This window comes from Triticum aestivum, chromosome 5B, assembly GCF_018294505.1.
Source record: "Triticum aestivum cultivar Chinese Spring chromosome 5B, IWGSC CS RefSeq v2.1, whole genome shotgun sequence".
In the NCBI taxonomy this organism is placed as follows: domain Eukaryota; kingdom Viridiplantae; phylum Streptophyta; class Magnoliopsida; order Poales; family Poaceae; genus Triticum; species Triticum aestivum.
In genome coordinates, this window is record NC_057807.1 from 627,190,217 (window position 1) to 627,262,305 (window position 72,089).

Genomic DNA, 72,089 nt, shown 5'->3' on the forward strand with positions numbered 1-72,089 from the left:
GGGGAATCCATAAGAAAAAATACTCATTGGTCATGGTGGACAAGTTCACCAAATGGATAGAAGCAAAACCAGTTAAAACAACCGAATCCGGACCAGTGATAGACTTCATATCAGGGGTTGTGCACCGTTATGGTGTCCCCCATCACTGACAATGGCTCAAATTTCACAACCGATGAGGTGAAAACTTGGTGCGGCAATATGTGCATTAAGCTCGATTACGCCTCTGTCTATCACCCCCAAACAAATGGACAAGTCGAACGTGCAAATGGTCTTATCATGAGCGGCATCAAACCCAGACTAGTGCGATCCTTGAAGGAATCAGATACGCACTAGGTCGAAGAGCTCGACTCTGTACTCTGGGGGCTGCGGACCACGCCAAATCGCACCACCGGATACAGACCATTCTTTATGGTGTACGGCGCAGAGGCAGTACTACCCTGCGATATAATTCATGACTCACCTCGCGTGCGCATGTACGAAGAGAAAGAAGTCGAGCTAGATCGGCAGGACAACATAGATGCCCTGGAGGAGGAGCGTGACGTTGCAAAAGCCCGTTCGGCATTCTATCAGCAATAGGCTCGAAGGTATCAAAGCAGAGAAGTACGGGCCAAAACTTATAACATTGGCGAACTCGTTCTACGCCTACCGGAGAAGAAGAAGGACAAGCTCAAGCCCAAGTGGGAGGGTCCCTTCATCATTGATAAAGTTCTCACCGGAGGAGCGCACCGTCTGCATAATGCATCAGATAACAGACTCGAGCCGAACCCATGGAACGCGGCCAGACTCCGAAAATTCTACTCCTAGTGCCGAACTCAGTGTTCGTCTCCTTACCTCTACCCTTTTTAATTATGTCCTTCCTTTTTCTTTATTTTCCTCTTTCCTTTTTCACACAAAGTCTTAAATGCTTTACGGATGCTTCGATCACTCCAGCTGCACTATGCGTGCTCAATATACCTGGGGGCTTCCTATGTGGAAGCTTAATTATTTTCATGGCTTTATGCCCACCACATATGCGTCAGCTTTCCATATGTGCCTTTTCTTCACCATTATATGCATCGATATGAGTTAGGTTTTGGCCATGCTGGGTTGCCTGGCTCTTGTGTTTGTGCCCTACATTCCCGTTAATTCGGCTAGGGCATAAGGGGAGCACCTCTGAGATTGTTACTGTCGGGTCAGCCGGATGTGTACCTTAGACTGGGTGAAGCCAAAAGCTAGCGTTCTTAAGGGAATATCCAGTCGGTGAACAAAAGATGCTCTTATCTATTACAACATAAACCCCCAGATGTTTTGTATCTTGCGTCTTTGTTCGCAGTTCGGACATGCACTTTAACGCATGCGTACCGAGGGAAAGGAACCCTTAACGGAACTATTCTCTCTGGAAGATGTTTCTTACTAACCATGTAATATAACATAACTAGTTGGGTACTTGTCTGTTCAAGCACTTATGACCCCTACGCCTGGTTTCCACGCGTACTCCGGTTTTACATAACTAAGCGGGTATTCGGATACACTTCGGACTGTCGGGTCCGGAGGCTGAAGCGAAAAGGTCTGCCAAGACAAATGATTTACAATCCGGCTAGGGACTACATACGTCCATTGAAGTACATAGTCACTTGGATAGGCTAAATTCTTCTTCTATACCATCCAACAGGCTGTCTAGCCTACAATCCTATTGGGAATACTTTGCGGCTAATTCTACTTGGTCATATACCAGACTTACGGGATCTCTTTCCCATCTGGCCCCACCGGTCCAACCTCGGCCATATGGTTCGGGTCAGCCTTAGCGTATCGCGTATTCACCATGGCCCAGGCTTCCCTTGCACCTTGTCGGCAGGCCGATACCTTCCATAACCGGAAGCGCTGTCGTGCTCCTTTGAGCATATCCACAAGTTCCCCCATGCCCCTTGGCAGGGAAGCGGATGGCCACAAGGCTTGGGCAATACCCTGCATCACCTGCCGAGCTCGTTCGTGCAGTTGTGAGAGATCTTGCAGCAGATCGCCTGCGGATCCGGGCATCTCCTCTTTAGGACGGCCTGTTAGCATACCTACAGACATAAATCTATTAATTCGTTTCCTCGCCGAACTATGCTGCAGTTTGTTTCAGCACTTACCATAAATGCCACGTCGAAGCCTCCTGTTCTCCTTCATGGAGTCAGCAAGCTGAGCTCGAACATCTGCTAATTCGATGCTCAGCCGGATATTGGCATCTTGGAGATTGTTTTTCTCTTGCCTAACCTACGTAAGCACACGCTCGCCAGCCTTTAGCTATCTTCAAACATGTGGCTCATTATCTTTTACGATCTCCGAATTCTCTCCGGGATTGTCTGTAGAATCTTTTGTTAGATTTGTAAAGCATGCCGAATACTAACTGGTATATGTCCTTAAACTTTCTTTATCGAGGCAAGTATTACCAGATGAGGCCTTCTGGGATTCCTCTAGTTTGGCAACTGCGACCCTCAGCTGGGTCTTGCATTCCTCTAGCTCTTGAGATAAATATGTATTCTTCTCTACAAGAACCTATGCATACAATGATCCTTAAATCAGTTGTGCCAACTATCTCAAGTCTCAGGGGCTACTGATACACATGCTTATCAAATTTTCTTACCCATATATCCTTTGCATACTGGTCCATCACTCTGGCAAGTCCATCTTGAGCAGCGCGGATGTATGCGTCTCCTGAGTTGAAGGCATTGAACGCCTCTTCGGAAAAAATACCATCGCGGAGTACGGCCCGTCTGCGCCGGTGATTCATGGCACTCTCCACTTCGGAATTCGTAGCGGAGAACCTGTCCGCATCCTCTGTAGGAGGACAATTCGGCGTTGTCCCCATATCAGACTCCACCCCTGAGGCCGGTTCTGGAATCCGGCTGGCGGAGGCGTGGCCGGCAGGGTCTCCGGATATAGTCCGGCGACTACTCTTTCTGCCAGGACATAATGGACACTGTTACATTTCAATGATGATAATCACGGAGCAAGTTTAAATTGTACCTCTGCAACAGCATTTCAATCCTAACCGCCTTCCTCTTAAGCCTGCCTAGCCTGGGTGCCCTTTGCTGATGAGCCCCCATGGGCTCACCGCGGCGTCCCGATGGCCGTTTCTATAAAAGTGCAATGTATGTGCATCAAGTATGGTATAAAGAAGGAATCCTTCTTGGAAGTTAGGACTCCGGCTTTACTTACATGCGATACAGGGAGCAATCCGGAATAATTGGCGATGATGCCACCAAGGTGCCATCACAGCTTGCCTGGTAGAATGTCCCATCGACAAGCTCCACAGATATATGCGGATCTTCTTCAAGACCAGTGTCGAGAGCCCGGCCAGGGTCCTCTGGCTGGGGAGATGGGCTATTGAACTCTCTCACGGCCTTTTTAAGTTCCTGATTTGAAATAGCAAGGTAAATAATTGTGATAAGGGATGCAAGAATAAATAGAGCTGAGTAAAGGATGACAGCTTACCTGCTTGGGGGGTTGTACATTGAAAATCCATCCCGTGGTTTAATGCGGAGGAACTCCTCTTCTTCTCCTTTGTACAAATGGGACAATATTCTCGCCAGAGCGGTGGCGGAGTCCGGAGCTTTATGACCGCAGCGGGTGGCATCGTCTTCTCCATTGAAGTGCCACATGGGTTTCCCCCGGTATTGAAGTGGCTGCACCCCCCGCATTATGCATATTGACATAACTTCGATTATTGTCAGTCCTAATTGGGCCAGTATTTTTATCCTGTCCATCAGGTAGAGGACTTCTCTGTTATCTTCCTCTTGGGGGCTCCGGGGGAGCCAACTTTGGCGTTTCTTTAGCGGAGTGTTAGTGAACTTAGGAAGGCCCGTCCGGATTGGGTCCGGAAGGGGAATGTCCTCTACATAAAACCACTCCGAAGGCCAGTCTTCGGATGCCTTCTTTAGAGTGCCGGACAAGTATCCGGTCTGGGCGACGCGCCATATTTCGGCTCCGCTCACTTGATATATAGATCCCTCTTGATTACGAGGGACGAGGCAGAATAGCCTCTTCCATAACTTGAAATGAGCCTCACAGCCCAGAAATAGCTCGCAGAGGGCAACGTAACCCGCGATGTGCAGTACGGAGGCGGTGGTGAAGTTATGCAGCTGGAGGCCGTAGAACTCCAGGAGCCAGCGGAGGAACGAGTGGGTTGGAAACCCGAGTCCTCTCAACAAATATGGGACAAGGCATACCCGCTCCCCCTGAGATGGGTTAGGAAAGCTCTCCGCTTGCTCCCCGCCATTATAGGTGGCTAGTCCGGCTCGGACGGGGACCATGTATGCAGGAGGAAGAAACCCTTGGGTCTGCAACTCTACTAATCGGCTATGGGGGACAACATACTTTTCCCAATCATCGGCCATGATGGAATGGTTTTTTCCAGGCGCGCTTTGTTGAATGCTTGCTTGGGGGAAGATGATGACATTTGGATCTGAGGATCCCCGTCTCTTCAAATAGACAGTTCACTTACATGGTTAGTGTCGGTGTCAAAACCGGCGGATCTCGGGTAGGGGGTCCCGAACTGTGCGTCTTAGGATCAATGGTAACAGGAGACGAGGGACACGATGTTTTTACCCAGGTTCGGGCCCTCTTGATGGAGGTAAAACCCTACTCCTGCTTGATTAATATTGATGATATGGGTAGTACAAGAGTTGATCTACCATGAGATCAGAGAGGCTAAACCCTAGAAGCTAGCCTATGGTATGATTGTTGTTGTATGTCTATCGACTAGCCTGGCCCCGGTTTATATAATGCACCAGAGGCCTAGGATAACAAGAGTCCTAGCCGAATACGCCGGTGGGGGAGGAGTACTTGTCTTGATCGCCAAGTCTTGTGGATTCTTCCTTGTATGCGGCAGCTGTCGGACTGGCCCATGAGTATACGGCCATGGGGGTCCTCGGCCCAATCCAACTGATCGGGAGACGACGTGTTGAGTACTCCCTAATCCAAGACACTGTCAGTAGCCCCCTGAACCGGTCTTCAAGTTAGGGACGCTCCTCGATTCTTCCGAACTGTTCTTCATCTTTGGTTGCCGGTCTTGAAAACTGGTTCAACAAATCTTCTCATCTTCTATCTTGAGGATCGCCGAAATGCATTCGACAAGTTTACACGTCGGGTATCCGAGGAGCCCCTTTAAGTTTCCGGCCTTTATCAATGCCTTGTTATTTTTATGCCACACCTCGGGTTTAAAGTTGTTCCCGGGAGATAGTGTCCTCTTGCGTCCGAGCTCTAACGCTGGACTGCATTCCAGGTATCTCTTGCAGCCGAGCACCAATGCCGGACTGTTTTCGAGCTCCAACGCCGAAATGTATCCGAACTCCAACGCCGGACTGTGTCCAAGCTCCAACGCCGGACTATATCCAAGATTTCATAGATCATCTTGGTCCAAAAAAGTTGAAGGAGTTTAGCCGAGCTTAATGCCGGAAATGCCCTCTAAGGAGCCAGCCGCTTGCTTCCGAGCTATATGCCGAACTGCTTCCGAGGTGGTTAAGCACCTAGGTCATGGGCTGATTTTTGGTGAATGTTTTTTATTGATGCAATTTATTCTCTGACGAGATATATAGCCAGTAGCCCTCAAGGTGTGTATCGGTCTAAAACCCGAGATGCACCTGAAGGATAACATAAGACCGCTGATCCCAGTAACCGCTGAGGCTGAGGTTGATTTGCAGAATCGGCCTGAGGATCAAGTCCTAGCTCGGCAGAATACTTCGGGACACAAAAATCGGCGTGATCAGTCCTCGAGACTCAGGTTGGGTGCGGCCGACCAACTTGAGGATCAAAATCTCCTCGGAAACTGTATTGCACTTAAAATTTTCTGCATAGGACAGGCAATGCAGTAGCCCCCGAGACACTAGTCGGGTGGCAACACCAGATCAGGGGATCGATGTGCCCCTTGAATATCTGTAAATAATAAGGCCGAAGCTCAGTAGCCCCCGAGCCTTAATGCGGGCACGGGAGGCCGAATTAAGGATCGATATCCATAGTAAAATCACAAATTATGTGTAATGACTCTATGTATCCAAGTACTTCACGTCATTAATGCTCGGATCCGCATTGTACAAAACTTTGTTGACCGACCATCGGCTTCCACCTCCTCGGCCAATAGCCGAGGAGTGTTTGTCCTACTTTATAAAGCCTTTATGAGGGCAAAGATTTACAACAAACAAGGCAATTTGGCCATACGGTTTTATAAACAAAGGTACACGGAGAGACATGTTATATTACTGTTTAACAGAAGAAATGTCTTCCAAAGAAAATAGTCCCGCTATCGGTTCCTTTCTTTGGGTTGTCATGCTAAGCATGATCATGAAACCTCAGCTCCAATGTAAGAGCAAAATATCGAGGATTTAGTTTGGGAGGCCAGTTAATAGCCCCCGGTGGTGTTCGGCGACAGTCGAGGTCAAGCCGTAAACACTTCGGCCATTGTTATGAATGGCCCGTCGTTTAACACCGTCATCGGATCGCTGACCAGTTTACGCTTATTGTGACAGTCAGTTTTCGGCTTTCTCCACTGAGGTGCTTAACCATGTGAGCTGGAAGCACAATTGCAGTGGTTCTTCCTTTGCACACCTAGCCGAACAAAGCGGAACATAGGAGGCAAGTGCAGGAGCCGGGCAACCCAACTATTGACCGAAGACACAATTCGAAACCAATGCATATATAGCAATATCCGAGAATGTTTTTGCCGAATCTCTAAAGATGTCCGGCGTTGCACTGCGAGACTTGTGCTGAAAACACACAAATAGTTTAAAAGTGCCATAAGCTTGGAAAACCAAGAAAAATGTCAGTAAAAACTTGACGTCTGAACAAGATCAAGTGTTTGGTGCCAATCCAAAAATTGGCCTTAGCAAAAGAAGTGCTTCTGTTGTGCTTTAACATGATACATCTTATCTCAAGACTTCAAGTAGGTCAGCCTACGGCTTCAACCTCCTATCCCGAGGGCGGAGTACTTCTCATTAGGCCAGTTTAGCAAACTAAACTCTAGCGGCTTTGGGAGAGAAATTAGGCTCCCCGGCTAGTGACCACACGCTCGTGTCGAAAAAAGGAGTGATAGATAATAATAGTAATAATAAAACTTTGCAACGACTAAGAAGAAGAACACTTATCATAAAACGGCTCATATAAATTTAAGAGCCCCTAAGTGACTTGGGTAAAAGAATGATTGCATGTACCGAAGTACTTATATCATATCTATGTTCAACCGAACTTTAAACGCGTCTTAACTGACCGTCGGCTTCTCCCTCTTCGGTCAAGGACCGAAAAGTGTTATGTACTCCATCTGTCGAGAATATCAACGGTGTTTCCAATAACCAGGCAATCAGGCCATAAGGCTGTAACAGACAAAGCGCGCTCAGGGAACTTATGCTATATTACTGCGAAGTGTAAGAAGCATCTTCGAAGAAAATAGTACCCCCACCGGTACCTTTCTTCGGTTCTCATTGTTATTATGAGACTTGTGCAATAGATTTTTTGTACTCATGAGTTCCGTTGTGTGCCGACCATCGTTGAAAACTATAAGAGCACTAGCTTTCGGCTTCACCCAGTCTGAGGTCCGGCTCAGATGACCCGATCGTGACAATCGCAGAGGTGCTCCCTTTACTCCCTAGCCGAACAATCGGGAATGTAGGGGTAAACACAGGAGCGAGGCAACCCAGCTTGCAAATCGCTTAAGTCAATATGGTGCATATTGTGGCGTAATACATGAACAAGGAACGAAGCTGTACAAGTATAATCATATGCAAGAGGAAAAGCTTCATGAAGGAAGCCCCCAAATGAATTGGGTATTTGAATTTTTGCGTCACAAACAAAGTTTGGACAAGAAATTTTTTTACAAGCAACATTTTTCCAAAAAAGTATAATGCTTGGTCGAGCCGAACACAAGTTAAAAATTTAAAACATTGAGCATGAAGGCAACTTAGCTGGTTAATGTGTTCGGTATTGATGACGCGGTTCGAGCTTGATGCGGGACAAGGTTCCATCCCCCAAGCCGGTCCCAAGGTGGTGGAGCAAAGTGCTCGTCACTCCGAAGTGGTGACATAGCACGGTCAATGCAGGACGACAGGGTGATGCCGAAGTCCCCGACATGGGGTAATGAAGCGTTGACGAAGCCCCCTATCCAGCCGAGGTGACGCCAAAGGATATAGTCCGGCTGGATCATTTTCCTGTGCACAAAAAATAGTGCAAACCGGAGATAATAGTAATAATAATAATAAAAAAAATCATTGCATAACAAATAATTTATGCAAAGTGAGTAATAAAAGAAATATGGCCTGGCGCCGAAGTCAATGTCAATGCACGGCGGCGGCGCGGTGCGGTAAAGGCATGGCAAGGCTTGAAGTCACAGGTCGGTTCGAGTTCCGGATGCGGCGTTCGCCGGACTATGTACAGAAACTGACTGAACCACCACGCGACCGTCGTTAATGCGGCCACCATTAGATTGACCTGCGCATAGATGATGGAACAAAGCAGAGTAATAATTCCTTGGGAAAAATAAACCCGAACAAGAAAAAATTGCTGGGATTAATAGCACCTGGTTTATTTGCTGTATCGGTTCGAAGAAAGGTTACTGCTAAAATTGGAACTCAATCCGCACACCCATTGCATGATGGGTGATGAAGCAAAGGCATGACGATGCTGGCAAAGGCTGGCTCGCCGAGGCAAAGCCCGTGGTCCAGCTAATGTGATGAAGCTGGTTGGCCGATGACGCCGGAGTCTCCGGGGTAAGTTGATGAAGGGATGATGAAGCCCCCAGTCCAGGCGAGGAGACGGAGCAGGTCGGTGAGGAGATGTGTCAGCCGAGGTGTTGAAGTAGTTCGGCGTGATGGACACCGGCTCGATGAAGCAACAGTTCGGCCATGCCGATGCAGGTCGTAGCTTGTGACGTGATCAATGCTGGCTTGATGAAGTGACCGTGCGACGATGCCGGTGTGCCCGCTCCATGTAATCCGTGGGGCGGCGATGTTGGTGACGATTTATCCTTCGCGATGCCGAACTATTGTTCGGCTGGCCGAGATGATGATCCGAAGAAATTGAGGTCGGCTCAACAAAGCGACGACGTGTCTAACGCAGGTCGGCCGCTGTGGAGTGATGTTGTCGGGCTGGTTTGACACCGGCGTGACGGTGAAGTTCGTATTGCAAGAATACTTTTAATACTACTTTGATGTGTTTGAGAATAAATCACAACACCCCATATGAAAACTTCCTTCAAAAAGGATGTCCGAGATCCCGTTCATAAAGAAGATGAATTCGGGTTGGATTCGTTCTCGCGCAGAAAACAGATACAAAAAGTGATGCACTAATCGGAAGTTTCCCGGAGTTTGGACGGTCGGATCGAGCTGAATATTTGGCAGGTGGTAGATATGGGAATTCCGCAGCAAATCAACGGTTGGATCTTCCAAAGGACATCCGAGATAGATGCTGGATACCATGCTCTAAACTCGTCCAGATTCTCGTCCAGATTTAACAGGGCTCCGGTATATCGGAGATTGCCGGAGATTCCTCCATCGGAACTCGACAAAATTTTTGCAGGGTTGTTGTAGACTTACTTCCGCATACTTACACCGAAGTAATCGTTTAGGCGACACTCGAGGAGGCGGCAACGGCGGCTACAAGTTTGCGGTCCAGAAAAACAGCACGGTCGCCTGATGGCAATGTTGACGTAGAGCCCCCGAGCTCCATGGATGACTCCTCCATGATCTTGATAGAGATCGGAGTTGGTGTTGATGAAGGCCCTCATCCGAACATGACGATCAGGGGTAGGGCGCAGTCCTTGGTCAAGCCAAGGTGACCAGTCGAGCTGGTGACGAATAAGCCGACGTCGCAGTTGACCTGCCGTCGAGCCATTGATCCTTTCGCCAATCACACAGCGGAACTCTCAATGAAAGCACCAATGTTGGTGTCAAAACCGGCGGATCTTGGGTAGGGGGTCCCGAACTTTGCGTCTTAGGATCAATGGTAACAGGAGACGAGGGACACGATGTTTTTACCCAGGTTCGGGCCCTCTCGATGGAGGTAAAATCCTACTCCTGCTTGATTAATATTGATGATATGGGTAGTACAAGAGTTGATCTACCACGAGATCATAGAGGCTAAACCCTAGAAGCTAGCCTATGGTATGATTGTTGTTGTATGTCTATCGACTAGCCTGGCCCCAGTTTATATAATGCACCAGAGGCCTAGGATAACAAGAGTCCTAGCCGAATACGCCAGTGGGGGAGGAGTACTTGTCTTGATCGCCAAGTCTTGTGGATTCTTCCTTGTATGCGGCAGCTGTCGGATTGGCCCATGAGTATACGACCATGGGGGTCCTCGGCCCAATCCAACTGATCGGGAGACAACGTGTTGAGTACCCCCTAATCCAAGACACCGTCAGTTAGGGTGGCAAATGTAAAATGCCCCGGCTCCTCGTATTCACTCGACATGTGAAGATAGCCATTATTGAAGCACACAAGCCAAGGAGTATGATATTGATGGGAAGTCGGACACTGTTCGCTACAACAGGTACTCTGGATTTGGAGAAGAACCCGCCTTGCAATGCCGAAGACAATTTGCGCGCCGGACTCATCGTCATTGAAGCCTGGTTCGGGGGCTATTGAGGGAGTCCTGGATTAGGGGGTATCCGGACAGCTAGACTATATACTTTGGCCGGCTGTTGGACTATGAAGATACAAGATTGAAGACTCCCTCACGTGTCCGGATAGGACTCTCCCTGGCATGGAAGGCAAGCTTGGCGATTCGGATATGTAGATCTCCTTCTCTGTAACCAAGTCTGTGTAACCCTAGCCCCCTCTAGTGTCTATATAAACCGGAGGGGTTAGTCCGTAGGACAACAACAATCATAATCATAGGCTAGCTTCTAGGGTTTAGCCTCTATGATCTCGTGGTAGATCAACTCTTGTAATACTCATATCATCAAGATGAATCAAGCAGGAAGTAGGGTATTACCTCCATCGAGAGGGCCTAAACCTGGGTAAACATCATGTCCCCAGCCTCCTGTTACCATTAGCCTTAGACAGACAGTTCGAGACCCCCTACCCGAGATCTGCCGGTTTTGACACCGACAATGCCCCAAAAGGCATCCCCTCTTTCGTCTTCGTCTATCGGTAACTTTACTTGGGGCTATATTTTTATTCACCACATGATATGTGTTTTGCTTGGAGCGTCTTGTATGATACGAGTCTTTGATTTTTAGTTTACCACAATCATCCTTGCTGTACACACCTTTTGGGAGAAACACACATGATTCAAAATTTATTAGAATAGTCTATGTGCTTCACTTATATCTTCTGAGCTAGACAATTTTGCTCTAGTGCTTCACTTATATCTTTTTAGAGCACGGCGGTGGTTTTATTTTATAGAAATTATTGATCTCTCATGCTTCACTTATATGATTTTGAGAGTCTTTTAGAACAACATGGTATTTGCTTTGGTTATAAAATTGGTCCTAATATGATGGGCATCCAAGTTGGGTATAATAAAAACTATCATATAGAGTGCATTGAACACTATGATCAATTTGATACTTGATAATTGTTTTGAGATATAGAGATGGTAATGTTAAAATCATGCTAGTTGGGTAATTATGAAATTGAGAAATACTTGTGCTAAAGTTGGCAAGTCCCGTAGCATGCACGTATGGTAAACGTCGTGTGACAAATTTGTAGCATGGGGTGCTCTTTGATTGCCTTCCTTATCAGTGGATGTTGGGATCACGCGATGGTTAACTCCTGCCAACCTTTCCCCTAGGAGCATGCGTAGTAGTACTTTGCTTCGAGGGCTAATAAACTTTTGCAATAAGTATATGAGTTCTTTATGACTAATGTGAGTCCATGGATTATACACACTCTTACCCTTCCATCATTGCTAGCCTCTACGGTACCGTGCATTGCCCTTTCTCACCTTGAGAGTTGGTGCAAACTTCGCCGGTGCATCCAAACCCCGCGATACGATATGTTCTATCACACATAAACCTCCTTATATCTTCCTCAAAACAGCCACCATACCTACCTATTATGGCATTTCCATAGCCATTCCGAGATATATTGCCATGCAACTTTCCACCGTTCCGTTTATTATGACACGCTCCATCATTGTCATATTGCTTTTGCATGATCATGTAGTTGACATCATATTTGTGGCAAAGCCACCTTTATAATTCTTTCATACATGCCACTCTTGGTTCATTGCATATCCCGGTACATCGCCGGAGGCATTCACATAGAGTCATATTTTGTTCTAAGCATTGAGTTATAACTCTTGAGTTGTAAATAAATAAAAGTGTGATGATCTTCATTAGTAGAGCATTGTCCCAAGTGAGGAAAGGATGATGGAGACTATGATTCCCCCAAAAGTCGGGATGAGACTTCGGACTTTATGAAAAATAAAAGAGGCCAAAGAAGCCCAAATAAAAAAGAGAGGCCAAAGAAGCCCACAAAAAAATGAGAGAAAAAGAGAGAAGGGACAATGTTACTATCCTTTTCCACACTTGTGCTTCAAAGTAGCACCATGATCTTCATGATAGAGAGTCTCCTATGTTGTCACTTTCATATACTAGTGGGAATTTTCATTATAGAACTTGGCTTGTATATTCCAATGATGGGCTTCCTCAAAATGCCCTAGGTCTTCGTGAGCAAGAAAGTTGGATGCACACCCACTTAGTTTCTTTTGTTGAGCTTTCATACATTTATAGCTCTAGTGCATCCGTTGCATGGCAATCCCTACTCCTCATGTTGACATAAATTGATGGGCATCTCCATAGCCCGTTGATTAGCCTCGTCAATGTGAGACTTTCTCTTTTTTTGTCTTCTCCTCACAACCTCTACCATCATATTCCATTCCACCCATAGTGCTATATCCATGGCTTACGCTCATGTATTGCGTGAGAGTTAAAAAAGCTGTAGCGCGTTAAAAAGTATGAACCAATTGCTTGGCTGAAACCGGGGTTGTGCATGATGGGAGTATTTTGTGTGATGAAAATGAAACATAGCCTAACTATATGATTTTGTGGGGATAAAGCTTTCTTTGGCTATGTAATTTTGATAACACATGATTACTTGTTAGTATGCTTGAAGTATTACTATTTTAAGTTAATATGAAATTTTATCTTGAATCATTTGGATCTGCACATTCATGCCACAATAAAGAAAATTACATTGAGAAATATGCTAGGTAGCATTCCACATCAAAAATTCTGTTTTTATCATTTACCTACTTGAGAACGAGCACGAATTAAGCTTGGGGATGCTTGATACGTCTCCAACGTATCTATAATTTTTGATTGTTCCATGCTATTATATTACCTGTTTTGGATGTTTATGGGCTTTACTATACACTTTTATATCATTTTTGGGACTAACCTATTAACCAGAGACCCAACCCAAATTGTTTTTTTGTGTGCCTATTTTAGTGTTTCGCAGAAAAGGAATATGAAACAGAGTCCAAACGGAATGAAACCTTCGGGAGAGTTATTTTTGGAACAAACGCAATCCAGGAGACTTGGAGTGGACGTTAAGAAGTAAACGAGGTGGCCACGAGGCAGGAGGGCGCGCCCCCACCCTCATGGCTCCCCTGACCGACTTCCTTCGCCTATATATACTTGCATACCCCGAAAACATCCAGGAGCACCATGAAACCCTATTTCCACCGCCGCAACATTCTGTACCCATGAGATCCCATCTTGGAGCCTTTTCCGGCACTGCGCTGGAGGGGGAATCGACCATGGAGGGCTTCTACATCAACGCTAAAGCCTCTCCAATGAAGTGTGAGTAGTTTAGCACAGACCTTCGGGTCCATAGTTATTAGCTAGATGGCTTCTTCTCTCTCTTTGAATCTCAATACAAAGTTCTCCTCGATCTTCTTGGAGATCTATTCGATGTAACTCTTTTTGTGGTGTGTTTGTCGAGATCCGATGAATTGTGGGTTTATGATCAAGTTTATCTATGAGAAATATTTGAATCTCTCTGAATTCTTTTATGTATGATTGGTTATCTTTGCAAGTCTCTTCGAATTATCAGTTTGGTTTGGCCTACTAGACACCGCAAGATTGTATCAGTTTGGTTTGGCCTACTAGACACCGCAAGATTGAACCCAAACCTAAGCACTTCTCCCATTGCGAGAAAGATCAATTTAGTAGGACAAACCAAACTGATAATTGAAAGAGACTTGCATAGATAACCAATCATACATAAAATAATTCAGAGGAGATTCAAATATTTCTCATAGATAAACTTAATCATAAACCCACAATTCATCGGATCTCGACAAACACACCGCAAAAAGAGTTACATCAAATAGGTTACATCGAATAGATCTCCAAGAAGACCGAGGAGAACTTTGTATTGAGATTCAAAGAGAGAGAAGAAGCCATCTAGCTAATAACTATGGACCCGAAGGTTTGTGGTAAACTACTCACACTTCATCGGAGAGGCTTTGGCGTTGTTGTAGAAGCCCTCCATGATCGATTCCCCCTATGGCGGAGCGCCGAAAAAGACTCCAAGATGGGATCTCACGGGCATAGAAGGTTGCGGCGGCTGAAATAGGGTTTCGTGGTGCTCCTGGATGTTTTCAGGGTATGCAAGTATATCTAGGCGAAGGAACTCAGTCAGGGGAGCCACGAGGGGCCCATGAGGGTGGGGGGCACGCCCTCCTGCCTCGTGGCCGCCTCGTTTACTTCTTGACGTCCATTCCAAGTCTCCTGGATTGTGTTTGTTCCAAAAATAACTCTCCCGAAGGTTTCATTCCGTTTGTACTCCGTTTGATATTCCTTTTCTGCGAAACACTGAAATAGGCAAAAAAATAGCAATTTGGGTTGGGCCTCCGGTTAGTAGGTTAGTCCCAAAAATGATATAAAAGTGTATAATCTATAATAAAGCCCATTAAACATCCAAAATAGATAATATAATAGCATGGAACAATCAAAAATTATAGATACGTTTCAGACGTATCAATGTGTTGAGACCAAGACATTCCAATCCAACCACAAGGAGCTTGATCTCTAGCCTTCCCCAATTTGTTTTCCACTCAAACCATCTTTCCACCATATCCAAATCTATGTGAGAGAGTTGAGTATTGGGGAGACTATCATTTGAAGCACAAGAGCAAGGAGTTCATCATCAACACACCATCTATTACCTTTTGGAGAGTGGTGTCTCCTAGATTGGTTAGGTGTCACTCGGGAGCCTCCGTCAAGATTGTGGAGTTGAACCAAGGAGTTTGTAAGGGCAAGGAGATCGCCTACTTCATGAAGATCTACCCAAGTGAGGCAAGTCCTTCGTGGGCGATGGCCATGGTGGGATAGACAAGGTTGCTTCTTCATGGACCCTTCATGGGTGGAGCCCTCTGTGGACTCGCGCAACCGTTAACCTTCATGGGTTGAAGTCTCCATCAATGTGGATGTATGATACCACCACCTATCAGAACCACACCAAAACTCTCCGTGTCTACATTGCGTTTGCTCCCTCCAAACTCCTCCCCTTTACCTTCATATGCAATTGTTTTACATTCCGCTGCTATACTCTTAGAATTGCATGTGTAGGTTGATTGCTTGATTTGTGCTAAGTTGCTAAAAATCTGCCAAGAACTAAAAATGGGAAAAGGCTAGATTTTTATTTGGTCAAGTAGTCTAATCACCCCCCTCTAGACATACTTTCGATCCTACAAGTGGTATCAGAACTTTGGTCTCCATTTGCTTTGATTTCCATAGCGTTTGGTGGTCATAGCCTTGGTTTCACAACCTAGCAGAGTATGGCGTCTAGCGAGGGAAACTACCACCGTAGACGTCCCTACTTTGATGGTACTAATTTTCTAGTTGGAAGCATAAGATGAAAATGCATATTCTTGGACATAACCCCGCCGTTTTTGCTATTGTGTGTATTGGTTTGCAAGGTGAATTCTTTGATGGGAGAGAACCAAATCACGAAGCAACTGCGGAATAATTGAAGATGCTGCAATACAATGCTCAAGCTTGCGATATCCTCTTCAATGGATTATGGCCTGAAGAATTCAACAAAATTAGCCGTCTTGAGAATGCAAAGGAAATTTGGGATACTTTGATTGATATGCATGAAGGAACCGAGTCCGTCAAGGAATCCAAGTTGGATGTGCTTCAAAGTTAGCTTGACAAGTTCAAAATGAAGGATGGTGAAGGTGTCGCTGAAATGTACTCTAGGCTTGCTCTCATCACAAATGAGATTGCCGGCTTAGGGAGTGAAGAGATGACTGACAGATTCATCATCAAGAAGATCCTAAGAGCCTTGGATGGAAAATATGATACCGGGTGCACATTGATCCAAATGATGCCCAATTACAAAGATCTCAAGCCAACGGAAGTCATTGGAAGAATTTATGCTCGTGAGATGTCACTCAAGGATAAGGAAGAGCTTCACAACAAGTCTAGTGGTGCTTATAAAGCCTCATGTGATGCTCCTGCCACATCAAGTGAAAAACAAGTCTTTAATAAAGAATTGAGCTTAATGGTGAAGAACTTCAACAAATTCTACAAAATTAGAAGCAAAGAGAGAAGCTCCAAGTCAAGATCCTGCCATGACAAAAGATCTTCTAGTCGTGATCACAATTGCTACAATTGTGGAAGACCCGGACACTAGTCCAATGAGTGTACGGCTCCCTACATAAGAATAGAAGACTCACCTAAAAGGAGAAGTAGAAGAGAAGAATCACCTCCAAGAGAGAGAAGGAGTAGAGATGATCATTGTGAACGAAGAACCTCTCATAGAAGCAAGGATTCAGAAAGGAAGGACAAGTCATCAAGGAGCTACACAAAACGAAGACATCAAGCTCATGTTGGTGAATGGGTATCCGGTTCTGACTCCGACCACCACTCCGAGAGAAGTTATCACTCCGACTCCGAATATACTCAAGATGAAGGTGTTGCCGGTCTTGCACTTGTGTCAACCAACTCCTACGGCATATTTGACTCACCAAATGAAGGAATTGGAAGATGCTTCATGGCCAAAGGCCCCAAGGTATCACACCCCGAGTATATTGATTTCAATAGTGATGAAGATGATTTTCTGGGTGATGATGAGTTACTTGTTGACAATGCTAGTGATGAGAATTATGATGAAATTGCTATTAATCATGCTAATCAAGATGAAACAAATGACAGTTGTCAGAGTAATGGGCCACGGGTAGGCTAACCCGAGCCCCAGGACCTTTCAAGACATCGGGGCAGGCCGCCGAGTCCCAGGAGCGACTCCAAAATATGCTGAGTCCCAGGCGGCGACTCCAAGACAAGCCGAGTTCTAGACGGCGACTCCAACATAAGCCGACTCCAAGCTAGGCGACCTCCAGAGAGGCCGACTATGGAGAGTCGGCCCATGACTCCTCCCTCATCTTGAAGTATGATGCGGGGTACGGTCACGGCATGGCCGTTTCCCCCTCCTTCTTATGGAGGGCCTGCATGGCTACAGTGAGCCGTATCGCTGGAAGATCTTCGGCGAGGCGCGACACTGTTGCCATGCCTGCCCTGACCTCAGCCACAGTACGCAGTACACTGTACCCACGACGCCAGCCTGTACGACCCGAAAGCGGCGGGGCCGCCTGTCAGTGGGTGGGCCGAAGGCGGCCTGGGCGACCCGAAGACGGACCTGTGGGAGTCAGCCTCCCTGGAGTCGGCCGACTCCTCCCCAGGGCCCCACGAGCCATTAACCAGATAGGATGGGGAATGGCGATAGTGATCGCCCGGTAGACGGCAGCACTGTTGCCATGACCCAATGACCAAGCATGCGTCATCAGGAGTGCTGCTACAGTATCAAGCCTGTCCGCGGGACCCGCCAGTCGGCGGGCCCCAGAAGCCGGCGGGAAGGACGGCGGCCTGAGAGACAGACGGCTGGGACCCGCGCCCAGCCAGATTACTACTGTACCCCCAGGGGGTAGGCCTATATAAACCCCCCGGGGCACCCATGCAAGGGGTTCGGACCTAGATAGAGATAGACCAGATAGCCCAGGGAGAAGAGAGCTAGCCTTGCCCTCTCCTGCCTCCCGAAATAGCTGCAGGAGCACCATTGTAGCCACTTTGCTTTAGTGATCATGCGGAGACCCCGCAGAGCAGCAGTAGGGGTGTTATCTCCTAGGAGAGCCCTAAAGCTGGGTAAGTTCCGCCGGCGTGCATGTCTTCGCCTCATCCCGCTTCCAGGCACCGGCGACGTTCTACTCGCTCCCACCATGATAAGCCACCCTTTGGCATATGTCGTATCCAACCCCGACATTTGGCGCCCACCATGGGGCGAGGTGCACCGTCGTCCGGAGATCTGCTCTGGACGGGAACCCTGTTCCTCCCCGGCGAGCACAGCCAGCCCGGCACGCCGGACGGTGTCTGTGCCGACGCGCTGCACGGCGCTGAGATCGCCTGTGCAGCCAGCTGCCTCGCCGATCTTGTCGGCGAGGTTCGCCTCTCCGATGAGCCTGCGCCCGACGCAGGCACGAGTGGCCCAGAGAGCCTCCTCGCGGGCCTCCTCGACCAACTCCACGTCGCCGGCGAGCCTGCCGCGGACCTGGAGTCCATAGAATCCACCGACCCGATGCTGGTCGACTCCGACACCGCGTCGCTCGACGCGTTCCCCACCAACGTGGTGGTCTACAATGAGCCGCTCTCGTACGCGGGGAGCAGTGGAAGCACCGTCACTGAGGTCCTTGTCCTCGACCACGGCGAGCGCTCCGGCGAAGGAGCGCACGACCCATTTGACGCGGCCCTGCGAGACCTTGCAGCGCCGATTCCGGAAGACGCCGACGCCGGGACGCTGGAGGCGCTCCGCCTTCAGCTCATCGAGGGTGCAAAGAAGTTGGCAAGCATGAGGCGCTTGTCAGAAGCTTACCAACATCAGATGGATCGCGCCGTAGGCGGCTCGCCGGCTCTAACCAGGCCTAGCCGCCTAGGCGCGGTCCGACAGCGCGGCGCGGCAATCGCTAACCTCTTTAGGGCTGATCGCCCTGTGTATGCCACGCCCGCAGAGAATATCCGTGCCGCCCAGGCAGCGGCAGACGAGCTCGACAACTTCGAAGGCGAAGAGCGCCGCATAATGACGGAGCGAGTTCAGCAGCTCCTCGACGCGGCTGCCGCGCAGAATGATGCCGGCTGCCGCACCGAGGCGCCGCAATGCCAAAACGACGACCCACCGCCTCGCCGAGACCAAGGTGCGACGTCTCGGACACCGACTGGCGAGGCCCGTGGGAAGAAGGACAAGGAGCCGGCTGTCAGCCACAGTCGGACTCACATCACCATCGAGCGCGACCAAGACAGCCGCCCCAAAGCGGTGGAACAGCGGGACGACTACCTGCGTCCCCCTCCTCGCAGAGAAAGGCGAGTCTCCCCGCCGCCCGTGGAAGATCTGACTCTCGTCGACCGCCTTGGCCGCCGAGAGGGAGTCGGAGAGAACGACGCCCACCACCGGATCGACCGACTCCACCGGTCCCTGGCGCTAGAAGAAGAAGACGAGTTGGGTCCCCCCTGCTTTGGACCCCGCATCCGAGATGAGCCCTTCCCCAAAGGGTTTACGCTCCCCCGAGACACGCCCAAATATACCGGCACCGTGAAGCCGGAAGATTGGCTGATCGACTACTCCACAGCCGTCAACATAGCAAACGGCAACAAGCGTGTTGCCGTAAGATACGTCCCGCTCATGCTCTAGGGCTCGGCCCGGACGTGGTTGAACAGTCTGAAGCCGTGCAGCATCAATAGCTGGGTCGACTTCACCGAGGCTTTCGTCCGCAACTTCACGAGCACGTACAAGCGACCTCCCAAGCCACGCCAGCTCTCCTTGTGCGTGCAAGGCCCTGACGAGTCTACTCGCGACTACCTCACGCGCTGGGGCAAACTGCGGAACTCCTGCGAGGGCGTGCAAGAGGTGCAGGCCATCGAGTACTTTACTGCCGGGTGCAGAGAAGGCACCCTCCTCAAGCACAAGCTCCTCTGCGACGAGCCGGAGACCCTCGATGAGCTGCTGATCACAGCGGACAAGTACGCCACGGCCGACTCCTCCATGAAGGCGGAGATTCGGGTCAGCACAACTGGCAAAGTCGCCCCTCAGGCTCCAAGAACTCCGGCTGGAGACACCAGTCGGCGGCAATAGCAGAATGACCAGAAGCGCAAAGCCCCGTAGCCGACTTCCAGCAGTCGGCAAGTAGCAACAGCAGAGGACCAGCAGTTGGAGGGACCGCCTTCGGCGAAGCGACAGAAGGGCGGCAAGTCCAACTGGCTGCCGGCTTTCTCCTACGAGCAGACTCTAGATGGCCCCTGCAAGTTTCACAGCGGCGCGAAGCCGTCGAACCACCCCACCAGGAAATGCCACTGGCTAACCAAAATCGCCAAGGGGGACGGCCTGCTCCCTCCCGCTCCTGCTGGGCCGCCTCCTCCACCGCCGCCCCAGCAGCCGGACATCAGGCCAGTCAGCGCGATACAAGATGAGTTCCCAGACGAGCATGGAGCCTATGTGGTGTTCACCAGTGTAGCGGATGACCGGCACAGCAGGCGCCAACAGCAGCAAGAAGTGAATGCGGTTGCATCAAGCACTCCAGAGTTCATGCATTGGTCCGAGAAGCCTATCAGTTGGAGCAGAGCTGATCACCCAAAGGTGATGCCGAGTCCAGGCTCCTACGCCTTGGTCTTAGGCGCCACACTCGCCACAGATAGACGGGCCGCTCGCTTCTCGCGAGTACTGATAGACGGAGGCAGCAGTATCAACATCCTGTACAAGGATACAATGGAGAAATTGGGAATCAAGCGAAGACAGCTTCAGAGCAGCCGGACCGTGTTCCACGGAATCGTTCCTGGCCTTTCCTGCTCACCAATCGGCAAGATCCTGATAGATGTCCTCTTCGGAGACAAGGATCATTTCCGACGAGAGCCAATTTGGTTTGAGGTGGTGGACCTTGAAAGCCCATACCATGCATTGCTTGGCTGACCCACCTTGGCCAAGTTCATGGCGGTCCCCCACTACGCCTACTTCAAGATGAAGATGCCAAGTTCCAAGGGAATCCTAACCGTGTCCGGCGACTACAGGAAGTCGTCTGCTTGCGCGGCCGAAAGCAGTCGGCTGGCCGAGTCCTTGGTGATCGCAGCTGAGAAACGACTTCTTGATCGGGTCGTGGCGATGGCCGCCAAGCAGCCCGAGTTATCGCCCGACCCCAAGGAGTCGGAAGCAGAAGGATCATTCAAGCCGGCCAGAGAAACAAAGAAGATACCGTTGGACCCGGAGCACCCGGAGAGGTACGCTGTCATGGGCACAGGCCTTGACAGCAAATAGGAAGGCGAGCTCATCGATTTCCTCCGTGAGAATCGCGACATCTTCGCATGGTCCCCCAAGGACATGCCTGGTGTCCCGACGGAATTCGCCAAGCACAAATTACACGTCCGATCTGATATGAAGCCCGTCAGGCAGCCCTTGCGCCGCCTGTCAGAAGAAAAAAGAAGAGTTGTTGGAGAAGAAATAGCCCGGCTCCTGGCAGCCGGCTTCATCATGGAAGTGTTTTTTCCAGAGTGGCTGGCAAACCCAGTACTGGTGCTGAAGAAGAACAAGCAGTGGCGGATGTGCATTGATTACACGAGCCTCAACAAAGCCTGCCCCAAGGACCCGTTTGCTCTGCCGAGAATTGATCAGGTGATAGACTCCACAGCCGGATGCGAGCTGTTGAGTTTCCTAGACGCATATTCAGGATATCACCAGATCAAGCTGAACCCGGCTGACAGACCGAAGACCGCCTTCATCACGCCGTTTGGAGCCTTCTGCTACCTGACCATGACGTTCGGCTTAAGAAACGCCGGCGCCACCTTTCAGCGTTGCATGCAGAAGTGCCTCCTGAAGCAACTCGGCAGAAATGCCCACGTCTATGTGGATGATGTAGTGGTGAAGACAGAGAAGTGTGGAACCTTGCTGGAGGACCTCAAGGAAACCTTTGAGAATCTGCGCCGATTCCAGATCAAACTCAACCCAGAGAAGTGCGTTTTTGGAGTACCAGCGGCCAGCTCCTCGGTTTCCTGGTCTCTGAACGCGGCATAGAGTGCAATCCTGTGAAGATCAAGGCCATCGAGAGGATGGAGGCACCCAGACGACTGTTAGATGTGCAGAAGTTCACCGGCTGTTTGGCATCCACCAGCCGATTCATCAGTCGGTTGGGCGAGAAGGCTCTCCCCTTGTATCAGCTCATGAAGAAGACGACCTTCTTTGAGTGGACTCCCAAGGCGGATGAGGCTTTTCTCCAACTAAAGAAGATGTTGACTACTCCCCCTGTACTGGCGGCTCCGACTCCCAAAGAGCCCATGCTCCTATACATTGCCGCCACCAGTCGAGTAGTCAGTACAGTCATTGTAGTCGAGCGCAAGGAGGAAGGCAAGGCGCTACCTGTCCAGAGACCGGTATATTACTTGAGCGAGGTGCTGTTGACCTCCAAGCAGAACTACCCCCATTACTAGAAGATGTGCTACGGCGTGCATTTTGACGCCAAGAAATTGAAGCCTTACTTCTAGGAGCATCCAATCACCGTGGTCTGCACAACTCCACTGGCCGAGATCATCGGAAGTCGAGATGCTTCTGGCCGAGTGGCCAAATGGGCCATCGACCTGGCCCCTACACCATCTACTACGAGCCCCGCACCGCCATCAAGTCACAACCACTGGCCGACTTCCTTGTCGACTGGGACGAGACCTAGTATCTGCCGCCAACGCCCGACTCCACCCATTGGCGGATGCACTTCGATGGCTCCAAGATGCGCACCGGCTTGGGAGCCGGCGTCGTCCTCACTTCCCCCAAGGGCGACAAGCTCAGATATGCGCTGCAGATCCACTTTGCCGCCTCCAACAATGTGGCCGAATACGAGGCGCTCATTCACGGGCTCCGGCTTGCCAAAGAACTCGGCATTCGCCGGATCCTGTGTTATGGCGACTCTGACTTGGTGGTCCAGCAATCATCTGGTGATTGGGACGCCAAGGACGCAAATATGGCGAGCTACCGTTTCCTCGTCCAGCAACTCAGCGGATACTTCGAGGGGTGCGAGTTCCTCCACGTGCCAAGGAACGACAACGACCAAGCAGACGCCTTGGCACGAATCGGCTCCACTCGCCAGGCAATACCATCTGGTGTCGCAATCCGACGCCTCCTCAAGCCTTCTATCAAGCCGTCACCAGAATCAGATTCAATATATATGCCGGCTCCGCCTGAGGAGGACGGATCCGACTCCAAGAAACACACAGTCGAAGCCGGCCCAGGGACTTCAGAACCTGGCCCGGGGACTGCAGTGGCAAGATCGAAGACTCCAGAGCTCGGCCGAGGGACTGCTCCAGTCGGCCCCGGGACTTTATCAAATCAGCAAGCGGCTGCGGACTCCAACCCGCCGCCTCCCAGCCCGGCCGCCCTTATCCAAGTCGCACTAGTGGCAGTTGAAGAAATAGAAGCACCTTCATGGGCCCCGCCCATCCTCAGATTCTTAGTAAACAGAGAGCTGCCAACTGATGAAATCTTGGCTCGGCAAGTACAACGCCGAGCAGCAGCCTACACCATAGTCAACAGAGAGCTGGTCAGGCGCAGTGTTACCGGCGTCTTCCAACGCTGCGTCGAGGCAGAACAAGGCCAGGCAATCCTCAGAGATATCCATGAAGGCGAGTGCGGTCACCACGCGGCCTCTAGGGCACTCGTCGCCAAAGCCTTCCGGCACGGTTTTTTCTGGCCAACCGCTCTGGAAGAGGCCAAAGAGTTAGTCCAAAAGTGCAAGGGGTGCCAGATCTTCCGTTCCAAGCCACATCAGCCGGCTTCCGCATTCAAGACTATCCCCATCGCCTGGCCCTTTGCAGTCTGGGGCCTGGACATGGTGGGACCATTCAAGACGGCACGAGGTGGCTTGACTCACCTACTTGTCGCAGTGGACAAGTTCACCAAGTGGGTGGAGGTGAAACCCATCAAAAAGTTGAATGGTCCGACTACAGTGACCTTCATCGCTGACATCACAACTCGGTACGGCATCCCACACAGCATCATCACCGACAATGGCATGAATTTTGCCAAAGGCGCCTTGGCCCGTTTTTGTGCGACACAGGGCATCCGACTGGACTTAGCGTCCGTTGCCCATCCGCAGTCAAACGGCCAGGTTGTCACAGCCCCAGTTCAGGCCTTGCTTGATTTTGCTTTAGCATCCATGCATCATGTTTAAATTTTTTATGAAACTTGAAATGGGGGCTGATAAACCCTAGCAGATAATGAATTCAACTAGGGTCAAAATAAAATCTTTTTCAATAAACCCAAAATGCCCTCTAGAAATGTTCATGATTTCTGGTAAAGGTGAAAACCTCTGCCAAAAATGATGCACATATTTTTAGGCCATTCTGGATTTTTGAATTAAATCATTACTTATTTGCATTTGGGCATTTAAATACTATAAAATATTTTAAATGCTCAAATAATCCCAAATTGAAATGTTTACTGTAGGATATATTTCTAACAGTGGTCATGAGCAGTTGCATGATTTTTGGGATTGATTTAGTATTTTTAATAAAGCCACAAAGCTGCAGAAAAATAGAAAACAGGAAAAGAGAGATAGAGAGAGAAGTACCTGGCGCTCACCTCGCAGCCCACCTGGCCCAACTCCAGCGGCCCAGCCCACCGCAGCCGCCACCGTCTTCAACCTCCTGCCAGTAGGCAGGAGGGCGTGTGGCCACCGCGCGCCGGCACGTGCCTGAGCCACCTCCTGCTTCTGCCGCTTCTGGAGCCAGCCCCGAGTGCCATGCACTACCCCTCGCCCCCTTGCACCTCTCCTTTCTTCCCCTGGACCCCATCCCTTCTTCTGCTCCCCTCTCGCGCGCACCACCGAGCGGAGCTCATTGTCATCGTCGCCGTACCTGTGGCCACCGGCCACCCCTCGCCCTGCCGCTGCACCCAGACGCCCTGCCTCGTCGCACTCTTCCTCCTCACCAAGACGGAAGGCGCCGGAAGCCCTAGGTGCCGCCAGCTCCGCCGTTCCCCTCCTCGGCCATGGAGAATTGCCGCCGTTGATATGTCGCCGTCTCCGCCTCCCCGAGCTTGCTGAGACCGTCTCCGACCCCGCTGTGAGCTCCGCCTTCTTCTCCCCTGTTCCCCGTGCCCGTACGCACCCACTAGCCGCCCTAGTCACCGGAGCCGATTGCTCCTTGCCGCCGGCCATGGCCACAGCCGCGCAAGCTCGCTTTCGAGCACACCACCGCCCTCACCGCACTCGCAGGAGTCCAAAACGCCACCCCACGCGCCTCGCCGTGCCCACTAGCATCGTGTTTGACCTCGGCCGAACTCCGGTGCCCGCCAGGGTTGTCGCCGACAAAGATTGCAGCCACCCCAGCTGCCGCCACCTGTTGCTTTGGATGCGCGAGAGCCCGGGCTACGCATAGATGTCCTCCGCCGGCCATTTGGTCGCCGGAGGAGGAATCCCGATGCCCTCTGCCGTCTCGGCCTCGCCGGCGACTCAACGCCGGTGGTTTCGCCCCGGTTGACCAGGGGTTTGACCTCCCATGGGTCGCTGACAAGTGGGCCCAGGCCCCAGCTAATCTTAGTTTAGTTTTTAATTAAGATTAATTAACTCCACTGACATTTTTTAGTTAGTAGTAGTTTAACACTAATTAAGTTAGATTAGTTAGTTAACCACTGACGTGTGGACCCCACACGTCAGGTTTGACCTGGACTAACCCCGGTTGACCTGCTGACATCATGCTGCTGTCATGCTGACGCAATAAGCTATTTTCTGGATTAATTCTAATTCAGGAAATTCCAGAAAATATCCAAAACTTCTAAAATTCATATAAAATCAACCGTAACTCCAAATGAAACAAATTATATATGAAAAATGATCAGAAAAATCCAATCTATCCATCTGTACCATTTTCATGCATGTTAGAACAACTTATGACTACTTTTTAGGACAATTCAATTAAATGGCATGTAATAAATCACATATGGAGTTTGAATTTGAATCTTTGATTCAAACCAACTTCATTTAACTTGTTGCTAGTTGCATTAGCTCAAACCACAGCATATTGCCATGTCACATTCATGCATCATATTGTTGCATTGCATTGATTGTGTTCTCCCTTGTTTGCTGGTATTTGTCCCCTCTCAGTAGACGACATTCTGACGATGAGTTCGATGACACCGATGAAGAACTATATTATCTTCAGAAGTGCCAGGCAAGCAAAACCTCCTTGTTCATTCCGATACAATCCCACTCTCTCGCTCCTTCTCTCTTTTACTGCATTAGGACAACACCGATTCAACTGTTACATGCTGCGGTAGTTGAACCCCTTTATCCTCTGCATGACCTGTCATTGCCACAGTAAATAGATGAAACCCACTAGCATGAGTAGGAGTTGTTTGAGCCCTGATGTGCCTACTCATTCATGCTTGTTTGTCATGCCTGCTACTGCTTAGAGTTGAGTCAGGTCTGATTCATCGGGGATGAATTGGAATGTGGTGAACATGTCCTACTGTTGAGAGCTAAGTGTGTGAACACGATTTGGTAAAGGTAGCGGTGAGAGGCCATGTAGGAGTACATGGTGGGTTGTCTCATTGCAGCCGTCCTCAGGAACTGAGTTCTGTGTTTGTGATCCATGAACAGCTACTACCACACATTGGGATCCTTAATTGACTCTCTCGACTTATTAATCAACTCGATCTCTGTCCAGGAGTTGGAAGTAGTTTCTGGTGTTTGTAGGTAGTGTTAGTAGTCTACCAAGTGGCACACGGTACAGGTGGGCTTGGGACAGACTAGGCACCGTGGCACGGTGTACCAAGGTAGATCCACCCGTCGAGGTGGGCTTGGGAACCCTGCACACATTGTTTGGGGCCGTGAGCGACACCCCAGCCGGATCTCCTTGCGGATGGAAGCCGAATAGGCGATAAACCTGGACGAGAGACTTGTGTGGTTAGTCAGGTCGTGGCCGACACCCTCGCTGGGCTTCCGCTTGAAGGTTGCCGAGTACATGTCGTGTAAACGGCGGTAAGTGGTGAGAGCGTGTGTGAAGAAGTACACCCCTGCAGGGTTAATATGATATATTCGAATAGCCGTGTCCGTGGTAAAGAACTTATGGGTTGCTTGTACAGTTCATAGACAGGTGAAAGTGGATACTCTAAAATATGCAAGATAAGCGTGAGTGCTATGGATGGCGTTCTCGTAGGGAGACGGGAGCGGATCCATAGTGGTGTATTGATATGGTGAATATGTGGACTCGTGTGCGCCACCTCAAAAGAGTTACTTGCAGTCATAGTTCAGGTTAGCCACCGAGTCAAAGCTCGCTTGCTGCAGTTAAACCCCACCACCCCTTTGTTGATACTGATGCATATGTAGATAGATCTGATGTAAGTCTTGCTGGGTACATTTTTACTCATGTTGCTTAATTTATGTTTTTGCAGAGAGACTTCAGTCTCGCTAGTAGTACCGCGTGGACTTCGACGTTTAGCTTGTTACCTCAGCTACGATCTTGTGCCTTCGGCAGGATCTGGTAGATAGACAGGCTTCTCAGCCTTTTTCATTTGTAGATGTCTGTACTCAGACATGTTAAGCTTCCGATTGTGCTTTGACTTGTATGCTCTGAATTGGGTCATGAGACCCATGGTTGTAATATCTCGCTCCTCGGAGCCTATTGAATAAATACTTGAGTTGTAGAGTCATGTTGTGATGCCATGTTGTATTTGCACATATCGAGCATATTGTGTGTATGTTATTGAAATGCTTGGTATGTGTGGGATCTGACTATCTAGTTGTTTATCCTTAGTAGCCTCTCTTACCGGGAAATGTCTCCTAGTGTTTCCACTGAGCCATGGTAGCTTGCTACTGCTCTGGAACACTTAGGCTGGCCGACATGTGTCCTTCTTCATTCCTGTGTCTGTCCCCTCAGGGAAATGTCACGCGATGAATTCCGGAGTCCTGTTAGCCCGCTACAGCCCGGTTCACCGGAGTCCTGCTAGCCTAGTGCTACAGCCTGGATTCACTCGCTGATGACCGACACGTTCGTTGTTGGGTCATGTATGCCTGTCCCTGTAAGTTAGTGCCACTTTGGGTTCACGACTAGCCATGTCAGCCCGGGTTCTTTGTCATATGGATGCTAGCGGCACTATCATATACGTGAGCCAAAAGGCGCAAACGGTCCTGGGCCAGGTAAGGTGGCACCCGTGGGAATACCGTGCGTGAGGCCGCAAAGTGATATGATGTGTTACATGCTAGATCGATGTGACTTAGGATCGGGGTCCTGACAGCTTTGGTATCAGAGCTTGACTGCCTGTAGGATTACCAAGCCAAACTGGTCGAAGTTGAGTCTAGAAATGCTTTAGTTATATAAGGGAATTGATTGTGGGATGGAACGTAAGGCTCTTTTTACTCCTTATACCTTATGCCTTCTGATCCGAGTCATCTTATGTTTCCTACGGGGTTAAGAAATTAGGATTTCTCTTCTTTCTATCAGGATCACGTGTTACTAATCTGTAGTCCTATAGGATTGATGGTTCTAAGCTTGCGTTCAGTTCCTACTATCTTTTGTATGTTAACTGTTGATCTTGAAACCTTGATATTGTGCTTCTGAGTGGCTATGCCACCATTTTTGTAGCATGTCTCCAATCTTTTGAGCATTTACAGCCGTTATGCTGTCTGAGTCATCCCAGGTTTCTAAATAATCTGATGCAATTGCAAAATCCTTCCCTCTGTTTCGATGTCCTTTCTGGCCGGGTTAACCACACTAAACGGTGAGTTGAGGTACTCTATTGCCTCAGCGTATATGTTGGAGCTATTATTATGACCCTAGGTGTCTAGAGTATCACCTAGTAACTTAGCCATGTTTTGTGTTCCCAGTGTGATGATTCTGGCCATCATTCTCGAAAGCATCCCGTGATGCCACTTAGTTAGTAGGCATTCTATTCCTGGGTTCTTGACCCAAGATCCACCCTACTTACTTCATGTTGATAGTGTCTGCTCGTCCCTTTAGGTTATTAGTAACCTTTGCGATAGTGCTCGAGGTCCGTGGTATATCGTTCTTCCAATACCATGAACCAATATGGCAGAAGTTCCTCATTGAACCGAATATCACAATAGAGTGCTCTTTGGTGAGTTCTCCATTCTATATTGTGACTCTGCCAGTTCAACCTTTCTGCATGGGTTATCCGGAAGAAATATGTTGAGCTTTGTTTGACATACTAAATCTATGCATCCGCAACTTAGAAAATCATATGTTCTTTGGAGTTGTCCCTCTTTAGTTGTTTTCTGACCTTCGTCTATCAATTGATAGTCAAGAGTATGTGTGCATTCGTTCATCGATGCCTATTACTCTTGTGGTCCATCAAGCCATTCTATTCCAGAATGACTAGGAGAAACAAACTCTAGTACCCCATCCATATCCAGGATTGGGTCAAAGTAGTTGTGCTCCGCAGAATAAATACTAATCCAGCTTTTGCTCTGCTCCACCTTGGAGTATTACCATCTTTATATCAAGAATATCACGGGAATTGCTCACCATCCTATGAACTCTTGATACAGTGATACTCTCTCCATCATTATTCATTTCTCGGTTCCCGTGTTGTTGCAACCGGAATGTCGACAAGTGAACCGTGATGTGTGAAATCAATACTCCTAGCAACCTTGTTGCTTGGTAGTTAAAGGACAATAATTTCATTCTTAGCATGTTGGTTCTTGAATCATCATTCTAAGACTGATCATGCTACCTAGTCCTTATTTTCGGTGCACCCTTCGATCAATGAGTTAGGATTGTGCCAATCCCTCGCTCCTTTGATCATACCGTCTTGCCCTGAAAAGCAAGATTGTTCTCGAGCTTAATAACATATCGGTGGTTCGTGATTTTCCGGATATCTTCTCGGAAGTGTCACCGGGTCGTCACCTGACCGCTATGTTGAGTTCGTGATCAAGTTGGTTTTCTTGTAAACCACCCTTACTCCAAGAATCTGTGTTGGATACCCTGAGCTAGTTGGTTAAGCTAAACAACAACTTGGAGAGTTGGAAGATAAAAGCTTGTCCGACTCAGTTCATTCCAAGGGATATCCTTGTGCGTGTGTGTTGAAGAAAGACGATATCTTCATTGACTGATCCTCGTGTCAATTGTTGGATCTATTGTCTTACCCAAATCTTTAATTTGCATATGGGCTATCGCCAAATCAAGTCAGAACCAACGATATTCATAATGTTGTCTTACTCGTGGTTGATCCCTCGGGCATACACCATTACATCCTTTGGTCTGACCAGTGCTATCACCTTGTTCATATAATTGTGGAATTCCATTCATATGGAAACCTGGATGAATTGTTGTTGAGCCCATCGACAACATCCTTATCCCCTCCATCATTCGTGTTGAACATCCAGCTAGTATTGGAAACTTCTATAAGCATTATCTTCATGTTGCGTGCATGAAGCATATGCCCGGATGAAGAAGTGACTTCCTCTAATTCATGTGCATCTGATGCAAGTTGCCGCCGTGGATTCGAGAAAGTCAATGTTGCTTCCTCTAGAATCACCCCAAATCAGTCATGCATACGTGCGAAGTATTCTGTGGTTTGGAGACTTGCAACCTTCATTCTATATGTATTCCTAGCACACCAAGCCACTGATTGATTTGTTCAAGGAGAAGAAGTTCCTTCTTAAGAGCAAGACTTATACAAGGACTTCGATATCCTCGATGATGGTTCCCCACCTGAACTCGGTAGTGTTTTTATTATAAGACTACTACGTGGTCATGCTTGTCTTAGACAGCGTGTTCACAAGTTTGTAGCAGAACCAGCTCATGTTTTGGAGCCTGCTATCGTAGTTCATTTTCCTGAGAATCTCGCAACGTCATCTCTTCGGTTTGTGTTGCAAATTTTCTTTTCCAGACATGCTGTCTAAAATGTCCTGTTACCAACCAGATCTGAATCTCAGACAGATATGATGGTTGGAACTATTCCAAGATCTATGATGTAGGTCCCGACAAGGATGATGTTGGCCGACACACCTAGCCGGAAGATCTATCATTGTAGTATCTTGAATGAGCAATTTGCCCATCTTCTCTATAAGGATTTCATGTGACTTTTCTAGAAGTGTTCCTTATAAATCCTTTCTCTTCCGAAGTCTGACCTATACTTGATGGCCACATTAATGCTTTAATTATGACTGTGGTATGTAGAACATCAAGGAGGACATTAGAAGCGGAGTGCTAAATGTTTCTCGGTCAATCATCCAGATTTTGATTCCTTGGCCTCGCTAAGGTGAGCTCCGAGAAGCTGTTATCTTCCTATGCATCTGCATCATCCATCACCATTCATCACGGTAGTAAGTTGTGTTGCCAGGATCCTTGACACGGATATTGGTAAAACCTTGATGATTATGGAAATGCTCAAGTTCTTGAGAGCACACGCAAGTGCTAGGTTTGATCGTCGGCATTAATTGCATAGTGCTCTCAGTTTCCTCGGCAATGCTATGACCCATTCAAACAGTGGATTCACTCTCTACTGTTGGGTTCTTCCCCAGTTACCAGAATCATTCTCAGCATTTGCATTTTGTTCCCAGCTTGCACCGCCAATGTGCCATTCTACCATGGGTCCCTTCCATTTCCGGTGGTAAGCAAATTCATCCATTGCGTTGTCTTCAACAAGGTAATCCACATCATCCATTCTAGCCCGAGTGTGTCTTTCTCCCGAACTCTGTCAAACGATCGTTCGTAAATTGCCTCAGGCTGGTGAGGAGAGTTCCAATGATCTATGTTTCAAAAGAAATTCTTTTGCCACTTAAGGGATGATTCCACGAGTCACCTCCTCTAAGATGTCTCATTAAGGTATCATGGCAACTCAACTCCTCGCTACGTTGACAACCGTTCACCACCTTCTTAAGCGTGAAATTGTTGCCTACCTAGTGAACCCTTGTCATCTGTTCCACTCCATCCTTATAGATGTATGCCTCGTGTCTCAGCTCGGGGGATGCTGCTATGTCTCATCCCATGAGTTGATCCTGAGTTGTTCGGTCTTCGATAAGATCAATTCCTCTAGAGTTTTCCTTTCCTCTTCTTGTCTTGATAGTTGGAGTTCTCAGAGGAAGACATCAAGACAATGATGGTGATCGAATCAATGTTCTTATGAAGGGCAACCTGGATCGTGAAGATTGTGTTAGGTTGCGTTCCCCTTCGTCTTACCCCACGCTTGAATCTCGGGTCGAGATTCTTGTTTAGTGGGGGTGAGTTGTCACATCCCCAGTTCAGGCCTTGCTTGATTTTGCTTTAGCATCCATGCATCATGTTTAAATTTTTTATGAAACTTGAAATGGGGGCTGATAAACCCTAGCAGCTAATGAATTCAACTAGGGTCAAAATAAAATCTTTTTCAATAAACCCAAAATGCCCTCTAGAAATGTTCATGATTTCTGGTAAAGGTGAAAACCTCTGCCAAAAATGATGCACATATTTTTAGGCCATTCTGGATTTTTGAATTAAATCATTACTTATTTGCATTTGGGCATTTAAATACTATAAAATATTTTAAATGCTCAAATAATCCCAAATTGAAATGTTTACTGTAGGATATATTTCTAACAGTGGTCATGAGCAGTTGCATGATTTTTGGGATTGATTTAGTATTTTTAATAAAGCCACAAAGCTGCAGAAAAATAGAAAACAGGAAAAGAGAGATAGAGAGAGAAGTACCTGGCGCTCACCTCGTAGCCCACCTGGCCCAACTCCAGCGGCCCAGCCCACCGCAGCCGCCACCGTCTTCAACCTCCTGTCAGTAGGCAGGAGGGCGTGTGGCCACCGCGCGCCGGCACGCGCCCGAGCCACCTCCTGCTTCTGCCGCTTCTGGAGCCAGCCCCGAGTGCCACGCACTCCCCCTCGCCCCCCTGCACCTCTCCTTTCTTGCCCTGGACCCCATCCCTTCTTCTGCTCCCCTCTCGCGCGCACCACCGAGCGGAGCTCGTCGTCATCGTCGCCGTACCCGTGGCCACCGGCCACCCCTCGCCCTGTCGCTGCGCCCAGACGCCCCGCCTCGTCCCCCTCTTCCTCCTCACCAAGACGGAAGGCGCCGGAAGCCCTGGGTGCCGCCAGCTCCGCCGTTCCCCTCCTCGGCCACGGAGAATCGCCGCCGTCGATATGCCGCCGTCTCCGCCTCCCCGAGCTCGCTGAGACCGTCTCTGACCCCGCTGTGAGCTCCGCCTTCTTCTCCCCTGTTCCCCGTGCCCGTACGCACCCTCTAGCCGCCCTAGTCACCGGAGCCGATTGCTCCTCGCCGCCGGCCATGGCGTAGCCGTGGCCACAGCCGCGCAAGCTCGCTTTCGAGCACACCATCGCCCTCACCGCACTCGCAGGAGTCCAAAACGCCACCCCACGCGCCTCGACGTGCCCACTAGCACCGTGTTCAACCTCGGTCGAACTCCGGTGCCCGCCAGGGTCATCGCCAGCGAAGATTCCGGCCACCCCAGCTGCCGCCACCTGTTGCTTTGGATGCGCGAGAGCCCGGGCTACGCGTAGATGTCCTCCGCCGGCCATTTGGTCGCCGGAGGAGGAATCCCGATGCCCTCCGCCGTCTCGGCCTCGCCGGCGACTCAACGCCGGTGGTTTAGCCCCGGTTGACCAGGGGTTTGACCTCCCATGGGTCGCTGACAAGTGGGCCCAGGCCCCAGCTAATCTTAGTTCAGTTTTTAATTAAGATTAATTAACTCCACTGACATTTTTTAGTTAGTAGTAGTTTAACACTAATTAAGTTATATTAGTTAGTTAACCACTAACGTGTGGACCCCACACGTCAGGTTTGACCTGGACTAACCCGGTTGACCTGCTGACATCATGCTGCTGTCATGCTGACGCAATAAGCTATTTTCTAGATTAATTCTAATTCAGGAAATTCCAGAAAATATCCAAAACTTCTAAAATTCATATAAAATCAACCGTAACTCCAAATGAAACAAATTATATATGAAAAATGATTAGAAAAATCCAATCTATCCATCTGTACCATTTTCATGCATGTGAGAACAACTTATGACTACTGTTTAGGACAATTCAATTAAATGGCATGTAATAAATCACATATGGAGTTTGAATTTGAATCTTTGATTCAAACCAACTTCATTTAACTTGTTGCTAGTTGCATTAGCTCAAACCACAGCATATTGCCATGTCACATTCATGCATCATATTGTTGCATTGCATTGATTGTGTCTCCCTTGTTTGCTGGTATTTGTCCCCTCTCAGTAGACGATGTTCCGACGATGAGTTCGATGACACCGATGAAGAACTATATTATCTTCAGAAGTGCCAGGCAAGCAAAACCTCCTTGTTCATTCCGATACAATCCCACTCTCTCGCTCCTACTCTTTTTTACTGCATTAGGACAACACCGATTCAACTATTACATGCTACGGTAGTTGAACCCCTTTATCCTCTGCATGACATGTCATTGCCACAGTAAATAGATGAAACCCACTAGCATGAGTAGGAGTTGTTTGAGCCCTGATGTGCCTACTCATTCATGCTTGTTTGTCATGCCTGCTACTGCTTAGAGTTGAGTCAGGTCTGATTCATCGGGGATGAATTGGAATGTGGTGAACATGTCCTACTGTTGAGAGCTAAGTGTGTGAACACGATTTGGTAAAGGTAGCGGTGAGAGGCCATGTAGGAGTACATGGTGGGTTGTCTCATTGCAGCCATCCTCAGGAACTGAGTTCTGTGTTTGTGATCCATGAACAGCTACTACCACACATTGGGATCCTTAATTGACTCTCTCGACTTATTAATCAACTCGATCTCTGTCCAGGAGTTGCAACTAGTTTCTGGTGTTTGTAGGTAGTGTTAGTAGCCTACCAAGTGGCACCTGGTACAGGTGGGCTTGGGACAGACTAGGCACCGTGGCACGGTGTACCAAGCGTAGATCCACCCGTCGAGGTGGTCTTGGGAACCCTGCACACATCGTTTGGGGCCGTGAGCGACACCCCGGCCGGATCTCCTTGCGGATGGAACCCGAATAGGCGATAAACCTGGACGAGAGACTTGTGTGGTTAGTCAGGTCGTGGCCGACACCCTCGCTGGGCTTCCGCTTGAAGGTTGCCGGGTACATGTCGTGTAAACGGCGGTAAGTGGTGAGAGCGTGTGTGAAGAAGTACACCCCTACAGGGTTAATATGATCTATTCGAATAGCCGTGTCCGCGGTAAAGGACTTCTGGGTTGCCTATACAGTTCATAGACAGGTGAAAGTGGATACTCTAAAATACGCAAGATAAGCGTGAGTGCTATGGATGGCGTTCTCGTAGGGAGACGGGAGCGGATCCATAGTGGTGTATTGATATGGTGAATATGTGGACTCGTGTGCGCCACCTCAAAAGAGTTACTTGCAGTCGTAGTTCAGGTTAGCCACCGAGTCAAAGCTGGCTTGCTGCAGTTAAACCCCACCACCCCTTTGTTGATACTGATGCATATGTAGATAGATCTGATGTAAGTCTTGCTGGGTATATTTGTACTCACGTTGCTTAATTTATGTTTTTACAGAGAGACTTCAGTCTCGCTAGTAGTACCGCGTGGACTTCGACGTTTAGCTTGTTACCTCAGCTACGATCTTGTGCCTTCGGCAGGATCTGGTAGATAGACAGGCTTCTCAGCCTTTTTCATTTGTAGATGTCTGTACTCAGACATGTTAAGCTTCCGCTTGTGCTTTGACTTGTATGCTCTGAATGTTGGGTCATGAGACCCATGTTTGTAATATCTCGCTCCTCGGAGCCTATTGAATAAATACTTGAGTTGTAGAGTCATGTTGTGATGCCATGTTGTATTTGCACATATCGAGCATATTGTGTGTATGTTATTGAAATGCTTGGTATGTGTGGGATCTGACTATCTAGTTGTTTATCCTTAGTAGCCTCTCTTACCGGGAAATGTCTCCTAGTATTTCCACTGAGCCATGGTAGCTTGCTACTGCTCCGGAACACTTAGGCTGGCCGGCATGTGTCCTTCTTCGTTCCTGTGTCTGTCCCCTCGGGAAAATATCACACGATGAATTCCGGAGTCCTGTTAGCCCGCTACAGCCCGGTTCACCGGAGTCCTGCTAGCCCAGTGCTACAGCCTGGATTCACTCGCTGATGACCGACACATTCGTTGTTGGGTCATGTATTCCTGTCCCTATAAGTTAGTGCCACTTTGGGTTCACGACTAGCCATGTCAGCCCGGGTTCTTTGTCATATGGATGCTAGCGGCACTATCATATACGTGAGCCAAAAGGTGCAAACGGTCCCGGGCCAGGTAAGGTGGCACCCGTGGGAATACCGTGCGTGAGGCCGCAAAGTGATATGATGTGTTACATGCTAGATCGGTGTGACTTAGGATCGGGGTCCTGACACAGGTGGAGCGAGCGAACGGCCTCATCTTATCCGGCATCAAGCCTCGACTCGTCGTACCGCTGGAGTGATCTGTCGGCTGTTGGCTTGAGGAGCTGCCAGCCGTCCTCTGGAGTCTGCGCACGACTCCAAACAAGTCAACCGGCTTCACACCCTTCTTCCTCGTCTATGGCGCCGAAGCCGTCATCCCAATGGACATAGAGTTCGACTCCCCGCGAGTCACCATGTACACCGAGGAAGAAGCAGAAGAAGCACGGCAAGAAGGCATCGATCTGCTGGAAGAGGGCCGGCTGTTGGCACTCAGCCGGTCCAGCATCTACCAGCAGAGTCTGCGTCGATACTACAACAGGAAGGTCAGGCCAAGATCTTTCCAAGAAGGCGACCTTGTGCTCCGGCTGATCCAGCGAACAGCCGGCCAGCACAAGCTGTCGGCACCTTGGGAAGGCCCCTTCATCATCAGCAAGGTGCTAGGGAACGACGCCTACTATCTGATCGACGCTCAGAAGCCCCGAGCGCGCAAGAGGGATGACTCCGGCAAAGAGACAGAGCGCCCGTGGAATGCAAATCTTCTTCGAAGATTTTACAGTTGATGCAATATGTATAACACTACCCCTTTGTATTAAAGTACTAAGACTTTGGGCCCCCCAAGACGAGCTCGGGGAGTGCCCTTTTTGTTATCTATATGATAAGAATTATGCCTCCGAGTACATTACTTTCATTGCAAGCCGCTTGGCACCGGGCCAGACTAGTCGGCCCGGGGACTCGCCGCCTTGCGCTATGAGAAGCTTCCCGCAGTCAGACAAGTAGTGTGCGGTGCTCAATCCGCCTCCTGGCAAAGCCATAGCTCGCAGAGCAACTGTGAGGCGGGCAGGAGTGAGGAAGAACGGGCGCCCACACGAAAAATGGCTAAGGACCTAAAGCACGAACATAGCGTAAGACGGCCTCCAGCATTTCTGAAGCGGAAAGCCGACTCATGGGTAGCCGGCTCGCCATCTTTATTAGCCTCTATTAAGAACGGCCGACTCTTGGGTAGTCGGCATGTCGCTTTCTATCCGACTTGCTAAAGAAACTCTAAACGGCCAAGTACTTGCCTTCCCGAAGTAGCCAAGCACTTGACCCAGTGACAGTCCGCAGAGCGGCTGCCCGACTGGCAAGGCAGCGACTAAAGGAAGGTGGCAAAAGGAAAGGCATAAAGAGCAGTAAGCAAGGAAAGACGGAAATCGGATAAATATTTACATAGGCCCTTGGCCGAATCCTCGAATAGAAGTTCAAGATACACCCCGCGGGTGGAATTGTTCGAATCTAACAAAGTTTTTAAAAGATTACTAAGACAGACAAACAGAGGCGAAAAAGGCAGCCTAGGAGGCGGCATCTGGGATCGGAGGATCGGAGGTGACGGCGGTGTCAGGCGCCGGGGCAGTCGGCTGGGCGGTCTCGGTTTGACCGCCTCCGGCGGCAGTCGCCTTCTCCCGACGCGGCTCATTGCTGGAGGCGCGGTCGAGCTGAGGCTGGCCGCATGCTCCGTCTTCTGGCACCTCCGCCTCATCCTCCTCCTCGGTGCTGGAGTCGATCACCTCTGCCGAGTCCTCGCCATATTCAGGGTTCAACCCGAACCACTCTGGCGGCACTTCCTCGCCGCCTTCAGCCCGCTCGGGGACGAAGACACTGGTGTCCGTGTACTCGGCGATGGCTGCCGCACGCTCGATAAGCGCGCCCTCCACGGCCTCCAGCTCGGCCTGGGCTTCTGACCGGAACGCGGCCAAACGGTCCAGGTCCAGCCCTGGATACCACACCTTGACGAATTCCAAGGCCCGGCGCGCTCCGGCCCGGGCCGAGGAGCCCTTCCAGGCCTCAAGACGACCGGCAGCGACCTCCAGCCAGTCGGCAGTTCGGCTGGCGGTGCACAGAGCCGGCGTGCCTGGCCATAGGGAGGCAACCGCCTGGGCGCCGGCACGCTGAAGCCGGCGCATCAGCCGGCAAGCCGGACGAAGATGGGCTTCAATGCTCGGAAGCTGCTCATCGACGGTTCGGGGGGCATTAGCGGCGATCTCCTCACCGTTCGCCCTTCGCGCTTCACGAGCAGCCTCGATGGCCAGAGGGACTGCCTGCGAGTGACCAGGGAAGAAGTCTGCCAAAACAAAAAAGAAGCAAGACGAAAAATCAGAAGTCGGCCTGACACATAGTCGGAAGCCCGAAGAAACAAAATAAACTTACCATCAACGATATCATCGATCTCGTGGAAGCCGGAGGTCAGCATCGCCTCCCTGTCAGTCCAGGAGGAGCGCTCGCTCTCAAACTCGGCCAGGAGGGCGGTCTCCCTCTTCTCGGCCTCGTCCTGCGCCTTCTTGAGCAGCTCCTTCTGCTCGGCCAGCTGCACCGCCATCAGGTCGCGCTCCGTGGCAAGCTTGTCACACTCCTCCTCCTTGGCACGACGAGCGGTATTGGCCTCGCCCAGCTGCTCCTGAAGAGCGGCGTTGGCTCCTGAAGAACGGAAGAAGAGACAAATGAGTCGTCAGCAAAGAAGATCGCCGGGAAGATCCGGCCCGACTGCTCAGCAGTCGGCCCGAATCTCAGGGACTACAGCCCACAGGTGCGCCAGCGTGCCCCCGCGAAGAAGAAGAACTCACTCCGGCTTTCCGACAAGTCGGCAGCCCGCTTGCTCAACTCCTCAACATTGCGGTTGAAGGCAGTGGCGCGGAGGTTGTGATACTCCTGCAATAAGTCATCGAAGACAAAGTTAGTGTTTGGAACTCGCCAGAGGGAGTTCCGAACCGCCTGCTCAGCAACCGGCCCGGAACTCGGGGACTACACCCAGTGGGTGCGCTGGCGCGCCCCCACAGAGAAAAACAAGAGTCAAAAAGGAAAAGAAACTTACTCGGACGGCCGTTCGTGCGGCCAGATGCGCTCTGGTGCAGGTTTGAAGGGCGTCGCCTTCGGCCCGTAGCTTCGCCTGGACTTCCAGAAGCAATTGATTTAGCGGCCCAGTGCCGCCTCCGTGCACCCACCCGGTGGGCGCGGCGCTTGTGGCCTCGGCGTCTAGGATTGCCGAGCTGGCAGCACTGATCTCCTGAGGTCGCGGCGCCGAGGTCGCCCTCTCAAGACGGTGATGCACCGGCGAGGCGACTTGGAGAAGCAGCTGCGCCTCGGCCTCGTCCATGGCCGGTGGCTCTGACGGATCCACCGGCTGTTTGCCGTGCGGTCTCTCAGACGGCGGTGGAGGCGGCGGTGGCGGCACGAGAGTGTCCGACATAGAAGCCTCGCTGCTCTCCTTCTCCATGACGGGGTTCTCGGTGCTGGCCTCTCTGGTCTGCCCCATGAACTCCGGGGGCGGCGGTGCAGACGACAGTGGGGGGACGAGCATCGCTGATCGGCGACACGCGGCCTCCTCGGCGTGCCGTCTCGCTGCAAGGGCGGCTTCGGCATCATCCAGCTTCTTCTGGGCGGAGGCGGCCGCCCTGTCGGCCTCCGCCTTCTCCAGACGGTCGGCCTCCTCCTCCTCGCGCTTATCCCGCGCATTTCGCTCCGTCGCCTCCCGGAGGTCGGTGGCGGGGTCAGGCCGCCGAGTATTGGCGGACGTCTCTGCCGACCCCATGATGGAGGGGACGGCGACTCTCTCAAGGGAAAGAGGGGCCCTGAAGAAGAATGGAGGGAGTATAAACAAAGACTCGGACAAGATTCAACAAGGGAAAATAAAAAAGCGTAAAGACTTACGCAAAGACTAGCGGCGGCCTTCTCACTTCCCTTCGAAAGCGGTTGGCCTTCGCGGCCGCCTCCTCTCGTCTGGTCGCGGCGGCCACCCCCTTTATCTTCTTCAACTTGCTGCCGGGCGCACTCGGCCCGGCGTGGCGCCTCTTCAAACCGCCTTGGCCGGCGGAGGAACCGACCTTCGGCTGGTGGTGCGGGGTGACCTCCCCTTCGGCGTCGTCATGAGGCCAGTCAGCGAAGGTGGCCGAGGGCCTGAAGTCGCCCTCTGCTCCTCCTCCCCCGCCTTCGGCGTCGGCTTCCATCGCCGCCGCCCCCAAGTCAGGGTCGTCGACGTCGCTCTCCGCGCGGTTAGGAACATACTCGCAGGGCTGTCTCGTGGCGCCGGTGGCAGGCTGCATAAGAGGATTCTAGCTCAGAAGAAACCAACCAAAGTCAGAAGCCGGAGTCGGCTGCAAATTAAACAGAGCGATAGCGGGACGCGACTTACCACTGGTGGAGGGTTGTCGCTCGAGTACGGCTCCTTGCCGAACTGCCAGTCCTCCTCGAACTCGCAGTGCGCGATGTAATTCACCATGTTTGCCACCTCCTTGCAGGGCATCTCCTTGGTGCTCATCCGACTTGGGTCTCGGAGGCCGCTCATCTGACAGATCAGGTGAGGCCGGCCTTGGAGCGGGAGAACTCGGCGCGCCACGAAGGCGGCCAGCAAGTCGGCCCCGACGAGTCCCTCCGACTGCGTCAAGACTCGGAGTCGCGCTACGGTGGCGGCTCCGGTGGGAGTCAGCGTCTTGACTCGGTGGGACCAGCTGGGGAGCCTCCCAGTCAGGGGGGCGGCGTTGTAAGGCGGCAAGTTGACCCAGTCGCCGTCGGAGGCGAGGTTCTTCACGTAGAAGTATGAGCGCTCCCACATCTTCACCGACTTGATCAGCGTGATGGGAGGAAAGGGGTTGTCGGCCGTCGAGCGCCGCATCGCGATGAAGGCGCCGCACTGAGCCGGCACGCCGGTGATGTGTGTGCCGAGCTTAGAAGAGAAGAATTGTCCCCACAGCTCGATGGTGGGGAGAACGCCGAGGAAACCTTCGCACAAAGTGGCGAAGGTGGAGAGCAACACCACCGTGTTCGGAGTGAGGTGGTGCGGCTGAAGACTGTGGAACTCCAAGAACGAGCGTAAGAAGCTGCTCGCCGGCAGCCCCAGGCCGCGCATGAGGTGCGAGCGGAAGATGACCCGCTCGCCCTCTTCCGGCGCCGGCCGGATCTCCCCCTCCGGGGCGGCGTTGGCACGCACGAGGTCCGCGCTGGGGAGACGGCGTGTCCGGTGGAGGAACTCGATGTGTTCTTCTTCTACCTCCGTGCCGTCCCATACGCCGGAGCGCACGACAGGGGCCGCGGCGGAGGAAGAGCTCATTGCCGTGGTGTGGAGTGCTCTTGCTCGGCGGCGGAGGCAGGAGGGAGAGAAGGCAAGATGAGGCGGGGGAGCAGGGAAGAAGGGCGCGCGTGCTGTGCCGCTCCCCCTCCCCCGCCTACTTATAGCCCCGCGGGCTGAGAAGCCGAGGGGGCGGGCGTGGGATTAACTGCGCACGATGCCCCACGCCGCCCCACAATTTACCCCACGAAGTTACTGTGCGCAGTAACGACGTGGGAAAACCAACCGTCCACGGCCGCAACGGATCCGTTCATATGCCGAGGCGCGGTAGTGGCGAGCCCCGCCTGACGGCCCGTCCCGTCGCGCGCGTGGGCAGGCAGACTGTTCTCCCCACGTGGCGCCACGCGATAGGACCACCCTGATGGCTGCGGGGAAGCGTATCAGGCACGCCGCCTGGTTTCCCGCCGCGACTTTCGAGCTGTGGCTCTTCACTAAACCTCCGACTTTCGACAGTCGGCCCAAGGGAAGACGGCAGCCGAGTTCCAGAGTCTGCTCTTTGAAGATTGAAACTGTTGAAGCCCCACAATGCAGCGTCCGCAGGGCTTCACCAGCTTCGGGGACTACTGTCGGAGTAATGGGCCACGGGTAGGCTAACCCGAGCCCCAGGACCATTCAAGACATCGGGGCAGGCCGCGCCCCTCAGGCCGAGTCCCAGGAGCGACTCCAAAATATGCCGAGTCCCAGGCGGCGACTCCAAGACAAGACGGGTCCCAGACGGCGACTCCAACATAAGCCGACTCCAAGCTAGGCGACCTCCAGAGAGGCAGACTATGGAGAGTCGGCCCATGACTCCTCCCTCATCTCGAAGTATGATGCGGGGTACGGTCACGGCATGGCCGTTTCCCCCTCCTGCTTACGGAGGGCCGGCATGGCTACAGTGAGCCATATCGCTAGAAGATCTCCGGTGAGGCGCGGCACTGTTGCCATGCCTGCCCTGACCTCAGCCACAGTACGCAGTACACTGTACCCACGAAGCCGGCCTGTACGACCCGAAGGCGGCGGGGCCGCCTGTCAGTGGGTGGGCCGAAGGCGGCCTGGGCGACCCGAAGACGGACCTGTGGGAGTCGGCCTCCCTGGAGTCGGTCGACTCCTCCCTAGGGCCCCACGAGCCATTAACCAGATAGGATGGGGAATGGCGACAGTGATCGCCCGATAGATGGCGGCACTGTTGCCATGACCCAATGACCAAGCCTGCGTCATCAGGAGTGCCACTACAGTATCAAGCCTGTCCGCGGGACCCGCCAATCGGCGGGCCCTAGAAGCCGGCGGGAAGGACGGCGGCCTGAGAGACAGACGGCTGGGACCCGCGCCCAGCCGGATTACTATTGTACCCCTGCGGGGTAGGCCTATATAAACCCCCCGGGGCACCCATGCAAGGGGTTCGGACCTAGATAGAGATAGACCAGATAGCCCAGGGAGGAGAGAGCTAGCCTTGCCCTCTCCTGCCTCTCGAAACAGCTCCAGGAGCACCATTGTAGCCACTTTGCTTTAATGATCATGCGGAGACCCCGCAGAGCAGCAGTAGGGGTGTTATCTCCTAGGAGAGCCCTGAAGCTGGGTAAGTTCCGCCGGCGTGCATGTCTTCGCCTCATCCCGCTTCCAGGCACCGGCGACGTTCTACTCGCTCCCACCATGATGAGCCATCCTTTGGCATATGTCGTATCCAACCCCCGACAACAGTGATAAGAAGGAGATTGAGCATCTAACTAAATAACTAAACACTCTTAAGTTAGCTCATGAAACTACTTTAGAAGATCATTAAGAACTTTTAAAAACTCATGAGAAGCTAAGCTCAACCTAAAGCAAGAGCATGGATTTTTTAAAGCAATCAATGATGATCTTCGGAAGAAAAGTTCTTCTTACATTGACAAGCATTTACTTTTGTCTACTTACATGCCACAAGTAAAATATAGCAACAAGAGTAAGAAATATTCTTCTTCTAGTAGTAACAATAATCATGCTAATTCTAATATTGTTGCTTCTAGTAGTTCTCTTGATTCCACTAATGATTCTCTTAGCCAAGTTACACTTGAGCAAGAAAGTAGCTTATTGAAGGGAATCATAAAGAAAGGTGTTAACAAGAGCCTTGCCGGAAGTAAGCAATTTGAGGAAACTGTACGCAAGCAAGGAAGGCACAGGAAGAATCAAGGTGTTGGTTTTGAGCAAAAGTTCAATGCCGATGGAGTTGAGTGGGAAGAAGATCAATACCCCAAGACGAAGTTTGTTCCTCAACAGGAGAAGTATGATCCTACTTCCTTCAAGGGGACACAAGCTCAAGATGATCTTCCACCACAAGACCACAAGCTAAAAGGCAAGGACAAGCTTCAAGAGGAGATTGATGCATTTGAAGAAGCTCCAAAGGCCTTGTTCAAGTGGGTTCCCAAGGCTATTTCAAGTTCTACTTCATCAAGTACATCTAAAACCCCAAGGATTCCCATCAAGTTGATGTGGATCCCGAAGAAGAAGAACTAGAGAGTTCTTGAGGGTGACTTTGCCAACATACTTCACTCATATTCATATTGGCAATGACAAGTGCAATCAACTTCCACATCTTGCACTAGTTCAAGGAGTCACAAACCCTCTTGATAGTAAGTCAAGGGACAAGGTAACCTAAATGCTTTCGTGGACATCATCATATGTGTACTTCACTCTATGTCTATGGATATCCTTGTTTGTTCCTTATGGGACTAACCCATGTAGGTATTGAAAGTGCAACTCACTCCAATGGATTGCTCCAAATGATCTACATCAAAATTGAGCATCCACATCTTGAACATCTACATGAAGTCATCATCGACAAAACCCAAGGTTAGTTCATCCCTCTAAAAGGGGATATCACATCTAGGGGAGCTTTACTCTAAGAATTGAGCTAAAGCAACTCTAATAGTGTGAACACAACAATGCTTTATGTAAAAGTGGTAACCCCACTTGTGCCTAAATGATGAGTATGACCTATGATCAAATGTTATCATTTGACTCCTAAGTCAATATACTCATATATAGATGACCTAGTCATCGCCAATTGCTTGATAGATGCTAGAGTGTTTGTGCATGCTTTGCCACATATTCCATTTGCTATCTTACTAGCAAAAATGCCCGTGCGTTGCAACGAAAAAAATCACATGCCCTTCCACCACCCACCTCGCGGCACAGCTGCAAGCTGCATCCAAACAATCCCTACCCGCCGTCAACACCACCACATACCTACATCCCATGCAAGCTCTTTAAACAATTATCATCCAAACATGCATATTGTGTATTTGAAATTGACATTTCCATTGTTGTGTGGCATAAATTTACATACCATATGTATTACACATGGATCTAGGCCGCCACTGGTGCCTCTGCATGACGCAAGCCTCTATGATATGAAGCAACAACCTGAAAATTTCTGCAGAGATATGCACAAGGAAACATAGATAAGGTAGTCAGGCAATAAATTTCATAACATCTTATAATGACAGCGGTATGTGATTTGGAGGAAGTGTTCTACTCACCATCACAGGTCCTTGCTGGTTACATAATTATTGCCGAGGGCGGTGCGGATGGTCGTCCGTGTGGCTAGTGGCATGCCTTATGCAATGATAGCCACTCCATGGTTGAATCTGCCCTCCACGACAGACTCACCACCACCACTTGCCCGCGGAGATTGTGGCATCTTCCTGTAGTAGCTTTTTATGGTAGGAATATTCGACTAATATACATGTAACCGACAAACAGAGCACCGCGATAACAAAACAACTTTGACATTCTTATTACATCAGAAAGTTAAATATTTACTCCTATAGGATTTTCTAGTACATCCCAGGACATTGGTGTGTGAGCCTTAATTACATGCAAGAAGACGCAGGTCAGTTACAAAAACTACACAGTCAAATGAGGTCAAAATTAGAACTGAATTTTATCACCTGAAAGCTGGCTGCACGTTTACATCATAACGAGCCTGAAATTTTCTATTGATGGATCCCCTTTGTTCTGCTCCAAATTGTAGATGAATTGCTCGCTCTACTTTGATTCGATCCTGGACGAATCTACTAAATATTGGACGAAACCGGGTGAGCAATGACCTCTTCTTTTTCTTATTACTCTCTGTCTCTCTCTCCTTGAATAACAAAAATAGGTCAAAAAAATCTAGGCATTCACTAATTTGTAGAGTTCTCTACATTAGCACCTTTCAACAGTAGCGTTATATATTAGCATGAGGTATAATGTTACTTCCGAAAAACACCGCTGCTAACTTATCGTAGTACTACCCTAATAATAAAAGCTAAATCCTCTAAACGGCCAAATACTAAAGAAGCTTCTATGTAATCATTTGCAGCCAAGATCCTATGTGAAAATATATTCCAACTCCCAAACACTTACTCGGTGCTAGAATGGAAAAGAAATTGTTAGTAAATGTTATCAGTTTTGCAATGAAATTTAAATGTTTGTGACATTCTTCATCTAAAGAAAATTACTTTTTAACTCTTCCTCTTTCAGGCTTGGGGAATAACCAAAGCTACCATTATAATTTGTGGTGATGGAAACATGCATGATAATCAATTATACACTGCATCATCAAAGAAACTGGATCACTATTTTTTCTTAATTGAACCTCGCCACATAGATGTGCTCATGTAGGACAAACAAAAGGGAATGAGACCTGAAAATAAAACAAAACTTGGCTAGGTCAAGCATTCAAAGAAAGAGACAATTTGGAGTGACTTGCAGTGTTCAGAAATATATTATCTTTAGACTAGTTATACGGTTCTACTTGAGCTTCACATACTGTCAGAACACATAGATGTGCAAGTACAATTCTTTTAGAATATGCTAAACCTGGAAATACACTTAATTAGCTCCGCTGTGCGATGGCCAACTGGAGTTGGAGCAATGCATTTCTTTAGCAATGAGATTGCAAACTGGGTATGTTCCTTATGAGACAAAACTGATATGTTCAATTAAGAAAAGTAGAAAAACTCGACGAATGCACTGACCGACATCATTAGTACTTGGGTCATATAAATGCGCGAACTTCATGAAAGATTAAAAATTTCATTTTCAAATGGTGCAGTAATCTTTAGTGGCCTTTCCTAAATAGTACACCAATATCTAATGGCCATTCTTTGACTATTTTTCCTTACATCTAGAAAGGGTCAGAGATTAACCAAAGAAGTTCTTCTCATAAAACATAGACCATGGAAGGCTATCAAAATGGTGAGGCACTCATGCAATTCTCTCAATTATGTACTGTCACCAACTCATCTCTGGATTAGCCTCTCCTACAAACACGTCAAATATTTGCAAGGAAACAGTCTAATGGATATATATGGATGGCTACAATATAGCTAAGTGCATGCATGCCTTTTGTTGATAACCGAAATCAAGGACGTTGGTAAACTATATGGCCAATGTAGGAACGTTTGGTTCTAAAACTATCTACTTTGATAAAAAAAATTTATTGCAAACATTTATAACTTAATGGGAAACATTAAGCCCAATTCCACATATGTGCACAATGATGCCGCTTGACTAAACAAATGATGAAGTTAGGACACTCCAATAACAATAATTCAGATATAGCATAATGTTGGAAAAAAAGTTCTGGCAATACAACAGAATCATCCTACAGACTCAGCCATCAGTAAACTGCAAAAGTGCGAAGAACAATTGATCAAGTTAAGCATATAAACATACAACACGTGAATAGAAAGATTCATACCAACCATTCTTTTATGTGCAGACCACGATAAAGTAGGGGAAAGAATAAAGGATCTTGATGAAAGAAAACTGAATCGAGGTTGCATATTTTTGCATCAATATAGTGCACATTAAATTAGAGTTTTTTTGCAGGGAGCATTAAATTTAGAGTTTATAGAAGATAATAAGAAATAGTAGCATGCATTACTCGCTTGTTTGTTACTGTGGATCGAAAGACCTGCATTGACTTATCACTGGACTAAGTGCCTAAGTGGGGCGGGCTGCAGGTGAGAATAGCAAGAGTATGCAGTCCCTTGACGGCATGAGAGAGGAGTGGGTACCTCTTACTAAGGGAGTTTCCATTTTCTCATATCAAAAGGGAGTAGCCTCATTTGAGTGCCTTTTGTTCCAGACAAAATAACTTCTGAATCAATTCCACGTAAGTTCTATAATTCTAAAAGGCATGATGATTGGTTATGCCACACAGATCCAGAATATTCAAAGTGAGATTAGAGAGCAATCAAGATCACGTCACCACAAAAAAAAGACACATCCGTGACATTTTGGGCCGAACAATTTTTTTCTGTCATACATATGACACTTCTATGACGATAATTGTGACAAAACCCGGTATCATCATAGATGTGGTGGGCTCCTACTTCTATGAGAAAAAATCATGACAGAAAATGGGCTTTTTGTCCTGGGCGGGCCGGAGACGCAGTTGCATGACATTCTTTGGGCCGTCCATGACGGAAAAAACCATGGTAGAAGCGAGGGGGAGGAAAATTTCGGGGAGTTGCCGGTTACGGTGGGAGGTCGGGGGCCGAGCGATGCGCGTTTCTCTTGTACAAGTGCGAGGCGTTGGCTCTAACTGAACTCGAGCGAGGCGTTGGGCTCTAACTGAACCTGAGCGATTGCACTGCAGGCTACGCGTTACTGAACCCGAGCGATCGATCGATGGCTGTTAACTGAACCCGATGGAGCGATTCCTTCGATACTGCTGCTAACTGAAGCCGATCGATTGGATGAACAGTGAGTGTTGCAGGGGGGGGGGTTGGATGACAGTGAGCGGTGGCGTTGCCTCTGGATGAACAGGACCCCGTGGTGTGGAGGACTGGATGAACAGTAGATGGTGGAGGGGTGGCCGTGGAGGGGTGGTTGAACATGACCCCATGGTGTGGAGGGCTGGATGAACAGTAGACGGTGGAGGGCTGGATGAACAGTAGATGGTGGAGGGGTGGTTGAACAGTAGCCGGTGGAGTAGCGCGCGGTGGAGGCTGGATGAACAGGAGCCCGTGGAGGCTGGAGGAGGTCGACGGTAGCCCATGGAGGTTGGAGGAGGTCGACGGTGGAGATGAACAGTATCCCATGGAGTCCCGTTTTGCGGTACGCCACACCCCTCCCAATGAACAGGACCCCCGTTTCGACCGTAGGAGGTCCGTTTCCTCCGTTTTGCGGTACGCCACACCCCTCCCGATCAACAGGACCCCCGTTTCGACCGTAGGAGGTCCGTTTCCCCCGTTTTGCGGTACGCCACACCCCTCCCAATCAACAGGACCCCCGTTTCGACCGTAGGAGGTCCATTTCCTCCGTTTTGCGGTATGCCACACCCCTCCCGATCAACAGGACCCCTGTTCTGACCGTAGGAGGTCCGTTTCCTTCGTTTTGCGGTACGCCACACCCCTCCCGATCAACAGGACCCCATTCCGAACATGGCAGGTCGAACACAAGGCCGTTTCCTCCGTTGTGCGGTACGCCAGGCCTCGTTTCCATCGCCTGTTCCGTCCAAGCCGGTTGGCTCCCACGCGTTCTGTTGCCTCCCGTTGAACACGACGCATTCTGTTGCCTCCCCATGAACACGACGCATTCCGTTGGCTCCCCATGAACACGACGACGATGCTGTTTATCCATTCCGACCCAGCCATGTACGTATGCGCGAGTAGGCGTTCGAGACCCTGCCCGTATGTATGTAGGTGGCCGTATTTTCTTTCTTGCACCCTCGCCGCTATACGTACGTGTACATGCTACGTGCGCGCCTCTACATCGACACGTGCGCGCCTCTACTACAACATGTGCGTGCCTCTACATCGACCAGTATGTACGTACACTTTCGTGATGAGAATGACAACGCTACGTACGCTTCGACCAGGTGGGTCCCGATTGTTAGGCACTTCCTTGCCTGCGAAGATGTAGCTGGTGGGTCCCAGCAGTCAGGGGGGCAAATCGTTTTTTTGCCCGGACGCACTTCCTTGCATGCGAATATGTATTGGTGGGTCCCAGCAGTCAGGGGGGCGAATCGTTTTTTTTGCCCGGACGCACTTCCTTGCGTGCGAAGGTGTCACTGGTGGGTCCCAGCGGTCAGGGGGCGAATCATTTGGTTTTTTTGCCCGGACGCACTTCCTTGCGTGGGAAGATGTAGCTGGTGGGTCCCAGCAGTCAGGGGGAAACATTTTTTTCGCGAAATACAGTGGCCCGTCCGGTGGGTCCCAGCTGTTAGGTGGAGGAATCATTATTTTCCGCGTAATAAGGAGGCACTTCCTTGCTGCGGCCGTGGACCCAGCTGTCAGCCTCTCCACGTAGAGTCCACGTCCGATGGAAGTTGTTCCTTGACCACATTGACCACGCCGCGCCGAGAGCACCTGGGTGGTGGACGATGGCGAGGCCTAGGAAGGGGACGACAGGGAGCCGAGGAAGATGCGGCAGTGGAAGCCCGCGCGGAGAGGAGTACAACGGTTCACTGGTTCGGCTGTGGTGTGAGGCTGCCGTCGCCGCAAGGCCTGGCCAGCGGTGGGAATAGTAGGGGGCGGTGAGGCCTCCGCGGCAGCACAGCCGGCCATGGGAGGCAGGAGCATGCGGCACGACCAGCGCTGCTTTGGGCGGCTGGAGCAAGAAGACCACAGGTTGAAGAAGCACTACGGCCGTTGGATGGACATTGTACGGTCACTGGAGCTAGAATCGTTCATATTGACTAAAGTTGACAAAGGCCCCCGTCCCAGTCAACTTAGTAGGCCCACAAGTCAGCCTCCCACCACGGTGGGCCCCAGCTAGCAAGGGGAGTATTCATTTTTTTGTGCGTAATAAGGAGGCACTTTCGGTGGGTCCGAAATGACAGCGTGGGGAACGTTTTTTTCGCGAAATACGCTGGCCCATCCGGTGGGTCCCAGTAGTCAGGTGGAAAACGTTTTTTTTTGCGAAATAAGGTGGCCCGTCCGGTGGGTCCCTGCTGTTAGGTGGAGGAATAATTATTTTGCGCGTAATAAGGAGGCACTTCCTCGCGGCCGCCTAGACCCAGCTGTCAGCCTCTCCACGTACAGTAATCTTCCGATGGAAGTTGGTCGTTGACCATGTTGACCACGCCGCGCCGAGAGCACCAGGGCGGTGGTCTGGACGACGGCGAGGCCTAGAAAGGGGACGACGCGAAGCCGGGGAAGACGCAACAGTGGTAGCCCGCGCGGAGAGGAGTATGAGGGTTCACTGGTTCGGCTACGGCGTGAGGGTGCCGTCGCCGCAGAATAACACGGGGTGTGGGTGAGCAGAGGGATACCCTAGGCCAGCGATGGGAGTAGTAGGGGGCGGTGAGGCCTCCGCGGCATCACAGCCGGCCATGAGAGGCAGGAGCATGCGGCACGACCGGCGCTGCTTTGGGCGGCTGGAGCAAGAAGACCAGAGGTTGAAGAAGCACTATGGCCGTTGGATGGACATCGTACAGTCACTGGAGCTAGAATCGTTCATATTGACTAAGTTGCCTGATACGTCTCCAACGTATCTATAATTTTTGATTGCTCCGTGCTACTTTATCTACTGTTTTAGGCAATATTGGGCTTTATTATCCACTTTTATATTATTTTTGGGACTAACCTATTAACCGGAGGCCCAACCCAGATTTGCTATTTTATGCCTATTTCAGTGTTTCGAGGAAAAGGAATATCAGACGGAGTCAAAACGGAACAAAATCAACTAGAGAAGTTATTTTTGGAAGGAAAGCCACCGGATAGACTTGGACTCTACGTCAGAAGATACGGGAGCTGGCCACGAGGGTGGGCCCCCCTGAGCGCGCCCCCTTGCCTCATGGTGCCCCCATAGCTCCACGGACGTACTCCTTGCACCCATATATACCTACGTATCGTAAAACTTCCAGAACAGAAGATAGATCGGGAATTCCGTCGCCGCAAGCCTCTGTAGCCACCAAAAACCAATCGGGACCCTGTTCCGGCACCCTGCCGGAGGGGGATCCCATCATCGGAGGCTATCTTCATCATCCCGACGCTATCCATGACGAGGAGGGAGTAGTTGACCCTCGGGGCTGAGGGTATGTACCAGTAGCTATGTGTTTGATCTCTCTCTCTCTCTCTCTCTCTCTCTCTCGTGTTTTCTCTCGTGTTCCCTCTATGGCACGATCTTGATGTATCCCGAGCTTTGCTATTGTAGTTGGATCTTCTGATGTTTCTCCCCCTCTACTCTCTTGTGATGAATTGTGTTTCCCCTTTGAAGTTATCTTATCGGATTGAGTGTTTTATGAGAACACTTGATGTACGTCTTGCGATCCACTTGATGTATGTTTTGGTGATTAACTTGCGGGTTTCGTGACATTGGGAACCTATGCATAGGGGTTGGCACACGTTCTTGACTCTCCGGTAGTAGCTTTGGGGCACTCTTTGAAGTACTTTTATGTTGGTTGGATGAATCTGAGATTGTGTGATGCATATCGTATAATCATGCCCACGGATACTTGAGGTGACAATGAAGTATCTAGGTGACATTAGGGTTTTGGTTGATTTGTGTCTTAAGGTGTTATTCTAGTACGAACTCTTTTATAGATCGATCCGAAAGAATAACTTTGAGGTGGTTTCGTACCCTACCATAATCTCTACGTTTGTTCTCCGCTATTAATGGCTTTGGAGTGACTCCTTGTTGCATGTTGAGGGCTTGTTATATGATCTATCTATGTTATTATTGTTGAAAGAACTTGCACTGGTGAAAGTATGAACCCTAGGCCTTGCTTCCTACCATTGCAATACCGTTTACGCTCACTTTTACCACTTGTTACCTTGCTGTTTTACAATTTCAGATTACAAATACCTTTATCCACTATCTGTTTTGCACTTGTATCACCATCTCTTCGCCGAACTAGTGCACCTATACAATTTGCCATTGTATTGGGTGTGTTGGGGACACAAGAGACTCTTTGTTATTTGGTTGCAGGGTTGCTTGAGAGAGACCATCTTCATCCTACGCCTCCTACGGATTGATAAACCTTAGGTCATCCACTTGAGGGAAATTTGCTACTATCCTACAAACCTGTGCACTTGCAAGCCCAACAACGTCTACAAGAAGAAGGTTGTGTAGTAGACATCAAGCTCTTTTCTGGCGCTGTTGCCGGGGAGGTTATCGCTTGAAGGTATATCTTTAGATCTTGCAATCGAATCTTTTTGTTTCTTGTTTTAGCACTAGTCTAGTTTATAAAAGAAAATTACAAAAAAATGGAGTTGAGTTTGTCTCATACGCTTCACCTTTTTAATATCTTGCGTGAGTACGATGGAAAGGATAATTGTGCTCAAGTGCTAGAAGAAGAAATCTATAGAATGTTTGGAACTAAATATTTGAATGATGAGCATGATTGCAATGTTGTTAGTATGAATTCCTTGAATATCCATGATGCTAATGATATGCAAAGCCACAAGCTTGGGGAAGCTATGTTTGATGAAGATGATATTTTTTGTCCCCCAAGCTTTGATGAGCAAATTTACTATGATGAAAGCATGCCTCCTATCTATGATGATTATTGTGATGGCACGTATGCTTTAAAGAATAATGATAACCATGAAACGTGTCATCTTGATCTTAATTTTCAATCACATGATAGTTATTTTGTTGAGTTTGCTCCCACTACTATTCATGAGAAGAAATTTTCTTATGTTGAAAGTAGTAAATTTTCTATGCAAGTAGATCATGAAAAGAATGCTTTAGGTGCTGGTTATATTGTTGAATTTATTCATGATGCTACTGAAAATTATTATGAGAGAGGAACATATGCTTGTAGGAATTGCAATAATGTCAAGTTTCCTCCCTATGTGCTTAAATTCTTGAAGCTATGCTTGTGTTACCTTCCTATGCTAGTTGATTATTGTTCCCATAAGTTGTTTGTTCACAAAATCCCTATGCATAGGAAGTGGGTTAGACTTAAATGTGCTAGTCATATGCTTCATGATGCTCCTTTTATGATTCAATTCTTATCTTTTATGTGAGCATCATTGCCATCATCATGCCTAGCTAAAAAGGCATTAAAGAAAAGCGCTTGTTGGGAGACAACCCAATATTTACCCTTACTGTTTTTGTGTATCCACATGATTATGCTACTGTAGTAATCATGTTTTATAGATTTTGTTTCAATCAAGTGCCAAGTAGAACCTTTGGGAAGACTTGGGTGAAGTTTATGTGATCTTGCTGTGAAAAACAGAAACTTTAGCGCTCACGAGATTAGCTGCCATTTGTTTACTGGAGAGTGCTTTTAGGTTGATTCTTTTGCAGATGATTAATAGACAAATTGCTCAGGTCCAGAAATTTATTTCATAATTTTTGGGGTTCCAGAAGTAAACGTTTTATACAGATTACTACAGACTGTTCTGTTTTTGACAGATTCTGTTTTCTATGTGTTGTTTGCTTATTTTTGATGAATCTATGGCTAGTATTAAGTGGTATGAACCATAGAGAAGTTAGAATACAGTAGATATTACACCAATAAGAATTTAGAATGAGTTCATTACATTACCTAAGTAGTGGTTTTATTTTCTTATACTAACGGAGCTTACGAGTTTTGTGTTGAGTTTTGTGTGGTTGAAGTTTTCAAGTTTTGGGTAAAGATTCGATGGATTATGGAATAAGGAGTGGTAAGAGCCTAAGCTTGGGGATTCCCAAGGCACCCCAAGGTAATATTCAAGGACAACCAATCAACTAAGCTTGGGGATGCCCCGGAAGGCATCCCCTCTTTCGTCTTCGTTCATCGGTAACTTTACTTAGAGCTATATTTTTATTCGCCACATGATATGTGTTTTGCTTGGAGCGTCATTTTCTTTTGTTAGTTTTTGCTTGCTGTTGGTTAGAATAATGTTTTGCATCTTTAGTTTCAATAAAAAAAGTCAAGGATAGCCTTTGCCATGCTTATTTTGCTAGTATACATGTTGCTATTTGAAAACAGAAAGTTTACCGCTGTTGCAAAAATTCCCTAGAAAAGTAAGAGAATGGTACTGTAGCGACCCGACCCGAATGGATCAAGTCTCTGTGTTCAGGTGTCATCCCTGGATCAGTAATGCTGACACCACACAGTACTTCGAAGGATTTATAACAGAGTAGCAATCACACACTTATTACATCGATGTCCCAAAAGAGGACTTATTACAACAATCATGGCTTAAGGCCATCTAATAACGATAACAGCGGAAGACTTGGAAGATAAGTGAGTCCATCAACTCCAACGGCATCACTGAGTATAGAACCACGACCTAAAAGCACCTTACTCGTCGTCTGAAAAGTCTGCAACATGAAAAGTTGCAACCCGAACGGGTCAGCACATGGAATATGCTGGCAATGTAACACATAGAGAGTAACAATGAATATTGGCTATACTACATGCATATTTGGCTGGTGGAAAAGCTCTATGGTTACAGTTTTGCATAAAGCCAGTTTTTCCCTACTTCAAAGGAATAAATTTATTTAACTATCATGGTAGTTGTTAAACATTGAGAATGGTTGACAGCATCCTCAATCCCAATTAAAAGGTACTCATTAAAACCCAACAATATTGATTATAGTAACATGATGAGATTCAACAGGATAATCCAAGAACTAGATACTCAAGATGTCCATAACCGGGGACACGGCTAATCATGATTAGTTTGTACACTCTGCAGAGGTTTGCGCACTTTTCCCCACAAGACTCGATCGCCTCCGCTTGGTTTCTCACACTACATGGTGTTTAATAAACGGATGACCGAGACATAGTCTTTCAGAAGCACTAGCACCTTACGACGGGTAGACCGGTACACCTACATCCCCTACATCTGCTAGTCTACCACTATAAGGGTTCGCACGACTTAGTCAACTATGCCAGAGCCCATAATGGCTTGTGGCTGCACACGTAAGTTACTAGTATGAATTATCTTATGATCCCTTTGAGCCTGGGTGGCGGTCCATAGGAAAATCACACGGTACCCCGGGATTTCCAAAAAAAAACAGGCAATCACTGGATACCCCAGGTGCCTCAATCCACCCAGATGTGTATTTAAGTTGCCACCTTAGATAAACCATTAATTAACAATCTCACATCTGTCATGGATATTCACTCACCCAATCCACGTCTACTAGCATAGCATGGCATAATAAGCAAACGCAGAAGTAACTCCCAAAGGTTTCATAAGTATTACAGGTAATAGGTACTACCTCATCTACTTCCCATCCCACAATTTAATTAGATCCTATTCATGCAATGTTTGAGGATTGATCTAATGCATAAAACTGGGTAGTAGAAAAGATATGATCAAGTGTTACTTGCCTTGCTGATGATCCGCGAAACCTAGAGACTCGAAGTAACAAGCGGCGCACTCCGGGTGATCTATCGCAGACAAACAACAAGCATACAATAAGTACTCATCTAATGCACAGATAAATCTCGAATAAAAGATCTAACCAGAAAGTTCAACTTAAGAACCCTAGTGGCAAAAGAATCAAAACGAAAACAACGAAGGTCAAACGGCGAGGGAAAACAACTCGGTTCTAGCAAGTTGAAACTAGGTCAAATTTTTACAGTAGCAAAACTTGGTTTAAGTTGATTAGTCGGAACGGCGGTTTCGAAACGAAACTCCAGGCGCTTGAATCACCTGATTCCGATAAACGAGCGAGAAGAAAAACTAAAACAAAGATCGGATCTGAAATCGCGATCAGGAAAAAATTTGCGGAATAAATCCGACTAAAAGGAAAACGACGAACGGTTAAACGAATGGACGTTCGTTAACCAGGAATAACCGATGGTCACGTTCGTTAAGACGAACGGTCCGGCGAACGCTCGCTAAACAACAAAACCGGAAATAAAACCGATCTAGGGTTTAAAAAAAACAAAAAAACCGAAACGACAAAAAGAAAACCGGAACAGTTTTTTTATAAAAAAAACCGAACCGAGGGGAGGGTGGCGCGGCGCGGCTACCTCGACGAGGCGGGGCTCCAGCGGGGCGGCGGCTAGGCGGCGGGGCGACGGCGACGCGGCGGCGGCAGCGGCGCAAGCGGGCGGCGACGGCTGCGGTGGCGCGCGGCGGCGGCGGCGGCGGCGCGGCTGCTGCTGCTGCTGCTGCGGGGCGGGGTGGGGATGAGAGAGGGGGGCTTGCTATTTAAAGGGGGGGCTGCTGCTTGGGGGAGGGGGCAAGGCAAGGCGGCGACGGAGTCTGAGTAGGACTCGGCGGCGGCGGCGGCGGTGCTGCGCGCGGGCGCGCGCGCGAGGGAGGCGGGCGGCTTGGGCCGGCTCGGCTGGGCCCTTGGCCCAGTCGGGCGCTGCAGTTTTTTTTAAATATTGCGCGCAGAAAACGAATAAAATAAAACCCAACAATATTGATTATAGTAACATGATGAGATTCAACAGGATAATCCAAGAACTAGATACTCAAGATGTCCATAACCGGGGACACGGCTAATCATGATTAGTTTGTACACTCTGCAGAGGTTTGCGCACTTTTCCCCACAAGACTCGATCGCCTCCGCTTGGTTTCTCGCACTACATGGTGTTTAAGAAACGGATGACCGAGACATAGTCTTTCAGAAGCACTAGCACCTTACGACGGGTAGACCGGTACACCTACATCCCCTACATCTGCTAGTCTACCACTATAAGGGTTCGCACGACTTAGTCAACTATGCCAGAGCCCATAATGGCTTGTGGCTGCACACGTAAGTTACTAGTATGAATTATCTTATGATCCCTTTGAGCCTGGGTGGCGGTCCATAGGAAAATCACACGGTACCCCCGAGATTTCCAAAAAAAACAGGCAATCACTGGATACCCCAGGTGCCTCAATCCACCCAGATGTGTATTTAAGTTGCCACCTTAGATAAACCATTAATTAACAATCTCACATCTGTCATGGATATTCACTCACCCAATCCACGTCTACTAGCATAGCATGGCATAATAAGCAAACGCAGAAGTAACTCCCAAAGGTTTCATAAGTATTACAGGTAATAGGTACTACCTCATCTACTTCCCATCCCACAATTTAATTAGATCCTAATCATGCAATGTTTGAGGATTGATCTAATGCATAAAACTGGGTAGTAGAAAAGATATGATCAAGTGTTACTTGCCTTGCTGATGATCCGCGAAACCTAGAGACTCGAAGTAACAAGCGGCGCACTCCGGGTGATCTATCGCAGACAAACAACAAGCATACAATAAGTACTCATCTAATGCACAGATAAATCTCGAATAAAAGATCTAACCAGAAAGTTCAACTTAAGAACCCTGGTGGCAAAAGAATCAAAACGAAAACAACGAAGGTCAAACGCCAAGGGAAAACAACTCGGTTCTAGCAAGTTGAAACTAGGTCAAATTTTACAGTAGCAAAACTTGGTTTAAGTTGATTAGTCGGAACGGCGGTTTCGAAATGAAACAACAGGCGCTTGAATCACCTGATTCCGATAAACGAGCGAGAAGAAAAACTAAAACAAAGATCGGATCTGAAATCGCGATCAGAAAAAAATTTGCGGAATAAATCCGACTAAAAGGAAAACGACGAACGGTTAAACGAACGGACGTTCGTTAACCAGGAATAACCGGTGGTCACGTTCGTTAAGACGAACGGTCCGGCGAACGCTGGCTAAACAACAAAACCGGAAATAAAACCGATCTAGGGTTTAAAAAAAACAAAAAAACCGAAACGACAAAAAGAAAACCGAAACAGTTTTTAAAAAAAAAACCAAACCGAGGGGAGGGTGGCGCGGCGCGGCTACCTCGACGAGGCGGGGCTCCGGCGGGGCGGCGGCTAGGCGGCGGGGCGACGGCGACGTGGCGGCGGCGGCAGGCGGCGGCGGCGGCTGCGGTGGCGCGCGGCGTCGGCGGCTGCGGCTGCGCGGCTGCTGCTGCTGCTGCTGCGGGGCGGGGTGGGGAGGAGAGAGGGGGGCTTGCTATTTAAAGGGGGGGCTGCTGCTTGGGGGAGGGGGCAAGGCAAGGCGGCGGCGGTGCTGCGCGCGGGCGCACGCGCGAGGGAGGCGGGCGGCTTGGGCTGGCTCGGCTGGGCCCTTGGCCCAGTCAGGCGCTGCAGATTTCTTTTTAAATATTGTGCGCAGAAAATGAATAAAATAAAACCCTAAACAAACTCCAAAATTTACAAAGTAAATTTTCCCCGACTCCTAAAAATGAGTCGAACAAAATGAACTTTTACTCGGGCCTAAAATGCAATTTTTGAAAACACGCATTTTTCCCTAAGGCAAATAAACTCCGAGAAAATCCAGAATTTGATTTATTTATTAAATCTTCATTTTTCCTAATGTTTGGGAAAGTCATATTATTACCTCTCATATTTTTGATATTGGAAAATTATTTGAAGATGAAATAAATAAAATCAAATGATCCTCTTTTCATAATTCGAGGAAACTCAAATATGAAAATTTCGAAATCTCCAACTCTCTCCGAGGGTCCTTGAGTTGCGTGAAATTTCTAGGATCAGCAAATGCAAGAAAACATGTAATGCATGATGACTTAATGTATAACATTCCAAATTGAAAATTTGGGATGTTACAAACCTACCCCCCTTAAGATGAATCTCGCCCTCGAGATTCGGGTTGGCTAGAAAATAGGTGAGGGTGATCCTTGAGGAAATCTTCTTCTCTCTCCCAGGTGGCTTCATCCTCAGTGTGGTGGCTCCACTGAACTTTGCAGAACTTGATAACCTTGCTGCGAGTAACCCTGCTAGCGTGTTCGAGAATCTTGATGGGTTTCTCCTCATATGTTAAATCATCCTTCAACTGAATTGCTTCAAGTGGCACTGTATCTCTTAGTCGTACTTCCGCCATCTCGGCGTGACATTTCTTCAGCTGAGAAACATGGAATACGTCATGAACTCCTGACAGTCCTTCTGGTAATTCCAACTTATAAGCGACTTCTCCCATGCGCTGCAGGATCCTATACGGTCCAACGAAACGTGGTGCTAATTTTCCTTTAACTCCAAAATGCTTAACTCCTCGAAGTGGGGATACTCTGAGATAAACTCTGTCTCCAACTTCATATTCCATCGCCTTGCGTTTTGAATCCGCATAGCTTTTCTGTCTGGACTGGGCTACCTTGAGCCTATCGCGAATCAACTTAACTTTCTGTTCAGACTCCTTAATCAAGTCTGGTCCAAACAACTGACGGTCTCCAACTTCGTCCCATCACAACGGTGTCCTGCACCTCCTTCCGTATAAAGCTTCGAAAGGTGCCATCTTCAAGATGGTCTGGTAACTGTTGTTATAAGAAAACTCTGCATATGGTAAGTTATCATCCCAACTAGATCCATAATCTAGTGCACAAGCTCTCAGCATATCCTCTAAAATTTGATTGACTCTCTCAATCTGTCCATCTGTCTGTGGGTGGAAAGCTGTACTGAATTCCAGCCTGGTTCCCAATGTTTCATGCAACTGATTCCAAAATTTTGTGGTAAATTGGGTTCCTCTATCTGATACGATACTCCTCGGAACTCCGTGCAAACACACAATTCTGGTCATGTATATCTTTGCCAACTTAGCACTGCTATAGGTAGTCTTGACTGGAATGAAATGAGCTACCTTCGTCAAGCGGTCGACTATAACCCAAATCGAGTCATAGCCTGAACGAGTCTTTGGCAAACCTGTGATGAAATCCATGCCTAGTTTATCCCACTTCCATTCGGGTATCGGCAATGGTTGCAACAATCCTGCTGGCTTCTGATGTTCTGCCTTCACTCTCTGACATACATCACAAACTGCTACATACTCCGCAATATCCTTCTTCATTCCGGTCCACCAGAACGTTTCCTTCAAATCCAAATACATCTTGGTATTTCCTGGGTGAATCGAATAGGGTGAATCATGTGCCTCTTGCAGAATCAACTTCCTGATCTCCGGGTCATTTGGCACATAAACACGGTCCTCAAACCATAGGGTATCGTGTTCATCCTCACGAAATCCCTTTGTTTTCCTTCGCTCATTTTCTCCTTTATATCCGCGATCTCCTTGTCATTTTTCTGAGCTTCCATGATTTTATCCATCAAGGTAGACTGAATCTCCAATGCTGCTACATAGCAGCTCGGAACTATTTCCAAACATAGCTCACGAAGATCTTCTGCTAGCTCCTTTGGTATTTCTCCCGTCAATAGCGTATTGACATGGCTCTTGCGGCTCAATGCGTCAGCTACTACATTAGCCTTTCCGGGATGATAATGCAATCTCATATCATGGTCCTTGATGAGTTCCAACCATCTCCTTTGTCTAAGGTTTAACTCTTTCTGCGTGAAAATGTACTTCAAACTCTTGTGATCCGTGTACACTTCACAATGATTTCCAATAAGGAAATGTCTCCATGTCTTCAATGCATGCACTACGGCTGCTAACTCCAAATCATGCGTGGCATAATTTAATTCGTGAGGTTTCAGTTGTCGTGAGGCATACGAAACAACTCTTCCTTCCTGCATAAGCACTGCTCCAAGTCCTCGACGTGAAGCGTTGCAATACACCTCATAATCCTTGGTATGATCTGGCAAAATTAACACTGGTGAGGTAACCAATCTTTTCTTTAACTCCTGAAAACTTGCCTCACAATCCTCAGTCCATATGAACTTGGTATCCTTTTTCAGCAACTCCGTCATAGGCTTTGCAATCCTTGAGAAATTCTCAATGAACCTCCGGTAGTATCCTGCGAGTCCAAGGAAACTCCGGATCTCTCCAACCGTGGTGGGTGCTTCCCAGTTTGTCACTGTGACTACTTTAGTGGGGTCTACTGCGATACCTTCTCCGGATATAACATGTCCGAGAAATCCAACTTCCTTTAGCCAAAACTCACATTTGCTGAACTTGGCATATAACTGATGTTCCTTTAGTTTCTCCAAAACCAATCGCAAATGTTCCTTATGTTCCTCTTCATTCTTCGAGAAAACCAAAATATCATCAATGAACACCACGACGAACTTATCCAAAAACTCCATAAACACTTTGTTCATCAGGTTCATGAAATAGGCAGGTGCGTTAGTCAGTCCAAAAGACATAACGGTATACTCATACAGTCCATATCTTGTGGTGAACGCTGTCTTAGGTATGTCCTGCTCTCGAATCTTCAGCTGATGGTACCCTGATCGCAAATCGATCTTGGAAAACACTTTAGCTCCTTGCAAACGATCAAACAGATCATTTATCATTGGTAGTGGGTACTTGTTCTTGATTGTTACTTCATTCAATCCATGATAATCAACAACCATCCTTAACGATCCATCCTTCTTCTCCACTAAAAGTACGGGTGATCCCCAAGTTGAAGAACTTGGGCGTATATAACCTTTATCCAATAGCTCCTTAATCTGCTTCTTGATTTCTGCCAAATCCTGTGCGGGCATCCTGTATGGTCGCTTCGATATCGGGCCTGTTCCTGGCAGAAGCTCAATCAAAAACTCGATGTCTCTATCCGCTGGCATTCCTGGCAATTCCTCAGGAAATACATGAGGGTAATCCTTCACCACTGGCACCTCTTCCTGCACAACTCCTGATAAGGAATTTACTTGATTCCTAATTGGTCCATGTCGGGATACATACCTAATCCTTCTCCCTTCTGGCGTTGTGAGCAAAATTGTCTTACTTGCGCAATCGATGTTTCCTCCATACATCGACAGCCAATCCATACCGAGAATCACATCAAAACCTTGGGATTCCAGAATGATCAAATCCGTCGGGAATACATGCCTTCCTATGCTTAATGGCACTTGAAAACATCCTTGTCTGGCCATATACTCCACTCCTGGTGAGCTTACTAGCATAGGGGTTTTAAGAATCTGAGTAGGCAGACTATACTTCTCTACAAATCCCCTTGATATGTATGAATGCGATGCACCAGTATCAAATAGAACAAGTGCAGTAAATGACTTAACCAAAAACTTACCGATTACTGCATCGGGATGATATTCAACCTCCTCCACATCAATGTGGTTCACCTGTCCCCTGTTGAAAGGGTTTGGCTTCTTTCCAGAGCTTCCATTTCCACCTTGGCCTTCGGGACAGTCATTTGCATAATGTCCGGTCTTGGAACACTTGTAACAGGTGACATGGCTCAGGTCTTTCTTGGCTGGGGTTGATGGTGGGGTCCGGTTCTGGCCGTTGCTTCCTCCATTCCCATTACCATTATTGTGGCCATTATGGTTGTGCGAACTACCTCCTCCATGGGTATGCTGAAACTGTACTCCCTGTTTAGGGGTATAACGGGGCTTTTGCTGGGCTCCAGAGTTATACTTCCCCTGCCCATACTTCCTCTTGCGATTCTCAATCTGCTGCTGCTTTCCTTCAATCATGAGGGCGCGGTCTACCAACTCCTGGTAGTTATTGAATCTTGCTACCATCAACTGCAGGCTTAACTCATCATTCAGTCCTTCCAGAAACTTCTCCTGCTTAGTTGCGTCTGTAGCAACGTCATCTGGGGCATAACGTGCTAACTTACTAAAATCATCCACATACTGGCCAACAGTCCTTCCTCCTTGGCGTAAGTTGCGAAACTCACGCTTCTTCATGGCCATAGCTCCTGCTGAAACATGGGTCGTGCGGAAAGCTTGCTGAAACTGATCCCATGTGACAGTGTCTACAGGGTAAGTGGCTGTGAAATTCTCCCACCATGCTGCTGCGGGTCCGTCAAGCTGATGTGCGGCAAACTTCACCTTCTCACCATCTGTGCATCTTGCAGTGGTCAACTCCCTTCCTATCTTGCGGAGCCAATCATCTGCTACAATCGGCTCGGTGCTGCTAGAATACACCGGCGGATGCAGCCTAAGGAAACGAGTCAAGTGATCCCCAGGTGGTGGTGGTGGTGGGTTGTTGTTGTTGTTGCCTTGGTTCTGTACCAATGTCTGAATCAAAGTATTCTGCTGCTGAATCAACTGAGTGATCTCTGGTGGGAAAACAAACTCGGGGTCGCGTCTCGGAGGCATCTGAAGGGTTTAGAAAAGACGAGAAATTAAGAATAGAGTGAGGTCTAAGGAGAAAACACTACCCAAATGCTCATGAGACAAAAGCACACAAAATCACTCCATTCATTCAACAAAGGGCATACAACGGTCTAACTATCGCAAAAGTGCGTGTACTATAATGTTTACATGGAGGGAAATACTACTAATATGTGGGGGTCATCTATTAATTTGAACCAGTGGAAGACTCCATGATGTCTGCTCCAGCTTCGTCTTCAAAGTCGGGCTCACTTGGATCCGAATCGGTGTCGTCGATGATGATGTAGTTGCTCGGACAGTCGACGTACTTGTCTTCATTCTTGAGCGCTAATTTCTTCTTGAGTTCTTCAATCTCATACTTAAGATCACTATTGTGCTTTACTACAGCTACGATCTCGTCCATGTAGTCCTTGCGTGTAGACTTCAGTTCTCCTTCAAGTTCGATGATCCTTCCCTTCGCATTCTTCAACTCTATCATATCATTGCACATCTGGTTCTCCTGGCGTCGAATGTGCTGGTTTAGCTCTTGGATGAAAGCTGCAATGGATCTATCCTTCTTGGTGCTGACTATCTCCCATTGTTCATCTCGGCGTCCGCAAATCTGGTAGATAGTGTCCTTGAGGTCTTCTTGATAAACTTCTCCAATGCGTCCCATGGTGATATGAGCTGCCATGCTCTTTCCCAGACTCCAGGTTGGTGCACTGAAAACACTATCTATAGGCTTGGTGATTGGGGCGAATGTCCTTCCCGGTACGTGGGCTTGAATCTTCCAGCGCTCCTCTTCAGGCAGAGTGGCGTTGAAAGTCCCGGTGAAGCTTGGTAGTCCAATGTTCAGGTACTTGGCGACTTCCTTCAAGTGGAATCCAAAAGGTGTACCTTCATCTGGTTGAGCGTACTTGATCTTTGCGTCCGTCATCCTAAAAGAGTAGAAAAGATGAGGAGTTAGAAAATGAGAAGAGAGTAGTGATCTATGGCTTTAACTTAGTGGTCGTGTCCTACAGTCAGCGTGTGCTCTGATACCATCTCTGTAGCGACCCGACCTCAGATGGTCAAGTCTCTGTGCTCAGGTGTCATCCCTGGATCAGTAATGCTGACACCACACAGTACTTCGAAGGATTTATAACAGAGTAGCAATCACACACTTATTACATCGATGTCCCAAAAGAGGACTTATTACAATAATCATGGCTTAAGGCCATCTAATAACGATAACAGCGGAAGACTTGGAAGATAAGTGAGTCCATCAACTCCAACGGCATCACTGAGTATAGAACCACGACCTAAAAGCACCTTACTCGTCGTCTGAAAAGTCTGCAACATGAAAGTTGCAGCCCGAAACGGGTCAGCACATGGAATATGCTGGCAATGTAACACATAGAGAATAACAATGAATATGGCTATACTACATGCATATTTGGCTGGTGGAAAAGCTCTATGGTTACAGTTTTGCATAAAGCCAGTTTTTCCCTACTGCAAAGGAATAAATTTATTTAACTATCATGGTGGTTGTTAAACATTGAGAATGGTTGACAGCATCCTCAATCCCAATTAAAAGTACTCATTAAAAACCCAACAATATTAATTATAGTAACATGATGAGATTCACATGGATATCAAGTACTAGATACTCAAGATGTCCATAACCGGGGACACGGCTAATCATGATTAGTTTGTACACTCTGCAGAGGTTTGCGCACTTTTCCCCACAAGACTCGATCGCCTCCGTTTGGTTTCTCGCACTACATGGTGTTTGAGAAACGGATGACCGAGACATAGTCTTTCAGAAGCGCTAGCACCTTACGACGGGTAGACCGGTACACCTACATCCCCTACATCTGCTAGTCTACCACTATAAGGGTTCGCACGACTTAGTCAACTATGCCAGAGCCCATAATGGCTTGTGGCTGCACACGTAAGTTACTAGTATGAATTATCTTATGATCCCTTTGAGCCTGGGTGGCGGTCCATAGGAAAATCACACGGTAACCCCGGGATTTCCAAAAAAAACAGGCAATCACTGGATACCCCAGGTGCCTCAATCCACCCAGATGTGTATTTAAGTTGCCACCTTAGATAAACCATTAATTAACAGTCTCACATCTGTCGTGGATATTCACTCACCCAATCCACGTCTACTAGCATAGCATGGCATAATAAGCAAACGCAGAAGTAACTCCCAAAGGTTTCATAAGTAATACAGGTAATAGGTACTACCTCATCTACTTCCCATCCCACAATTTAATTAGATCCTAATCATGCAATGTTTGAGGATTGATCTAATGCATAAAACTGGGTAGTAGAAAAGATATGATCAAGTGTTACTTGCCTTGCTGATGATCCGCGAAACCTAGAGACTCGAAGTAACAAGCGGCGCACTCCGGGTGATCTATCGCAGACAAACAACAAGCATACAATAAGTACTCATCTAATGCACAGATAAATCTCGAATAAAAGATCTAACCAGAAAGTTCAACTTAAGAACCCTGGTGGCAAAAGAATCAAAACGAAAACAACGAAGGTCAAACGGCGAGGGAAAACAACTTGGTTCTAACAAGTTGAAACTAGGTCAAATTTTACAGTAGCAAAACTTGGTTTAAGTTGATTAGTCGGAACGGCGGTTTCGAAACGAAACTCCAGGTGCTTGAATCACCTGATTCCGATAAACGAGCGAGAAGAAAAACTAAAACAAAGATCGGATCTGAAATCGCGATCAGAAAAAAATTTGCGGAATAAATCCGACTAAAAGGAAAACGACGAACGGTTAAACGAACGGACGTTCGTTAACCAGGAATAACCGGTGGTCACGTTCGTTAAGACGAACGGTCCGGCGAACGCTCGCTAAACAACAAAACCGGAAATAAAACCGATCTAGGGTTTTAAAAAAACAAAAAAACCGAAACGACAAAAAGAAAACCGGAACCGTTTTTTAAAAAAAAACCAAACCGAGGGGAGGGTGGCGCGGCGCGGCTACCTCGACGAGGCGGGGCTCCGGCGGGGCAGCGGCTAGCCGGCGGGGCGACGGCGACGCGGCGGCGGCGGCGGCAGGCGGCGGCGCAAGCGGGCGGCGGCGGCTGCAGTGGCGCGCGGCGGCGGCGGCGGCTGCGGCTGCGCGGCTGCTGCTGCTGTTGCGGGGCGGGGTGGGGAGGAGAGAGAGGGGGGGTTGGTATTTAAAGGGGGGGTGCTGCTTGGGGGAGGGGGCAAGGCAAGGCGGCGGCGGAGTCCGAGTAGGACTCGGCGGCGGCGGCGGCGGTGCTGCGCGGGGGCGCGCGCGCGAGGAAGGCGGGCGGCTTGGGCCGGCTCGACTGGGCCCTTGGCCCAGTCGGGCGCTGCAGTTTTTTTTAAAATATTGCGCGCAGAAAACGAATAAAATAAAACCCTAAACGAACTCCAAAATTTACAAAGTAAATTTTCCCCGACTCCTAAAAATGAGTCGAACAAAATGAACTTTTACTCGGGCCTAAAATGCAATTTTTGAAAACACGCATTTTTCCCTAAGGCAAATAAACTCCGAGAAAATCCAGAATTTGATTTATTTATTAAATCTTCATTTTTCCTAATTTTTGGGAAAGTCATATTATTCCCTCTCATATTTTTGATATTGGAAAATTATTTGAAGATGAAATAAATAAAATCAAATGATCCTCTTTTCATAATTTGAGGAAACTCAAATATGAAAATTTCGAAATCTCCAACTCTCTCCGAGGGTCCTTGAGTTGCGTGAAATTTCTAGGATCGGCAAATGCAAGAAAACATGTAATGCATGATGACTTAATGTATAACATTCCAAATTGAAAATTTGGGATGTTACAGGTATAATGTTGAATCTTTTTGCATACTAAGATCTGATAAATTTATTACAGTGGGAATTTTAGTTCATAATTTTTGGAGTCAGGTAAGTATTGTTACTCTTGCATTCTTTACAGACTGTACTGTTTTGGCAGATTGCTGTTATGGTTGCATTGTTTGCATATGTTTGCTTGTTTAATGATTCTATTTGAGGATTGGAGTATTAAATACACAGAGGAATTTAGTATGCAATGTTGAATAATAATTTTAGTGATTTGTTATAGTAGAATATGATAAGGTTTTGCATTGGTTTATACTAACCTACTCACGAGTTCTTGTTGAGTTTGTTGTGAATGAAGCTTTTGATAAAAAGAGAAACCATGATATGATAGGAATTAAGGAGACACAAAAGTTCAAGCTTGGGGATGCCCAAGGCACCCCAAGATAATATTTCAAGAAGTCTCAAGCATCTAAGCTTGGGGATGCCCCGGTAGGCATCCCACCTTTCTTCTTCAACAACTATCGGTTAGTATCGGTTGAGCCTAAGTTTTTGCTTCTTCACATGAGTTGTGCTGTCCTTGCAATGTAGTTTTCTTTAGCTTTGCTTGCTGTTTGAATAAAGTATCAAGATCTGAAATTATTAATTGGGAGAGTCTTCACATAGTTGCATAATTATTCGACTACTCATTGATCTTCACTTATATCTTTCGGAGTAGTTTGTCATTTGCTCTAGTGCTTCACTTAGATCTTTTAGAGCATGGTGGTGGATTTGTTTTAAAGAAACTATTGATCTCTCATGCTTCACTTAGATTATTTTGAGATTCGTTAATAGCATGGTAATTTGCTTAAAGATAATATACTTGGTATTCAAGATATGTGAAACTTTCTTTTGAGTGCGTTGAATACTAAGATAAGTTTGATGCTTGATAATTGTTTTGAGATATGGAGGTGATAATATCAAAGTGATGCTTGTTGGGTGATTGTGAATTTAAAGAATGCTTGTGTTGAAGTTTGTAATTCCCGTAGCATGCACGTATGGTGAACTGCTTTGTGATGAAGTCGGCGCACAATTTTATTTATTGATTGTCTTCCTTATGAGTGGCGGTCGGGGACGAGCGATGGTCTTTTTCTACCAATCTATCCCCCTAGGAGCATGCGCGTAGTGCTTTGGTTTTTGATGACTTCTAAATTTTTGCAACAAGTGCATGAGTTCTTTTGATTAATGTTGAGTCCATGGATTATACACACTCTCACCCTTCCACCATTGCTAGCCTCTCTAATACCGCGCACTTTTCACCGGTATCATACAACCACCATATACCTTCCTCAAAACATCCACCATACCTACCTATCATGGCATTTCCATAGCCATTATGAGATATATCGCCATGCAACTTTCCACCGCTGCATTCATATGACACACATTACTTTTGTCATATTGCTTTTTGCATGAACATGTAGTTGACATTGTATTTGTGGCAAGGCCACCGTTCATAATTCTTTCATACATGTCACTCTTGATTCATTGCATATCCCGGTACACCGCCGGAGGCATTCATATAGAGTCATATTTTGTTCTAAGTATGGAGTTGTAATTGTTGAGTTGTAAGAAAAATAAAAGTGTGATGATCATCATTATTAGAGCATTGTCCCAGTGTGGAAAGGATGATGGAGACCATGATTCCCCCATAAGTCGGGATGAGACTCCGGACGAAATATATAAAAAAGAGGCCATAAAAAAAGAGAAAAGGTCCAAATAAAAAAATGATGAGAGAAAAAGAAAGAAGGGACAATGCTACTATCCTTTTACCACACTTGTGCTTCATAGTAGCACCATGATCTTCATGATAGAGAGTCTCATATGTTGTCACTTTCATATACTAGTGGGAATTTTTCATTATAGAACTTGGCTTGTATATTCCAATGATGGGCTTCCTCAAAAGTGCCCTAGGTCTTCGTGAGAAAGCAAGTTGGATGCACACCCACTTAGTTTCTTTTGTTGAGCTTTCATATACTTATAGCTCTAGTGCATCTGTTGCATGGAAATCCCTACTCACTCACATTGATATCTATTAATGGGCATCTCCATAGCCCGTTGATACACCTAGTTGATGTGAGACTATCTTCTCCTTTTTGTCTTCTCCACAACCACCATTCTATTCCACCTATAGTGCTATGTCCATGGCTCACGCTCATGTATTGCGTGAAAGTTGAAAAAGTTTGAGATTACTAAAGTATGAAACAATTGCTTGGCTTGTCATCGGGGTTGTGCATGATTAAATACTTTGTGTGATGAAGATAGAGCAACAGCCAGACTATATGATTTTGTAGGGATAACTTTCTTTAGCCATGCTATTTTGAGAAGACATGATTGCTTTGATTTGTATGCTTGAAGTATTATTATTTTTATGTCAATATGAAATTTTGTCTTGAATCTTTTGGATCTGAGTATTCATGCCACAATTAAGAAGATTTACATTGAAATTATGCCAAAGTATCACTCCACATCAAAAATTCTCTTTTATCATTTACCTACTCGAGGATGAGCAGGAATTAAGCTTGGGGATGCTTGATACGTCTCCAACGTATCTATAATTTTTGATTGCTCCGTGCTACTTTATCTACTATTTTAGGCAATATTGGGCTTTATTATCCACTTTTATATTATTTTTGGGACTAATCTATTAACCGGAGGCCCATTCCAGATTTGTTGTTTTATGCCTATTTCAGTGTTTCGAGGAAAAGGAATATCAGACGGAGTCAAAATGGAACGAAATCAACTGGAGAAGTTATTTTTGGAAGGAAAGCCACCAGATAGACTTAGACTCTACGTCAGAAGATACGGGAACTGGCCACGAGGGTGGGCCCCCTGGGCGCGCCCCCCTGCCTCATGGGCCCCCCGTAGCTCCACCGACGTACTCCCTGCACCCATATATACCTACGTATCGTAAAACTTCCAGAACAAAAGATAGATCGGGAGTTCCGCCGCCGCAAGCCTCTGTAGCCACCAAAAACCAATCGGGACCCTATTCCGGCACCCTGCTAGAGGGGGATCCCATCACCGGAGGCCATCTTCATCATCCCAGATCTATCCATGACGAGGAGGGAGTAGTTGACCCTCGGGGCTGAGGGTATGTACCAGTAGCTATGTGTTTGATCTCTCTCTCTCTCGTGTTCCCTCTATGGCACGATCTTGATTTATCCCGAGCTTTGCTATTGTAGTCGGATCTTATGATGTTTCTCCCCCTCTACTCTCTTGTGATCAATTGAGTTTCCCCTTTGAAGTTATCTTATCGGATTGAGTCTTTTATGAGAACACTTGATGTATGTCTTGCGATCCACTTGATGTATGTTTTGGTGATCAACTTGCGGGTTTCGTGACATTGGGAACCTATGCATAGGGGTTGGCACACGTTCTTGACTCTCCGGTAGTAGCTTTTTGGGGCACTCTTTGAAGTACTTTTATGTTGGTTGGATGAATCTGAGATTGTGTGATGCATATCGTATAATCATGCCCACGGATACTTGAGGTGACAATGGAGTATCTAGGTGACATTAGGGTTTTGGTTGATTTGTGTCTTAAGGTGTTATTCTAGTATGAACTCTTTTATAGATCGATCCGAAAGAATAACTTTGAGGTGGTTTCGTACCCTGCCATAATCTCTACGTTTGTTCTCCGCTATTAGTGGCTTTGGAGTGACTCTTTGTTGCATGTTGAGGGCTTGTTATATGATCTATCTATGTTATTATTGTTGAGAGAACTTGCAGCAGTGAAAGTATGAACCCTAGGCCTTGTTTCCTACCATTGCAATACCGTTTACGCTCACTTTTACCACTTGTTACCTTTCTGTTTTTACAATTTCAGATTACAAATACCTTTATCCACTATCTATTTTGCACTTGTATCACCATCTCTTTGCCGAACTAGTGCACCTATACAATTTGCCATTGTATTGGGTGTGTTGGGGACACAAGAGACTCTTTGTTATTTGGTTGCAGGGTTGCTTGAGAGAGACCATCTTCATCCTACACCTCCTATGGATTGATAAACCTTAGGTCATCCACTTGAGGGAAATTTGCTACTGTCCTACAAACCTGTGCACTTACAGGCCCAACAACGTCTACAAGAAGAAGGTTGTGTAGTAGACATCATTGACAAAGCCCTCCGTCCCCGTCAACTTAGTTGGCCCACAAGTCATCCTCCCACTATGGTGGGTCCCATCCAGCAGGGTGGGTATACATTTTTTTGTGTGTAATGAGGAGGCACTTCCTTGCGTATGAAGATATAGCTGGTGGGTCCGACATGTCAGCGGGGGGAACGTTTTTTTCGCGAAATACAGAGGCCCTTCTGGTGGGTCCCAGCTGTCAGGTGGAGGAATCATTATTTTGCGCATACAGTCCACGGCCGATGGATGTCATTCGTTGACTAGGCCGCGCCGAGAGCACCATGGCAGTGGACGACGGCGAGGCCTAGGAAGGGAATGACACGGATCCGAGGAAGACTCGACAATGGTTGCCCATGCAGTGGGGAGTACGAAGGTTTACTGGTCCGGCTGCCGTCGCCGGAAAATAACAGGAGGTATGGGTGAGTAGAGGAATGGCCTAGCCAGCAATGAAGTAGGGTGGGGCGGTGCGGCCTGTGCGGCAGCACAGCCGGCCACGGGAGGCGGGAGCAGGCAGTCCCACCAGAGCTGGTTTGGGCGGCTGGAGCAAGAAGATCAGATATTGAAGAAGCAGCACGGCCGTTGGATTAACATCCAACGGTCACTGCTGCTAGAATCGTTTGTGGACTAAGTTGACAAAGCCAAAGTACACGTCAACCTAGTAGACCCACAAGCCAGCCTCCAAATCTGTCCCAAATAGCATACAACCCGAAATTTCTAGCCAGATTCAAATTAATTTTAAATCTAAATATACCTTAATTTAAATTCAATGATATTTTACCCGCACAAAAACAATGAAATTTAAAATATCAAAATCCGAAAGAAAACAATATTTGGGAACTAATTGCC